At 38.5% G+C, this 72,089-nt stretch overlaps 2 protein-coding genes across 4 annotated transcripts; one reads left to right on the top strand and one right to left on the bottom strand.

Annotated features, from left to right (window-relative positions):
* Positions 1 to 29,109: 29,109 nt before the first annotated feature.
* LOC114899687 (THO complex subunit 5 homolog) lies at positions 29,110 to 31,304 on the bottom strand. The gene is given in 3 exon segments (XM_029230667.1): positions 29,110 to 30,755; positions 30,978 to 31,125; positions 31,128 to 31,304. Coding segments are annotated over 3 exon segments (1,878 nt in total). The 5' UTR covers positions 31,270 to 31,304; the 3' UTR covers positions 29,110 to 29,167.
* A 3,295-nt stretch (positions 31,305 to 34,599) lies between these two features.
* ZNF326 (zinc finger protein 326) lies at positions 34,600 to 71,226 on the top strand. Of its 3 annotated transcripts, XM_029229604.1 has the most exons (12): positions 34,600 to 35,013; positions 36,940 to 36,984; positions 44,356 to 44,391; positions 44,487 to 44,598; positions 46,740 to 47,145; positions 49,514 to 49,712; positions 56,875 to 56,986; positions 59,149 to 59,296; positions 60,424 to 60,523; positions 64,393 to 64,523; positions 65,861 to 65,956; positions 70,222 to 71,107. In XM_029229604.1, the coding sequence occupies exons 1-12, from the start codon at positions 34,998 to 35,000 to the stop codon at positions 70,579 to 70,581; spliced, it is 1,761 nt and encodes a 586-aa protein (XP_029085437.1). In that variant the 5' UTR covers positions 34,600 to 34,997; the 3' UTR covers positions 70,582 to 71,107. The 3 variants fall into 3 exon arrangements, with proteins under 3 accessions (XP_029085437.1, XP_029085438.1, XP_029085440.1); XM_029229605.1 differs by lacking the exon at positions 46,740 to 47,145 and having other exon boundaries at positions 34,861 to 35,013; positions 70,222 to 71,226; XM_029229607.1 differs by lacking the exons at positions 44,487 to 44,598; positions 46,740 to 47,145 and having other exon boundaries at positions 34,894 to 35,013; positions 44,356 to 44,445; positions 70,222 to 71,226.
* The last annotated feature ends 863 nt before the right edge of the window (positions 71,227 to 72,089 follow it).

Genomic DNA, 72,089 nt, shown 5'->3' with positions numbered 1-72,089 from the left:
CTCAACATCTTTAGCAATCAGGGAAATGCAACTCAAAATTACAATGAGATACCACTTCACACACACTAGGATGGCTATAATGAAAATGACAAATAACAAGTGTTGGTGAAGATGTGTAGAAATTGAAACACATACTGCTTATAGGAATACTGGTGCAGCCACTTTGGAAGACAGTCTGGCAGTTCCTGAAAAGTTTAGAGTTACCGTATGACCCAGCAATTATACTTCTTTGTATATAACCAAGAGAAATGAAAATATATGTCCACAAAAAAAAAACAACAACTGTGCATGGATGTTCATAGCTGCGTTATACAAAAAGTCCCAAACATCCCAAATGTCCATCAACTGATGAGTGGATAAAGAGAACGTGGTCTATCCACACAGTGAAATATCATTTGGCAATAAAAAGAAATGAAGCACTGATATATGCTCAACGTGGATGAGTCTTGAAAATATTACACTTGGTGAAAGAAGCAAAACATTAAAAAATTTTATATAATTCTATTTATATGAAATACCCAGAATAGGCAAATCCATAGAGACAGAACATAGATTAGTGGTTTCCAGGGGATGGGGATGTTTGAGGGGGTGTGAAGAGTGAATGATAATGAATATGGAGTTTCCTTTGGGGTGATGGAAATGTTCTAAAGTCGATTGTTGTGATGGTTGCATAATTCTGTGAATATGTCAAAATCCATTGATTTATACACTGTAGATGGGTGGATTGTATGATGTGTGAATTGTATCTCTATCAAACTTAAGAAAAAACAGTATGTTAAGCATCTTCCTGGTTAAGCTACATCATATGGACGGCCTGTTTCAGACTAACAGATCGATATCAAATGAGAAATTTCTAGTGGCTGTGCAAAATGGAAATTCATGGTCTACTTTTCTTGGATGACCCAGAAAAAGACCACTTGTGCTGGATATCTTGCACTTGTTTCTCCAGATTCGCTCTCCACCCTCCACCCTGCGCTCGGTAGAGGCTGATTTGTGTGAACTCTGCCAGTGGGCTCCTGTGACTTATGGTTGGTTCTGGCCATGGGGCGCTGCAGCAGGAGACCAAGGGGAAGGAGGAGTGAGGAGTTTGGGGAATCTAACTGAAATACCACCAGTGCATAAGCAACATCATGCAGGATGTAACCGGACCTGGGCTGGGAAGAACAGTGGAATGATTCTGACAAGTGGATGTTTAATATAAAGTCCAGGTGAAGATGTGGTTACTACAACACAATGTGAAGTTGTGATTATTGCCACCTCACTGTGAATCAGGAGTCGACATAATGCACCCCCCATAATAAAATTCTAACTTTATAGTGCCCCAAATAAAGGAATGTTTACATTCACTTCCTTTGTGATTAGACTGCTCTTGGAGTCCTGTGTTCAGTTCTAGGTGCCACATGAAAAAACTCCCTGTGTCAAGCTGCTGCAGATTTCAAGGCATCCATTTTATTTCGAGCTCCATCTCTTGGGTACTCGGACATGAGCAAACAGGAACTGGGAAATCAAATAATTTGATAGGTAGATGTGAGGCTGTTTTTAAATTGCCTTTCCCTTCCAATTCTTAAGACATTGTTTTTGAACCAAACTCTCACTTCCACTAGAGTAAATTCTTTCCCAGGTGGCTTCTGAAATCTTTATACAAATATACTTAACTCATCCTACAGACCTTAAACCAACCCAGACCTATGTACACATTTTAGCCTCCAACCTGGTGCATATAGAAGAACTATCTAATCAATACATTTGATCGGAAATAGCTTCTTAAAGGCCTAGTTTTAAGTTTATGGTGAAATTCAAGTTGAGGTCAAATAGTGTCAGAATGTTCATGCTAGAAGTGCCTTTGATATCATTTAGTCCAAACCTCTGCTCTTATAAGTAGGGAGGTTGAGGCCTAGAGATGTGGAATGATTTGCCCAAGTTCACCAAGCTAATTAGTGACAGAACCTAGACAACATCTGAGCTCTCCTGATTTTGACCCAGAGTCTATTCACTGGGCTACATTGCTTCTCTGATGAAATCATGCTTCTAAAAGCTGATGCGTTTGAGTCCGCTTGGAGTAGACTTGATGGGTCTTCTTTTCTCAGTGCTTGGTATCGACATTGTGATAAGGCACTGTAGATCACATATGCAAGGCATTTGTCTGCTTTACTTGAAACTGAAAAAATATAGTGCTTGTAGTGTTTTACCGAGACATTTTTTAAAAAAGACGTTTTCCTGACTTTTTATTATCTGTTCATTACACAAACATTTATTGAGAAAATATTGTGTTAGGTAATATCCAAAGGAGTAAGCACAACAAACAGAAAAAAAAATCCTTACCTTCGCAGCATTTATCTTGTAATTTTATTTTTATATTTGGGGTGGACTTCAAATGAATTGAGAGAATGCTTGCCTTACTTCCTGTGGTAGCCAGCCTCCAAGACAGCCTCCAGTGATCCTAGCCTCCTGGTATGCACAACTGTGTATTAACATCCTCTCTGCTGTCCTGTATGTGCAACAGAATACTGTGGAAGCGGTAGTGTGTGACTTTGATTTTCAGTCACAAAAAACATTGCAGCCTCTGCCTTCACCTCCCTTGGATCACTTACTCAGAGGAGCCTTGTGGAGAGACCATATGTAGGGAGGAATTGAGGCCTCCTTTTAATAGCCAGCACCAACTTTCCAGCCATATGAGAGAGTCGTGGAAGTAACTCGGAAGTGAGTCTTTGGTGCTGTCTTGGAAGCAGACCTGCCAACCTCTGTCAAGTCTTCAGATGACTGCAGCCTCATGAAAGACTTAGAGCCCAAACTGCCAACTAAGCTGCTCTAGAATTTCGGACTCAAGAAATTGCAAAACTATGAATGTTATTGTTCTCTGACATCACTAAGTGTTGGGGTAATTTGTTATGCAGCAGTAGATAACTGATACACTCCCGGAGTTTTAGGAAGGCTCCCTACAGAAGAAAGATCTGAGAAACACCTGCATATTAAAAATTGGAAAGGAAGCAATGTTTTCCTGCACTTCTGGGTCACAAGAAATGAGAACGAACTCTTAGCGGGAAAGACACCTACGAACATTGGCCGTTTCAAACCCATGGTTTCTGATAGAGTGTTCCATGTTTTTGGTGCCATCAGAAATTTGGGTTTCAAAACATGATTAAGAAGAATATAAAGTACGTAAACATTTATTACATGGGAGAGGATAGAGATGCATGGGTGAAGAAAAGGCAATCTTCTTGACTACAATAAAGAAGACTACAGCTATTAACTTAGGGTGGTTAAATTCAGCATTGGGCATAGCAACAGAGAATTTTGTAAAAAGTGCAACAGCTGGGCGAGACTATTTGCTAGTAATTTATTTTCATCAAGAAAAGAAAACCGTATCTTTGGTAACGTGCCAATTTTCAACAAGCTAATTCGTGGCAAGTCTTTCTTCGGGAAAAGAAATGATTAAATCTTTCTGAAGTTTTTGCTCTCTAACTATGGTAGTCATTAGGGCTGTTCACAAATATTCTTCTTCTCTTTCCTTCCTGAAAAATGGTGGGTTGTACTTTTCCACCCACTTGAAGGTATCACCATGTGACTTGCTTTGGGCAATGATGCGAGTGGAAGCTTTGAAATACAGGATGCTTTGCCATCTTATCTTTTTTCCTGTCATGGCAACCAGCGATGTTCCTGCTGGTGCCTGCTTTGTTGGCCTGGGGCCTGGAATGAAGATGACAGTGGTATGGAATAGAGCTTCTGGCCTACTATGATAGAGCGTAGGGTGAATAAGAAATAAATCTTCAAATTTAAGTCACTGAAAATATAGAGTTATTTGTAACACAGAGTAATCTAACCTATGCTGACTGAAATGCTAAGTAACTGAAGTTCGGGTCCATCAGTCCTGCTTGTCAGATGCTGGCTCAGCTTCTCTCAACTGGTTGAGAAGATCTACTATGTATAAGAGTCTCGCTGGGACTCTTACATCTTACATGTCAGTACATTTTCACAATAAATAAGGCAGGTATTATTAACCACATTTTCCCTATAAGAACTGAGAAGGGAGGTGACTTGCCCCACCTCCCCAGCAAGCAGCGAAGCTGAGACAGGAGGCCAGGTTTTCTTAATATAAAACCCAAGCAGAGTCACTAAGCTGTACTGGGGCCTCCTATTACTGATTATGAACCAAGGTAATTTTAGCTTACTTGATAACTCAACTGTGGCCTCTTCCTATATTCGTCACTTTCTGCGTCCTCCCCCTTGTCTTTGCTTTTCTATTTTCTTCAGGAAACTGAGCTGTGGGAAGCTTTCCTTAATCATGTTCCCCCACTTAGAGGTAATTGCCACCCTCGCACTAAATGGTGAGGAAATAAATCCTTGGCATGCAGTCCCTGAAAAGTACGCTAAGCGTTTTATATACATTGCAATTTTATGTAGTCCTTATTTGAACCCTCTAGCAGAAGTATTATTAACTCTATGTTAAAAATGGACAAGTGAACACAGGCAGGTTATGGAAATAGTCTAAGGTTTTAGTTAGTAATCATTGGTGGATAGATTTCAAATCTGTGCCCCTCTGACTCAGAACTTATTGCTCTTTCCTGTGCCTTTTCTCACAATGATATTCCCTACAACTAAATCCTTGAGGGAAAAAAATAAAAACAGAGTTGGAGAGGATTAAGACATCTTGCAGCCTGTTTGGTTGGGCTTTTCTCTACCATAAGTAGCCTTTTGGTAGGCCAGAGTCTGCAAAGATCCAGAGATCCTATCATCATGAAAAAACAGGCCCCTCCAAGCTCCTCAGGGTAAATCCAGGAGTGAGAGCAGCTGGAAATGGTTAATTTCCATTTTTTTGATTTGCATATAGGAAGTGCCCAATATGTATTTGTTAATAAATTTCAGGTCTCCAGGGGCTTATCAAAGTTAATGGTACACAAATGAGGCCTGCACAGCTCTGGCTTCAAGGCAGGCTTAGAGGTTTGATTGTTCCTCTCGATGGGCATTTCCAGCCTCTGCCTTTTCCTAGCAGCCTTTTAACACGTTTTTTTTTGCACTACCATGAACTAGGTACCAACTTCTTAGCCCTGGCTCCAGCTCTACTCCTGTTTCACTTCTCTGTAAATTAATTGCTCAGATCCCTGTAAGGAAAGAAAAGATGTGTTCCTAGGTATTCGAGACTAAATACCTGAGCAGTTGTTTACCATACCTCTTACGCTCAGCTGCCCGGGGGGTTGGTTTGAGGTGGTCAGGTCTTAACTTGTTCATGCTATGAAGGGCTCTCCTTCCCTTGCCTTATCTGTGACAAGGGGAGATTCCAGAGGCTAAACCAAAGATCTCACAGGCGGCCTTCTAGTTCTAAGGTCTTTTCAACTAGATCAGTTTCAACCTGTGTTGATTTATCAACTACACTGGTCACTCCTTCAGTCAGTATTTACTGAGGGCTTTGCTCTGTGCCTGGCCCTCCTCTAGATGTTGGTGACAGAGCAGTGAGTGAGACAGACAAGGTCCCTGGTCTAACCAAATTTACAGTCCAGTGGCAAGAAAGTGACAATAAACAGGTAAACAAGTGAAAGTGGTAATTTCAGATTATGACCATCACTGTGAATGAAATAAACAAGGTCATGTGGCAGGGTGCAAGAAGGGACGGGATCTGTTACTGTAGACTGGTGGTGATGAAAGTCTTCTCTGATAAGGGACCTTCTGAGCTAAGACTTGAATGATAAGGAACCAGACTGGGAAAGATCATTCCAGGCAGAGAAGAAAGTCGACAGCTCCCAGAATGGGGTAGGTTTGGAATGTACAAGCACTAGAATAAAGTTGGGATATTACCATTCATTGATTTGGTTACTATGGGCCTTGTTAGGTATTTCCATATATTATCTCATTTTAATAATTACAATACCCTGCAAGGTAGATATTATCTCCACCGTACATGTAAGTCATCAGTTCTATTAGCACTTGGTGTCCCCTCACCTCTATAATGGCGCCCTAGAGAAGTGGGTCTCAATTAGGGCTATTTGGAAATCTGTGACTGGGCTCTACTAGTATTTAGTGGGCAGGGACCAGGGAGGAGAGACATGCTTCAATAAGCGAGATGGCTCACACAACAAAGAATCGTCCCTCAAATATCCCATGTAGGTGAAAAACTTTACAACCTCCAAACCTAATACCTAATTCTGTTTACATACACATAGGAAGCTGAGAAATAATAGAAAATATATTGATCTCAGCTCCCAGTTCCTGGGACAGAGCTCCTATAACCCTTGTAATTTCCTAAGTGATAAAAGCACTAGGAGCATCCTTGGTTCTAATATTTGGTCTTTGACCCTGATTCCTGACAGAGAGCTCTCAAATCCCTTGGGATTTCCCAGGTGATAGGAGTGTCTTTTGTTCTAATGAGGTGACTTTTGGTGGGCTTCTGGATTGCTTCAGGATGGCGGCTGGTCACCAGAAAGAAGCCATGATTAGAGGCTTAGAACTTTCACCACATCCCCCATCCTTTGGGAAGGGGAAAGGAGTGGGGATTGAGTTAATGACCGATGAGACACATGTGATGAAACTTCCATAAAAATCCCCAAAGTACAGGGTTTGGAGAACTTTCAGGTTGGTAAACCTGTAGAGGGGCCATGTAGAATGGCATACCCCGAGAGTGCATGGAAACTTCCCACCCCTTCCCACATACCTTGCCCTATGTATCTCTTCATCTGGCTGTTCCAGTAAACATAAGTAAGTATTTCCCTAAGTTCTGTGAACTGTTCTAGCAGATGATCTAATCCAAAGAGCGGGTCCTTAGAACCTCTGATTTGTAGCCAAGTCACACAGAAGTATGGGTAACCTTGGGACCTACTGCTTTCAACTGGCATCTCAAGTCATGGGCAGGGCAGTGTTGTGTGGCTGAGCCCTTAACCTGTGGGGTCTGTGCTAACTTCCGTTAGTGTCAGAATTGAACTGAATTGCAGGGTACCCAGATGGTGTCAGAGAATTGGTTGGTGTGGGAGAAGCAATTAGGAATGCAATAACCAACTAAATGGAGGGAATATCATATTCTGTTTTATTTGGAACTTTATCAAGAAATGTTCGCCGTTTCAGAAAATCACAGTACCTACTGCAGTGCTTGCTGCTCATGGTATTTGAGTCACCGGAATGACACAACTGTATCAGTCTGCCTTTGTAACTGTCATGTGCAAATATATAACAGGAGATTTGACATTGTTTTCAATAGATGTAAGATCCAGCATTTCTAATCCAGCAGAGATATATAAAATGCGTTCTCCTGTTTCTTAACTCATTCACTGTAAGTAAAAGCAACTGACTACTTCAATGCATCTTCTAACGTAACATGGTCTAAGCAAAGTCTTCTAATGCATGTTAATTTATTTTCAATTCCTCACCTTTTATTTTTCCTATATATGATGACCAAAGCTTAGTGCTGAAAATCTAGTGTCCCAGAAAACCACAGTCCCAGATAAACCAGGCCCTTGGTCACCCTAGATAGTGTTATTATTTTTTTCCTGAAATTATGTGTGGGTGGGTTTTAGTATGTAAGAATTTAATTGCATGTTCACAAAGGACATGTTACAAAATATTTGTTGTAGAAAAGGAGTATTGGGTCTGATGGGGTGGAGAACCATCGTCCTAGAGGAGGCCTGACTCATGGGGTAGTTTAAGAATAGGATCTGTTTCCACAGGCTGTCCAAAATGGGGAACGCCCAGGGCCAAGTCCCGCCCTTCCTGCATAGATAAGAGTTGCACCTGTGAACCTGGGCTAGTGTGTCAGGTGGGGAGGGAAGTCACAGGGCTTTTGAAATCTATATTCCTAGCCTTGGCGGCCTCCAATACAAAGTCCAAATTGATGCACACAATTATAATTTTTATTTCTGGAAAATTGTAGGGCAGGAGAACTTTGTTTTTGCTGTCCTCCCACCACCTCTTCTTGACACTCTTATTCTCATGTTCCCTATGTTCTCATGTTGAAAACTGTCCCCAAACAGTCTAAATGTAGAAGTGTTGGTTTTGACCTCAGTCAGACTTTGATTCAGATCCCTGTTCTGACCTAACCATTCTATGTCTAAACTTCCTTCACTGTAAAGTGATGATGATAATAATCTATCTGCTTCATAGAGTTAAGGTCAGGAAGAAATAGAAGAAATGGACTAATGTCACTAATTCTTAGCATGACACATGGTAGATGTCTAATAAGTTTTATTTATCACTATTCCTAGGGCTACCCAGCTCTGCCTTTTCCACCCAGGTCTGCCCTTCCCAGTAGAGATTTGTGAGCCAAAATTACTTATTTCTCATTTCTGGCCCCTCCTCTCTCACCTGTGTCACTGATTTCATATGGTTAGTAGGAAACCATTCCACTTAATGAAGCAATTCATATTAAGGTGTGAATGATCAACAGACCATCCTTTTAGCAGGCTGCCTGCATTTTAAAGCTTATAATCTCTACCAGAGGATTGTATACAAGGTATTTTTTGAATTGAGAGAAGAGTGATAGCAGGTTTTCCAATGTCCCCTGTTATGGGTTAGTTGTGTCCTCCCAAAATACATGTGTTGAAGCCCAAACCCCTAGTACCTCAGAATGTGAATGTATTTGTAGATAGGGTCTTCAAAGTGGTGATTAGGGTTAAATGAGGTCATTGGTGGTGGGCCCTAATCCAATACAATTGGTGTCCTTATAAGAAGAGGAGGTTAGGTCACAGACATGCACAGAGAGAAGACCATGTGAAGACACAGAGAGAAGAGAGCCATCGACAAGCCAAGGAGAGAAGCCTCAGAAGAAACCAATGCTACTGACACCTTGATCTTGGAATTCTAACCTCTAGAACCGTGATAAAATTAATTTCTGCCTTTAAGCCATCCAGTCTGTGGTAGGCAGCCCTAGCAAACTAATACACCTCCTTATTTCTGTCACTGACCTTTTGCAGATTAAAGTTCCTGTGTCCAAATCCCAGATAAGTTCCTTGAATTCCCTGTTCTCCTTTTCATCCTTACAGCAAATCCCGGAGATTCAGCCTATGGGTTTAAAATGGGGAGGAAAGGAATGATTACTTTTGAGTTCTACATATGCTAGGCATTTAATCATCATGGTAATTTATGGGGGTTATCATTACAGATTAGGAAACTGAGGGTCAGAAAGGTTACATATCTTAACTAAGGTAATCATTCGTTCAACAAGTGTTTACTGAACATCCAAACCCATACCTACGTATCAGGCAGAATAAAAGGTACTGGAGATATGTCAGTGAACCAAACTGACTCATGCCCTGCTCTCATAGGGCTAATAGTTTCGTGGGGAAAGCAAATTTTAAACAGATAACCACACAAATAACTATATAAATTATAAATATGATAACTTATGAAGGAGCATAACATATTTATAGGAGATCCAGATCAGTTTAATTCCATTCACTAAAATTTTACTGAGCACTTGTTATATGCCAGACATTGTGCTAAGTGCTTGGGAAATACCAGTAAATATGACGGATATGGACTTTATCCTCTTAGCACTTCCATGTCTAGTGGGAAAAGAAGACATCAAAAAAGCCTTACAAATGAGAGAGAAAGATATTATGAGAGATAACTTCAAGGTTACCTGGGAGCATTTAGCAAAAGCATAAGATTTAATATAAGAAATTAGGGTAAGCCTCTGGAGGAATTGCTATACTTACTGAGGCTTGAAGAATCAGGTAGCAGTCAACTGAGCAGAGGTATGCAAAGCTCTCTCCAGTCAGGCCATCTCCAGTTCAGATAATGCCTTCCTCCCTGTAAATTCTTTCTCTGAAGGCATATTTTCTCTGGTCATAAACAAATTGTTCAGCTAGAACACTGGGCACTAACTGAAGAGCCATTTCCACACTGTCTTGTCTAGAATGGGGCATTTACATCTGAGGGGACAAGCCTGGAAGCTTCCCATCTCAGTGGGTGACTTTAGGGCACTTCCTCTCTCCTGCTACTCTGTCTGTGGCAGACACTGGGAGTTGGCTTACCAAAAGCCTTTTTCCTTACTGCTCTCTACTATACAAGCCAGAAAACCATGAAATGTATTTACCCAGACTCCCTTGCAGGAATGGTTTGTTGTGTGGCCCAGTTCTCGCCAATAAGCAGACAATACTGGGTGGGCTTCTGGAAGAACGTTTTTAAAGGGATAGATTATTTTATCCCCTTTCCCCACGCCTGACCTCTTCCTCCTTCTTGCCTTGAATCAAAACTAATGAACTGTAAGCACAGCAGCAATCTTGTGAGCACGGGGAGGAAAGCCACTTGCTAGGGATGCAGAATTGTAAAGAAAGGGCCTGTTCCTCTCACAGCTCATGTCAAGCTGCCGTGTTGGCCCTGCTTGTGCCCTGACTTAACTGTTCTGAGAGGCTAGGGAATCTCTCACACGAAGGTGTTTTAAGTGCTCCCTCCACCCCGTTATATTTATTTGCTGCTAACCACATGCCTGTGATGTGTTTAAGTTGTGATTCAAGCTGAATCATACTTGTTTAGACTATGGTACTCGGGGTTGCAGAGCCAGCTGCCTTTTTAAGTGCCTTGATTTAAACAGCTGGGGCTCTCGTGTTCTAGTGCTTCAGGTTAAAACAGGTAAAAAGTATTCAGGGAGTGGCTCCGCCCCAAAGTCTGAACACAAGTAAATGATACAGATTAACTTTAAAAAAATTATAGCTGAAGGAAAAACAAACAAAAAACTAAAGAGGAAAAAAAGGCAAGAGTACAAAAATAAGTTTTAGGTAGTGTGTCAGATTATACTCCCTTTTGTAAAATCTTGATGAGTGGGAAACATATCCTCCTGAGGAAAGTCTTTCCTGAAGATAGAAAGTCCCTCCAGATATCTCCCTTTGTCCAAACATTATGTCTTTTAGTTACAGGGAGGTATCTACAAGACAGATTCTCTAAGGTGATCACATTTCTCTGCAGTATAATTTCAAAAGTATTTTCTTACTGAAAAAATCTGCCCTTCTATTTGCCCCCTGGAACGCAATCGCAGAGTCTGTGAATCAAAGCTACATATTGACCTTATCATAGATTACTTTCTCTGATTTAGAAATGTTGATCTTTGTAAAGCTGATCTTCAAAGAACCATACTAGTCTGCATTCAGTGGTGTGTTGTACGTGTTGTCTGCTTCACCAGCTCAACTGGAGAGACTGCAGTGAACTGAGTTTATCGGCTTGGCCAGATCCTGGACTTGTGAGCAGAGGGGAAAGGAGATCAGCAGAAAACCCGGAAATAAGAACAGCCATCTTCTATAGTAGGATTTGAGAGACCTGCTTGCCCCGCCTCTCCTCCTTTTGGAAACATGACAGGGGCCACTGCTTTGGGATAAGTCAGCAAAGATCAGTGCAGGGTGCAAACTGGAAAGTCTCTCTTGGTTTCAAGGAGCAGAGAAACACAGATGCCAACTTGGAAAGAGGATTTATCACGTATGTGAAACTGGGACCAGAAAGCTGATCAGGGGTCGAGGCAGCTGCAGGAACTGGCTGCTCTTTTTGTCTCTCTCATGGTCTGTACTATCCCTCTCTCATGATTTCTCTGCCTTTCTTCCAAAATATGTCTGCTCTATTTTCCTCTCTTTTATTAACAGGCCAGTTCCTCAATCCAAATGCCAGAAAGAGCTAGTCCCAATGACTTTGCTCATTGACGTGGCCCCTTTGGGTAGAGTTCTTTGCCAAAGGCATCGTCACGAGCCATTAGGCAGCTCATGGACAGGCCGCCTCAGGCCAGGTGCCTGCCTCAATCCACTCAGTGGCCACTGACGCACAGCCGCCAGCCGTATACAGCTTTCCTGATCCAGGGGGCTATGGACAGGGTAGTTTATACTAAAAGCGGTGTTAGGTTACACAGTCTCTGGGATTTGCATTTAGACTGAGTCCAATGCCATCACATTGTACTTTGCTTGACCAGCAGCACTCAGATTTCCTTATCTATCCATAGAAGGATAATAATGAAACTTATCTCACAGGGTTGTGGTGAGGCTTAACTAGGATAACGTATAGGTGAAAGGGCTTTGTAAACTGTTAAATATTATACTAATGATATTATTATGAGAAAGGGATAACCTCAAGCCATTTTGACCCATTTGCCTTCTCAGAAAGGCTAGCCGTTCATCTAAAAAGAGAACAGTGACAGGGAACAAGTAACAGGCGGGGAGTGCTGGGGGACAGGAATCTCCGGCTCCCCTGAGTGAAGGGGTGTCCAGTGTGGTTAGCCAGGAGTCCTACCCTCAGGGTCTCCCAAGGCTCTGGGTGCTTGGTGTGTGTGTGTGTGTGTGTGTGTGTGTGTGTGTGTGTGTAAAGTGAGTAACAGAGAGCAGAGGAACCCTCCTCTTCTATCTGTTCAGAGCCTCTCCTCCCCTCTACTGGTGGCCCCCTATTCACCACTAACCTCTTCACATTTCTTTAAAGACAAAGAGAAAAGTAGACAGGAAATTTTTTAAAAAGTCAGAGTTGAAAGACAGGTGGCAGTGAGTAGGCAGAAGTAATGAGTTATTGGGTATGAGTTCCGTAGAAGGGCTGGGCGGTTCAGCCCACAGAACTAAACTGCTGGGGAATTTCAGCTCGTAACTGAACATCCTGTAGCTGCGGGTAAATATCAGGCCCTTTGTGTGAAATGTGGCCCCGACCTTGGGCAGAGCTGCATGTGGGCACCCCTGGAACTCCCTGACATGCTGCAGAGGTAGCTGAATGAGGGCGGGGCACTGGGCCAAGGACTGTCGTTTGCTGTTGAGCTCACCAGGTGCCCAGGAGGAGAGAGGAAGAGTGGCTGCAGGGACACCTCTTTCCCAGGCTTTCTGTCCCAGATCAGACACGGGGGGCCCTATTTGAGTAGGCTCACGTTGCTCACATGTAGGTTGTCAAGAAAAAATGTCCTGAAGCATACTGAAAAAATTTATAAGATATTCATAAAGTCAAAGTTTTCCAAAACACACTGCAAAGTGGAATGTCTTGATCCAGCAGAATTCTGTAGTATGTGCAAAGCCACATGGGGTAGGAAGATTATGCAGGGGAGCAGGAAAAGTAGAAGCAAAGTTTTGGTATGTTCTTTCGAGAAGAATACAAGAAGGGCAATCAAGGGGAGGTAGGGAAGAGAAGAAAGAGAGGAATCATTCTGCTCTCTATTTGGCTACTTCTCTCATTGTCACGGGGGATGCGACCGGTGAATCGAAGTCCTGGGGTCCTGGCTTTCTTCTTCCAGGGCTTTTCGTTCTCTGTTAGTTAGGACATTGGAGAAACTGTCATGATAATTATGGTGTCTAGACTTGGGGAGCTATGGGGAGCAGTAAGAGTATCTTTAATTGCAGAGCTGAGAAGACCCATGAAGACTGCAGGGTTTTGAAAGTCTCTTCTGAGAACAATGCTACACTGAGCTGTGTTTTTCGGGATTGCCCTGAAATTGTTTGTTATGTAAGCGGAATCTTGGGTGTTTGTCTGAGCGTTTGGGGTTGTCAAAATGTTCATTTCCTCAAGAAGAGTCCAAGGATCTGAAGAGAAAGCTGTGCCGCAGTGCTCTGATCTTTATCAGTTTTACTCTCAGAGCAAGTCATCATGAAGCGTGGCAGAGGCAGTTGCTCTCAGAGTTTGGTGCCCAGACTAAAAGATACCGACTGATTCTCTTGGAGAGATAGGGAAAGTGATTAGGATGGAAACCTCCTACTTTGCCAAGTTTGGTCATCATATTTTCCCTTCCACAAATTCAGTGACATGTTTTCTTTAGCTTATTGGTGGAAGAACAGAGCAGAATGTTTTCCTTCCTAACATATAGTAAACCCATGCTTATTGGTATCCAGTTAACTAGAAATCCCCATTAGGCAGCATCTCCTTACTTGGAGAGGACAAAATGATTGGTGTTCCTAAAGATGCCTGGAAGGTTCCAGACCATCTCCAAATGCCTTTTGCTTTTCCCAGTGGAAGTATCACTATTGTTTCTGCTGATTATACATGTAAAACTAGCTTACTATAAAGATTCAACATTGAAAAAATGGGGAAATGGAAAATCCCTTTGTAAATGTCTCACCCCACAGTTACACCCCTACTTAAACCCTCAGTAGGCTAGTGTAGATCCCTAGGAAATTTTCATGCATATAACTATATACATGTATATAGAATATATTTATGTAAATTAGATCATACTGTGCATACCGTTAAGTAACCTACCTTTTCACTTTATATGTCATAAACACCCATATCAAAATATAGCACTGGGCTTCCCTAGTGGCATAGTGTTTAAGAATCTGCCTGCCAATGCAGGGGACATGGGTTCGAGCCCAGGTCCAGGAAGATCCCACATGCTGTGGAGCAACTAAGCCCATGCGCCACAACTACTGAGCCAGTGTGCTGCAACTACTGAAGCCCACGCTCCTAGAGCCCGTGCTCCACAACAAGAGAAACCACCGCAATGAGAAGCCTGCACAACACAACGAAGAGTAGCCCCTGCTCACCGCAACTAGAGAAAGCCTGTGAGCAGCAACAAAGACCCAACACAGCCAAAAATAAATAAAATAAAATAATAAAATTTATTAAAAAAAAATATAGCACTACCTCAACTTTTTTTTTTGCGGTACGTGGGCCTCTCACTGTTGTGGCCTCTCCCATTGCGGAGCACAGGCTCCGCAGCCATGGCCCACGGGCCCAGCCGCTCTGCGGCATGCGTGATCTTCCCGGACCGGGGCATGAACCTGTGTCTCCTGCATCAGCAGGTGGACTCCCAACCACTGCGCCACCAGGGAAGCCCTACCTCAACTTTTTAAATGGTTGCACAGTGTTTTATAGTATAGTTTCATTATAACTGATTTTACTAAATGTCTGTTGATTAATGTTTAGTTTCTTCCTGTTCTTTGCGATTATAATTAATTCTGCAATGACATCTTAGCAGTTCTCTGAATATTTTTTAAAGATAAACTGTATTATTGCTTCTTTTTAAAATTAACTTTGAAATATAATTTGTATACAATAAACTGAACTCATTAAAAGTGTACAGTTCAATGAATTTTGACAAAAGCATCCACCCATGTAACCAATACCACAATCAAGCTATAGAACATTTTCATCACCTCAAAAAACTTTCTCACGTTCCACCCCAACCCTGGCTACAGGCAATTGTTGTTCTGCTTTCTGTTGCTATAGATTAGGTTACATTTTATAGAACTTTATGTAAGTGGAATTATTACTACTGGCTTCTTTAATTTAGCATAATGTTTTTGAGAGTCATCCATGTAGTTGCCTGCATCACGAGTTCTTTCTTTATATTGCTGAGTAGTATTTCATTGTATGGATATACCACATTCTGCTTATCCATTCATTTGTTGATGAATAAGTGCTTCCAGTTTTTGGATGTTATGAATAAAGTTACTATGAACATTCATGTAGAAGTCCTAGTGTAGACATATGTTTTCATTTTTCTGGGGCGTGAACTTTATAAGAAACTGCAAAGTGTTTTCCAAAGTCGTTATACCATTTTACATTCCTACCAGCAGTATGGTAGAGTTCCAGCTACCTATATTTTTGCCAGTACTTTCTAATTTTAGCCATTCTACTGGAGGTGTAATAGTATATCATTGTGGCCTTGATTTGCATTTCCCTGGTAACTAATTGTGTTGAGTGTCTTTTCGTGGGCTTTTAGTCATTTGTAGATCTTATTTTATGATGCAACTTTTGAAATATGCTACCCATTTAAAATAATTACGTTGTGTTCTTACTATTGCATTGTAAGAGTTATTTATATATTCTAGATACAAGTCCTTTGTCAGATGTGTGCTTTGCAAATTTTTTCTCCCAGTCTGTGGTTTGCCTTTTTATTTTCTTAATGGTGTTTTCCAAAGAGCAAAAGTTTTTAACTATAAATAAAGTTCGTGAATTTTTTTGTGTGTGTGGTACGCGGGCCTCTCACCGCTGTGGCCTGTCCTGTTGCGGAGCACAGGCTCCGGATGCACAGGCTCAGCGGCCATGGCTCACGGGCCCAGCCGCTCTGCGGCATGTGGGATCTTCCCGGACCGGGGCACAAACCTGTGTCCCCTGCATCGGCAGGCGGACTCTCAACCACTGCGCCACCAGGGAAGCCCATGAATTATTTTTTTTCAACATCCAAAGGAGAGAAAGAGAGAGAGAGAGAGAGAGAGAGAAATTAAATGGTTAGTGTAGGTTTTATACTGAGTGCATACAATATTTCAATTCCTTAGAAATTAACTGTGTATTGATTAGAGTATTGTATTAATCGAAACACCCCATTTTCTTATTGCCTTGGATAACAGAATTTGCTATATTTATGTGCCCTCACGCAGTGACTCTGATATTTAAATGCCATCTTAAACTCTTTTTTTTTTTTTTCTAAATGTGAGTTGGTAAATGCAGGGGAAAAGGAATACATCAGATCTCTGATGAACATTTATATCAGAATGATTTTTTTCCCTAAATGAGTAATCTACAAAAGTCTGTCAAGCGTAATAATAAAAACACCTACTGAGCGCTTACTATGTCAGTCACTGTGCTAAATGGCTTATTTCATTTAATCCTCACAACCGTTACCCTGTAAATTGGTCACCACTGTTATCCCCACTTTATAAAGAAATGGTACAAATTCATTCAACTTACTGCAGAGCACAGATCCAAACCCCAGATGATATTGCCTGTATGCTTTGACTACCACCCACACTTCACTCATCCTGTGAGTTTCCTTTGGCGCATTAAAAGAGATGTATTGTATGTCATCAATAGCATTAACTTAACAGTGCATCTAAATTGTTGCACCCTAAGATTATTTACTGCCCAATCTATGTTCTGATTTCCCAACATGTCCCCCAATACTTTTTTTTCCCCAATACTTTTAACACCAATATTTAACACATGGAACATTAATGTTCCATGCTATTTTAATAGGTCTATAATAACCAGCTATTGCATCTCAACCATACAGTCTTTATTTTTAAATAGCTTTTATAAAACTGTCTCACTATCCTTATTTAGGTATTCATTGGTTTTGAGGGTAAACTGCTTTGAGATTTTCAAATATTTCATTTCAGCCTCAAAAATATTTTTTTCAATGTAGAAACGTATTTTTTGAACTTACATTTGCCAATATTCTTAAGTAAAAAATTAGAAGATTCTAGTATTGAACCTTCTATCTCTCTGTCAAGGTATAGCTCAAAAGACAAGAATCTGGAAGGAAAGAGAAAAATTGACATGGGAGATGAGGGCTGTCCCTCATAAATAAGAAATTTTGCTGAGTCACAGCTGTCCTTCATTTTCAGATAAATTAATGAGAATCAATGGAGGCATGCAGAGTGAGGTCTCAGTGCATCACAGAGCTGGCTCCTACTGAGGGGCAGTGCATTTTCAATGAGGGATTTAGAGGGATGGTGATAGCATATTAGTCCAAGTTTTTTTTTTCTATAACTCCCTCAAATAGTGAATGATCTCTGTGGCATGCTTAGAACAGGGCCTGGCACTAAGTACTGCTCATTGTTACTGTTTGTGCTGTTATTATTGTCGCTAAAGCTGACATAGTACCACTAGACCAAGAACTGCAAACTCAAATACCTACAGGGGCCAGGTGGATCACACAGCTGAAACACTCAAATGCGGCAGTAAACTGGAGTCATTTAAAGGCAGCAACAGGTGCCCAGCTCCACCGGAGTGTGCCTGTAGGCTAAGGTTGACGAATCTGCCTGGTTTGCAAGAGGATTAAAGCATAAGAATTTGTATGTAGATTTTGATTGTTTAAGGTTGACGATGATTTTGAGTAAGTTTAAAACAGCCCAAAGTTTATTGGAGGTCCAAAGAAACCAATCTCTACAGGTAAATTAGCTTTTGAGTAGCTTGTTTGTGATTCCACTCTAGACCCTCAAACACGATCTGTCACTTAATTTTGAAATGACACTTTTATTATACAAAGAAGATCTTAGTTTTACTTTCTGCTCTCAATAACAGTGGGAGAATAGGCCCTTCATCTCTCTTGAGAAACCTCATTTGCTTTGCTAATCTCAGCAATCCCCTCTAGCTAAATCACTCTAAAACTTTTGTCAAGATTCAGTTCTGCATTTCACTGGCCTATTCCCCATAATGTCATGGATCCAAAATAAAGTTCATTTTTCCTCAGATCTGCATCTCTTTTAAAAATTTAATTTAATTTATTTTTAATACATGAGGTTCTTATTAGTTATCTATTTTATACATATTAGTGTATACATGTCAATCCCAATCTCCCAATTCATCACACCACACCCCCACCCTGCTTTCCCCACTTGGTGTCCATAACATTTGTTCTCTACATCTGTGTCTCAATTTCTGCCCTGCAAACCGGTTCATCTGTACCATTTTTCTAGGTTCCACATATATGCGTTAATATATGATATTTGTTTTTCTCTTTCTGACTGACTTCACTCTGTATGGCAGTCTCTAGGTCCATCCACGTCTCTACAAATGACCCAATTTCGTTCCTTTTTATGGCTGAGTAATATTCCATGGTATATATGTACCACATCTTCTTTATCCATTCATCTGTCAATGGGCATTTAGGTTGCTTCCATGACCTGGCTATTGTAAATAGTGCTGCAGTGAACATTGGGGTACATGTGTCTTTTTGAATTATGGTTTTCTCTGGGTATATGCCCAGGAGTGAGATTTCTGGGTCATACGGTAATTCTATTTTCAGTTTTTTAAGGAACCTCCATACTGTTCTCCATAGTGGCTGTAAGAATTTACATTCCCACCAAGAGTGCAAGAGGGCTCCCTTTTCTCCACACCCTCTCCAGCATTTGTTGTTTGTAGATTTTCTGATGATGCCCATTCAAACTGGTGTGAGGTGATACTTCATTGTAGTTTTGATTTGCATTTCTCTGATAATTAGTGATGTTGAGCAGCTTTTCATGTGCTTCTTGGCCATCTGTATATCTCCTTTGGAGAAATGTCTATTTAGGTCTTCTGCCCATTTTTTGATTGGGTTGTTTGTTTTTTTAATATTGAGCTGCATGAGCTGTTTTTATATTTGGGAGATTAATCCTTTGTCCGTTGATTCATTTGCAAATATTTTCTCCCATTCTGACAGAAATGGGAGAAAGTCTTTTCATCTTGTTTATAGTTTCCTTAGGTGTGCAAAGCTTTTAAGTTTCATTAGGTCCCGTTTGTTTATTTTTGTTTTTATTTCCATTGCTCTAGGAGGTGAGTCATAAAAGATCTTGGTGTGATTTATGTCAAAGAGTGTTCTTCCTGTGTTTTCCTCTAAGAGTTTTATAGTGTCTGGTCTTACATTTAGGTCTTTAATCCATTTTGAGTTTATTTTTGTGTATGGTGTTAGGGAGTGTTCTAAGTTCATTCTTTTACATGTAGCTGTCCAGTTTTCCCAACAACACTTATTGAAGAGACTGTCTTTGCTTCATTGTATATTAGGCCTCCTTTGTCATAGATTAGTTGACCATAGGTGCCTGGGTTTATCTCTGGGCTTTCTATCCTGTTTCATTGATCTATATTTCTGTTTTTGTGCCAGTACCATGCTGTCTTGATTACTGTAGCTATGTAGTATAGTCTGAAGTCAGGGAGTCTGATTCCTCCAGCTCTGTTTTTTTCCCTCAAGATTGCTTTGGCTATTTGGGGTCTTTTGTGTCTCCAAACAAAACTGGAGATTTTTTGTTCTTGTTCTGTAAAAAACGCCATTGGTAATTTGATAGGGATTGCACTGAATCTGTAGATTGCTTTGGCTAGTATAGTCATTTTCACAATATTGATTCTTCCAATCCAAGTACATGGTATATCTCTCCATCTGTTTTGTCATCTTTGATTTCTTTCATCAGTGTCTGATAGTTTTCTGAGTACAGGTCTTTTACTTCCTTAGGTAGGTTTATTCCTAGGTATTTTATTCTTTTTGTTGCAGTGGTGAATGGGAGTGTTTCCTTAATTTCTCTTTCAGATTTTTCGTTGTTAGTGTCTAGTAGTGCAAGAGATTTCTGTGCATTAATTTTGTATCCTGCAACTTTACCAAATTCATTGATTAGCTCTAGTAGTTTTCTGGTGGCATGTTTAGGATTATCTCTGTATAGTATCATGTCGTCTGCAAACAGTGACAATTTTACTTCTTCTTTTCCAGCTTGTATTCCTTTTATTTCTTTTTCTTCTCTGATTGCTGTGGCTAGGACTTACAAAACTATGTTGGTGAGAGTGGACATCCTTGTCTTGTTCCTGATCTTAAAGGGAATGCTTTCAGTTTTGCACCATTGAGAATGATGTTTGCTGTGGGTTTGTTGTATATGACCTTTATTATGTTGAGGTAGGTTCCCTCTATGCCCACTTTCTGGAGAGATTTTATCATAAATGGGTGTTGAATTTTGTCAAAAGCTTTTTCTGCATCTATTGAGATGATCATATGGTTTTTATTCTTCGATTTGTTAATATGGTGTATCACATTGATTGATTTGCATATATTGAAGAATCCTTGCATCCCTGGGATAAATCCCACTTGATCATGGTGTGTTGTTGAATTCTGTTGGCTAGTATTTTGTTGAGAATTTTTGCATCTATATTCATGAGTGATATTGGTCTGTAATTTTCTTTTTTTTTTTTTTTGCAGTACACGGGCCTCTCACCGCTGTGGCCTCTCCCGCTGCGGAGCACAGGCTCCGGGCGCGCAGGCTCAGCGGCCATGGCTCATGGGCCCAGCCGCTCCGTGGCATGTGGGATCCTCCCAGACCGGGGCACGAACCCATGTCCCCTGCATCGGCAGGCGGACTCTCAACCACTGCGCCACCAGGGAAGCCCCTTTTTTTGTGACATCTTTGTCTCGTTTTGCTATCAGGGTGATGGTGGCCTCGTAGAATGAGTTTGGGAGTGTTCCTTCCTCTGCAATTTTTTGGAAGAGTTTGAGAAGGATAGGTGTTAGCACTTTTCTAAATGTTTGATAGAATTCCCCTATGAAACCATCTGGTCCTGGACTTTTGTTTGTTGGAAGATTTTTTTTTTTTTTTTTTTGCTGTACGTGGGCCTCTCACTGTTGTGGTCTCTCCCGTTGTGGAGCACAGGCTCTGGACGTGCAGGCTCAGTGGCCATGACTCACGGGCCCAGCCGCTCCGCAGCATGTGGGATCTTCCCGGACCGGGGCACAAACCCCTGTCCCCTGCATCGGCAGGCGGACTCTCAACCAGTGTGCCACCAGGGAAGCCCCTGTTGGAAGATTTTTAATCACAGTTTCAATTTCATTACTTGTGATTGGTCTGTTCATATTTTCTATTTCTTCCTGGTTCAGTCTTAGAAGGTTATACCTTTCTAAGAATTTGTCCATTTCTTCCAGGTTGTGCATTTTATTGGCATAGAGTTGCTTGTAGTTGTCTCTTATGATGCTTTGTATTTCTGTGGTGTCCTGTTGTAACTTCTCGTTTTTCATTTCTAATTTTATTGATTCGAGTCCTTTCCCTCTTTTTCTTGATGAGTCTGGCTAATGGTTTATCAATTTTGTTTATCTTCTCAAAGAACCATCTTTTAGTTTTATTGATCTTTGCTATTGTTTTGTTTGTTTCTATTTCATTTATTTCTGCTCTGATCTTTATGGTTTCTTTCCTCTGCTAACTTTGGGTTTTGTTTGTTTTTCTTTCTCTAGTTCCTTTAGGTGTAAGGTTAGATTGTTTATTTGAGATTTTTCTTGTTTCTTGAGGTAGGATTTTATTGCTATAAACTTCCCTCTTAGAACTGCTTTTGCTGAATCCCATATGTTTTGGATCGTCATGTTTTCATTGTCATTTGTCTCTAGGTTTTTTTTTTTTTATTATTTCCTCTTTGATTTATTTAGTGATCTCCTGGTTATTGAGTTATGTATTGTTTAGCCTCCATGTGTTTGTGATTTTTACATTTTTTCCCCCTGTAATGTATTTCTAATCTCATAGCATTGTGATCAGAAAAGATGCTTGATATGATTTCAATTTTCTTAAATTTACTAAGGCTTGTTTTGTGACCCAAGATGTGATCTATCCTGGAGAATGTTCCGTGTGCACTTGAGAAGAAAGTGTAATCTGCTGTTTTTGGATGGAATGTCCTATAAATATCAATTAAATATATCTGGTCTATTGTATCATTTAAAGCTTGTGTTTCCTTATTAATTTTCTGTCTGGATGATCTGTCCATTGGTGTAAGTGAGGTCTTAAAGTCTCCCACTATTACTGTGTTACTGTCAATTTCTTCTTTTATAGCTGTTAGCATTTGCCTTATGTATTGAGGTGCTCCTATGTTGGGTGCATATATATTTATAATTGTTATTATCTTCTTCTTGGATTGATCCCTTAATCACTATGTAGTGTCCTTGTAACATTCTTTATTTTAAAGTCTATTTTATCTGATATGAGTATTGCTACTCCAACTTTCTTTTGATTTCCATTTGAACGGAATATCTTTTTTCTCCCCTCACTTTCGGTCTGTATGTGTCCCTAGGTCTGAAGTGAATCTCTTGTAGACAGCATATATATGGGTCGTGTTTTTATACCCCTTCAGTGAGCCTGTGTCTTTTGGTTGGAGCATTTAATCCATTTACATGCAAGGTGATTATCTTATTACCATTTTTTAACTTGTTTTGGGTTTGTTTTTGTAGGTCCTTTTCTTCTCTTGTGTTTCCCACTTAGAGAAGTTCCTTTAGCATTTGTTGTAGAGCTGGTTGGGTGGTTCTGAATTCTCTTAGCTTTTGTTTGTCTGTAAAGCTTTTGATTTTTCCTCGAATCTGAATGAGATCCTTGCCAGGTAGAGTTATCTTGGTTGTAGGTTCTTCCCTTTCATCACTTTAAATATATCATGCCACTCCCTTCTGGCTTGTAGAGTTTCTGCTGAGAAATCAGCTGTTAACCTTATGGGAGTTCCCCTGTATGTTATTTGTTGTTTTCCCTTGTTGCTTTTAATTATTTTTCTTTATCTTTAATTTTTGCCAGTTTGATTACTGTGTGTCTCAGTGTGTTTCTCCTTGGGTTTATCCTGTATGGGACTCTCTGCACTTCCTGGACTTGGGTGGCTATTTCCTTTCCCGTGTTAGGGAAGTTTTTGACTATAATCTCTTCAAATGTTTTCCTGGGTCCTTTCTCTCTCTCTCTTCTCCTTCTGGGACCCCTATAATGTGAATGTTGGTGCATTTAATATTGTCCCAGAAGTCTCTTAGGCTGTCTTCATTTCTTTTCATTCTTTTTTCTTTATTCTGTTCCACTGCAATGAATTCCACCATTCTGTCTTCCAGGTCACTTATCCATTCTTCTGCCTCAGTTATTCTGCTATTGATTCCTTTTAGTGTATTTTTCATTTCAGTTATTGTATTGTTCATCTCTGTTTGTTTGTTCTTTAATTCTTCTAGGTCTTTGTTAAACATTTCTTGCATCTTCTCGATCTTTGCCTCCATTCTTTTTCCAAGGTCCTGGATCATCTTCACTATCATTATTCTGAATTCTTTTTCCGGAAGGTTGCTTCTCTCCACTTCATTTAGTTGTTTTTCTGGGGTTTTATGTTGTTCCTTCATCTGGTGCATAGTCCTCTGCCTTTTCATTTTGTCTGTCTTTCTGTGAATGCAGTTTTCATTCCACAGACTGCAGGATTATAGTTCTTCTTGCTTCTTCTGTTTGCCCTCTGATGGATGAGGCTATCTAAGAAGTTTGTGCAAGCTTCCTGATGAGAGGGACTGGTCAGTGCCATGGCTTTTGATGGTCAAATATGGCTTTGTTAATAGGTGCTCCAGTTCCATCCTCCAGATGTTTTCTAACAGTTGTCCTGAGGGAAAATGTCTGAGTAGAGTTATACAAGACAACCGTAGGACATGGAGTAAGACTGCTTTCTCATCACTTTGTGCTTTAAAAATTAAATAAACAGTCAAATGTACTATGAACATTTTTTTCTCCTCTTTAATTTCCTGAATCAAAAACAACAAAGAAATTAAAGGGTGTGAAAAAAATTCCTTTTGCCTCATATCAATTGCCAAACTAAATATCATAAAATTATGACCTTTCTTCCCTTAGTAATTCATATTGGCAAGAACATAGATGAAAAGAAAACTTTGGGGAGACTGGTATACTATGTAAATAGGAACATCCGCTACCTCTTGTGAAAGTGATGATTAATTCCTAGGGCTAGGGCACATATTTTGTTAAAACAACTAGGGCCAGATTGTGCCATCTGTATTCTCCTTCTCCCAGGCAGTTTTGGGGTAAGGAAGGGAGTAGAGGGGGAAGGATATATCTCCAGAGTTAGTAAGTTTTGTTCACTGATCCCAGACAGGGCAGGTAGATTTCTGGAAAAAAAGCAGGGACAGACCCCTTCCCAGCTGTAATCCTCTTCTCCTCCCACTACATCCCGCCCTTCTCTCTGTGCCCCTGTTTAGAATTCCGAAAAAGATGTGGTTGGAGGGGAGGAGATTGTAGAGGAGCACTTGGAAAACAGCTATTCAAGACTCAGGGTGAGGAGTGTGTCAGAAAGCTCCTTGGATTAGACTTACTCATTTTTTAGTCTTATTGCTTCTATTTAGCTGAGTGACCTTGGATAAGTACCTAAACTTCATTAGGCCTTCTTGTCCTCATCTGAAAAGTCAGGGGGTTGGGTTAGAGCTAGATGATCTCCAGTGCCTTTCAAGACTTGACAACTATGAGTCTCTTCTGTAATTCTTTGCCTCATCTAAGACAATGCACGGCAGTATGTGCTTTTTGTAGGGGTCTGCTAGAAAAGATACAGGCACCTTTCTTTTAAAATAACTCATTTTCCTACAATCATGTGTTTCTTTAAAAACAAATACAAGAGGATTGGATTGGTCATAGTAACGTGCTTCTAGAAATATCTTGTGGCAGGAAGACTACTTATTTCTCCTTAAGGACTGCATATTGGCCACACTCCACATGCTTTTCACTTCTTTGAGCCAGAACTCAGCTAGTATGCTCTTAGTAAGGACTGATGAAACTGTATGAAAGGTAAAGTAAGTTTCTCTTTTAAGACAGGAAAGTAAGCCTATAGGAACCTACTTCCCCCCATGACTCCACTGAATTAAAAGTAAACAAGTATCCCCCAAAAAGTATGTGATTGGAATGGGTAGAAGCCCATGGACTGGAGATTTCAACTAATTTCTAAAAGATAAAAAGTGAAAGGGGAGGATTAACGGTTGAATTGGCAGAAAATGCCACAGGCTAGAATACACAAGATACAGTGACAGAATCTTGAGAAAAAACAAATTCAGAACAACAAAAGTTACAGACCACATATGAAGTAAACTACAACTAGGCATGAATATAAGCAGTTAATAGACTGTAAGAAAAAGCGATCCATTTGCCCTTGATGCTAGCAATAGCCACATTTGAGAGACCCGGGGGTTATAACATTGGGTCCATGGAAAATGTCATCCTAGCATATAACACTGAACAATGCTTATATTGATCATAATAAAATACATGCAGTATATTGGCTTGCTTCCATTGTTTATTATGTTGTAATAAACTTTATTTTTTAGAACAGTTTTAGATTTATAGAAAAATTATAAAGACACTACAGAGTTCCCCTATTATTAACACCTTATAAGTATCATCCATTTGTTAACAATTAATGAACGAGTACTGATCCATTATCATTAACTAAAATCCATACTTTATGCAGATTTCTTTAGTTTTTATCTAATGTCTTCTTCTCTTCCAAGATCCCATCCAGGATATCACATTACATTTAGTCATCATGTCTCCTTAGGCTCCTCTTGGCTGTAATAGTTTGTCAGACTTTCCTTATTCTTGATGACCTTAATGAGTTTGAGGAGTACTAGTCAGGTATTTTATACAATGTCCCTTATTTGGGATTTGTGTGGTGTTTTTCTTATGATTAGACTGGTGTTACGGGTTTTGTAGAGAAGACCACAAAGGTCAAGTGCCATTTTTGTCACATCAAATCAAGGGTACATACTATCAACGTGACTTATCACTCTTTCTGACCTTGATAACCTGGTTGAGGTAATGTTTGCCAGGTTTCTCCAGTGTAAATTTTCCCCTTGCTCCCACCTTTTCATACTGTCCCCTTGGGAAGGAAGTATATAGGTTATTAACATCTAAAGTCAACCTATAGATAAAGTAGGAAAGAATTTTTCATGATAGCAGTACTGAATGTAAATATTAACAATTTTGTTAGTGGTTAAATGTTGCTGACAAAAAAAAAGGGAAAGGAAAAGTGGAGGAACGGGAAGGGGGATCAATACCTTCATTTTATAGAGGAAATCCATAGATACACTAATAAAAAATAGAAATTTGAGTCCTTGTTCAAAAATGTAAACATTTAGGACTTCCCTGGTGGTGCAACGGTTAAGAATCCACCTGCCAATGCAGAGGACACGGGTTTGATCTCTGGTCTGGGAAGATCCCACATGCAGCAGAGCAACTAAGCCAATGTGCCGCAACTACTGAGCCTGTGCTCTAGAGCCTGCAAGCCACAACTACTGAGCCCGCGTGCCACAACTACTGAAGCCCACGCGCCTAGAGCCCATGGTCCACAACAAGAGAAGCCACTGCAATGAGAAGCCCGCATACTGCAATGAAGAGTAGCCCCTGCTCGCCACAACTAGAGAAAGCCCACGTGCAGCAATGAAGACCCAACGCAGCCTAAAATAAATAAATTTATTTTAAAAAAATGTAAACGTTTAGTTCCAATGCAGGAAATAAAAGACTATTACTGCTGTTAAACATTGGGAAGAGAAGAGTAGTATGAGATACATTCTGATTTTCATACTGTGAATTGACTGACACTGACTAAAGTTGGTAATCCAAGAAGAGAGATATAGAATGCACTGGAGGTAAAGACTGAATGATCTCACTCCAGATAAAACCAGTTTTCCTCTGTAGAAGGGATTGGAGCTAACTAAGCAAGGAAAAGAGGAAAGGCTCTAGCTTTTCCCTGGAAGTTCTTTTATACTACTTGATTTATTACCATGTGCACAAATCATTTGCTTTAAAGCCAAAGATGATGTGTAGGGTGGTGTCAGGACTAATACTGGACCACCCAGTATGACCCCTTTTGACTTCAGTGATCCAAGCAAACTCATTTGCCTAAACATCATTCACACCAAACCATACTACTATGTGGTGTTTTGTTGAGGCAGGAACCTCACTTCTGAGAGAATAAAGGGGTCATCTTCTTAGGTCTTTGATTTGTAGGAAAGGCATTTAAAAAAGAGAACTCTGTTTGTAGAAATAAAGATTAGAAGATTTCAGTTGCAAAAGAGAACCTGGCTGAAAGATGCATCAACTGTCTCTGGTTGAGAAGTATTGGCAGTCAGTGAAATCCATTGTGTGTTTCCTGTGTTTAGCATTATACATGTTTCAGTTTAAAAGCCTTTACTGTCATTAGCTAATTACCTCCCAAGGATGCAGGGTAGTTAGAGGGAATATTGGAACCAAGCCAGATTTTAGAGCTGAAAGATGTATATGTGTCTGTACCAGCCCTGATTCAGGGTGTAGCTGTTATACCATTTCACACACAGGGATCGATCTGCTAATGTGTGGTTACTCAATCTATTAAGTTTTTTTTTCTAGATTCAACATCTCCTTGAGAAATACAAGTTACTGAAACAGAAGGGAACTTATTCCAATAGCATCTCTTATGAGTGTCTTGAAAATCAACATTGGTGACAGTTTTAGATTCATCATTAAATCAGAATCTCCAAAGTGAGGCCTGGATACTGGAAGTTACTAAAAGTGCCCAGATGATTCTAGAGTAGAGACAGGCTTGAGGACCACTTACTTAAGTGGAAAATAGCTGCTCCTTTCCCTACCCCTAACAGTAACTATATCTACTATGAAAATGAAATATAACATTTGGCTAAGGAGAAATTTTTATAAACACTAATTATTAATAAATATTACAACTTGTTTTATATAAACTATATATTTTACATTATAGAAGTGCTCAAGAAATTTGGAGACTATAGGAGAACAAATAGGTATGTCTCTGTGCATATAAAAAGTCATCACACAGAGTCACTGTTCATGTTTTGGGATTTTTCTTTCCATTTTATTTTCATACTTTGTCTTTTAAAAAAATTATTGACATTGCTCTTGTCAGATTCCATACACAATTTCATATCCTGCTTTTCAAATATACCATTATAATAAGCTTTTTGATCCTTTGATTCATCCTTTAAAAGTTACCTCTAAAAATGAAACCTAGTGAAATGAGGCAAACAGGGAAATTTATATCCACAATTAAACCAGAATAGAAATTCAGGTACATGTAGAGCACCAGCCCACAAGAATATTCTCTACCCTGTTTCTATTTGGAACACTCAGACCAGCAGTATCTAGAACATGTGCTCAATTTCTGCAGCCAAATTTTGACTATATTTGGTATGTGGTGCCCTCTACTGGCTTTCTCAGGATTGTGCCTTTTTTCTGTTTGTAAACTATGTGTTTTAGTAAGGACTCTAAAGAAGGGAGTTACATTTTATGTGTGCAAGTTTGAATTTTGCATGTCTGTATTTTTATTAATATGTGTAGCCTTAATGTAGAATTGAATCTATCTTAATACTGGATCTGACTGTGGGTCTGTTTCCTTCTTATTTATTCCACAAACATTTTAGAGTCTACCATGTGCCAGGGGTATTGTGCTAGGGGGCTGGAGACATAAAGATGAAATCTCCACCTTCAAGTGGCTCATTATCTATCCCAGGCAGGATAACCTACTTAACATGCCTTGGATATTCCAGCAGAAGAACCTGACTCCGTATAGATCCTTGTCCTCCTCTATCTAGGAAAATCATCATCTTCAACGAAGCATGCAGCTTTGGGACAGACACATGTGGCAGAGCCAGGAAGAAAGAGGACACCTTTCCAGCAGGGCAAATCCACCAAATCAATTCTGGCCATCAGTGGGGTTGACAGATGTCACAGACAGCTTGCTCTCAATTTACTTAGGAAATTAAAATTTATGATGGACTATAACACATTAATAGATAAAATGAGTGGCAATAATTCAGAGGTTTAATTGAGCCCCTATAAGGGAATAAACCTCATTTTCTAGAAATGTAAGCTTTATATAATATGTACCTAAGGAAGGGAGGTAATTATTACTTTTTTTTTATATGTATAACTGATTCATTTTGTTATAAAGCAGAAACTAACACACCATTGTAAAGCAACTATACTCCAATAAAGATGTAAAAAAAAAAAAAAGAGCCACATGTGTGCCAGAGCAGAAAGCAGAGGCACAGCAGTTGGGTCTGGGGGGAAACAACAGGCCGAGTGGGAGGTCAGCGATGGCTGAAGAATCCTTGAGGATGGTTATATTTAAACGGCTTTATCCTGCTGGGGCCCCTGAAAAGCCGCAGACACATTTTCTCCTGGGGAAATTCCTTGGGCCCCTCCACGCTGTCATTGTGGCTCTCCGTCTCCAGGTAGACGTCCAGCAGCACACACAGACACTGCAGCTGGTTCGTCAAGAGCTGGTGGCCGGGCCGGGGGCCGCACAGCTCCTTGTAGCACACATTGACCTCACTCTCCATGGCCCGAATATTGTCGTCGTTGTTGTTGGTTTTCTCCCCTTTCCAGTTCAGACAGAGCTGGAAAATGGGTGGGATGGAGGAGTAGCCGGGGTTCAGCACCACGGCAGCCTGGAGCTTAGCTGTGCCCCTTTCCACAAGTGCCATATAGTAGAGATTGGTGTCCCCAGCCAGTCCCGCCTCCACGATGTCTTTGGTAAAATGCAGCTCCGTATAATCCTCATGGGCAATCGTCACCCACTTCACCAGGTGAGAGACAACCTTTGCAGGGAAGAGGTACTGGCAGTCATTGGTAACTGGCACAATGCTGTGTTCCAGGGAGGCAAACCACTTGTGGAGGGCCAGGCGGGACTGCACCCTGGTCTTCAGCGGTTTCATGGTGGTCTCCATGTGGCTGGTGCTCAGAGAGTGGTCAGCAATCACAGTGTGCTGGGGCTGCTCTTTGGGGAAGTGGAGGCCACCCAGCTTCTGCACCCACAAATAGGGATGCCCTAAGTCAAGTATGTAGTCCCTCAAAGTCAGGATGCCAACTTTATCAAACTGATACTGATTGGCTGGATTTGGAGTTTTCTTTCCATGATCCCCAGGATACAAACAGCTCAGGACTGAGTCAGGAGACAGCAAGTCACCTGTACTGATGGGGGTGATCAGTTCTGTGGCGGTTGTCACTTTGGCTTTTACCGTCATGATGTTGAGGTTCATGAGGTAGTAGAAAGTCAGGTGCAGTACACTGTCATCTTTGCACCTCAGGTCCAGCATGACGGACAGCGGGTGCCTCTTCAGCATCTCCTTGGGCTTGTCTTGCCCATACGCAGTGGCCTGGACATAGAGGGGAGGAGGTAGGTGTCGGGCTGTCTCATGCTGCTTGTGAGCTTGGTCGAAGGGCATAAACAGATACTCCTGCACTGGTAGGGAAGCCTGTATGATGCTGCTGAGACGAGGCTGGAGGCTACTCAGGTACTCCTTCTTTACTTCAGTCTCCTTAAGGATCTTCTCCTTGTTGGACAGGCACTCTTGGTACTTCTCCACCAGCCTTTTCCGCTGCTCCAGCTCCCAGTCCAGATGTGCAAGGGTTTGCTGGTGAGGGTCTCCCATGGTGACTTCCGCCTTGCTGATATCTGGAGGAGCCTCCTTATAAAACTCCTCTAAGCTGACCAGATCGATTTCTTCGTGATTTGACTTAAACTCCAGACATTTGGTGATCTCCTTCTGCAGGTGCATCACCTCATACAACAGGTTCTGGAGCTGCAGGTGATAGGCGTCCACTTTCTGCTTGGCCTCATGAGTCTGATCTCTTCCTTTCTTCAACCTGATGTGGGCTAATCGGTTAAGCTTTTTTTTTTTTTTTTTTTTGCGCTACGCGTGCCTCTCACTGTTGTGGCCTCTCCCGTTGTGGAGCACAGGCTCCGGACGCGCAGGCTCAGCGGCCATGGCTCACAGGCCTAGCCGCTCCGCGGCGTGTGGGATCTTCCCGGACCGGGACACGAACCTGTGTCTCCTGCATCGGCAAGTGGACTCTCAACCACTGCGCCACCAGGGAAGGCCCCGGTTAAGCTTTTTTAGAGTCATGAAATGCACACAGCTCTGGATCCTCCGATCTTCGATCTCAACTGCCGCATCCTTGTCTCCCCTGCTCCTCAGGTCCTGGATCTCGGCCATGAGCCTCTGCAACTCCTGGCACATGTACTTGTACAGCTCATAGTCTCTGCAGGGTCCCACAGGTCCACCTCAGCCTCCTCGCTGTAGTATTTACCTTCCTGTTCAGTGTCAGAACGATTATGCTTCCCTTCAGCTGGAGCTCCATCACTTCGGATCACTTTGGGCTTTTGATTTTTGCTTGATTCCGATGACATGGTTGTTTGGTGAAGTCAGGAGGAAACAGCAGAGACCTCAGAGGTGGCTGTGAACATTAATGCAGGAGGCACTCCACTGGGGCAGGCGATGAAGATGATCTGAGAGCAGGGCACACTGCACCCCGACCTGTCCCGGCCAGCGAGCCACTTCCCGCGGCTCGCGCACCATAGAGCAATTATTGCGTTTTGAAAGCACTTTTGCATTTTAAATTTTACCTCCATTTTGGGGGGAGGAAATGCATATGAAACTAATGGAGTTTTTCTAATCTGAGGAAGGGCTAAAACATAGAACAAAGTGAGGAATCTCTAAAGCCTTCTTGATCACTTCTTTTGGTATGCAGTTTCTTTTACCACATTATGTGCAATTAAGCAAATGATAGGTTAGCAAACCCCTTCCCACGCCCCCTTTTTAACCTGAGGACCCTGATGATGATGCTGGGTCTACAAGGTTGAATCCATACACCAATAGACCCAAGCATGACTATATAATATTTATCCTGAATATGAAACCAGTTTATATAATATTGTACATCAACTATACCTCAAAAAAATTTTTTTAAAAATATGGAACCAGCAATTACTCGTTATGTGTTCTTGGATGAGTAACTTTCTTTTTAATTTGTCTTACACACCCTGTTCTCTTTTATTTTCCAAGGGACTCTGCCAGTCTGGCGTTTACCAACCTTCTACCTCTTGCGAAATATGTGGAGGATGAAATGATATAAGACTTTGTACAAAACATTGGCCCCTCAGGGTAAAAATCTGAGCCTAGCAAAGTACAGACCCTGGGAGGAAGGAAAGAGACAACAATGAAGAAAAGGACGTTTGGCACATAGTTGGTGCTTATCCAATATTTGTTCCATAAGTGAATTAGGGGATGATGTGATAGTCTCTCAAGTATTATGGGGTGTCTCAGGCACTGCCACCTGCCTCTTCAAGAACACTTTCTATTTGGGAAGGAGGAAGGAAGGAGGGAAGAGACACATGTATTCTGGCTCTCCAGGCATTTGTGCTGAGGTCAGGTTTCTTCTGGAGTTAGGAGTTCCTTGTCTGGCAGTTTTCTCTTTCAGGGGAGTAAGGTAGGGGTGTGTGTGTGTATGTGTGTGTGTGTGTGTGTGTGTGTGTGTGTGTGTGTGTGAGCACGTACATATGCGTGTGTGCACATGATACACAAATATAAATAGTGACCCAATGTTTATTTCCTTTCACTTACGCCAAGACCTGAAGACCTCAGATTACAAAATCATTCCTTTGCCTTGATAACAAGAAAAAAAGTTAAAAACCTCAGGGAGAGCTCAGTTTTAATTGTTAAACTTATGTGCTTGGCACTTAGGATACAAGAAGACTTAGGTCTAATCTCAAAAGACTTTTAACGTGGAGAGACATAAAGCCAAACAGTATCTGATGCAAGGAAGATAGTGCTGGAGCAGAGGTTGGTCCAGGGAACTCAGAGGAGGGGCTTTTAATAGAGCCCAGGGCCCAGGGCCTTGCTATTCCAAGTCTAGTTTGACTGCCAGCAGCAACATCTCTTGGAAACTTGTGAGAAATGCAGACTCTCCGACTCCAACCCAGACTGACTGAATGTGAATCATATGCTCATTAATATTTGAGAAGTACTGGTCTAGGGGGTGGGGCTGGGATGTGGGAGCGTTTTTTTAAAGGAAATAAATTCTGAACTGTGTTTTGAGGATGAGAAGGGTTAACCAGGGAGTGTTCCAAACAGAGAGCAAAACCTAAGCAAAAGTTCAGTGACATGAAAAAGCATTGGGGGTTTCCCTGGTGGCGCAGTGGTTGAGAGTCCGCCTGCCGATGCAGGAGACACCGGTTCGTGCCCCGGTCCGGGAAGATCCCACATGCCGCGGAGCGGCTGGGCCCATGAGCCATGGCCGCTGAGCCTGCGTCCGGAGCCTGTGCTCCGCAACGGGAGAGGTCACAACAGTGAGAGGCCCGCGTACCGCAAAAAAAAAAAAAAAAATGCATTGGGGTGTTTTGGGAACTGCAAGTAGCTTAAAATTGCCAATCAAAACGGAAAGAGTAGGGGAGAGAGGAGGAGGGAGAAATGTAGGAAGATGGCAGGTCAGGCAGTGGCTAGATCCTGCTGGATGTGCTCTATGTTAAGGAGCTTTGCCTTCACCTAATCCATGATAGAGACGCATGATATGTTCAGATTTGCCTTTAGATCACCGTGGCCCTGAGGAGCCTGAGAAGGTCAAGGTGGAAAGGCAGAGAAATTACTTAGGAAGCTATGGCAATAGTTTGGGAGAGAGATAATGAGAGTCTAACTCAGGTAGTGCAGTGAGTTGGAGAGCAGGGGGCAAATTTAAGACATTTTAGGAGGTAGTAAGCAGATGAGAGACTTCAGTACGGATTGAGGATGGGAGAAGGGGAGTAGCCTGGATGAGTCGCAGGCTTCTGGCTGGGATTAGTAGTGGGTGGTTGCTCATGACGCCACTAACACAGATGAAAGAATAAAGGAGGATGAACAGGTTTGAGGAAGGAAATCATGAGTTCAGTTTTCAACATGTTCTACTCCGGTGAATAGAAAACATGTATAGGAGGAAAAAAAAAAGAAGAAAACAATAAAAGGGTGGAGAACTGGGTGAATCAATCAGGGTGGAGAAGGAAAGTGATGAGGAAGAAACAGTGCCCTGCCCAGATTTGGGGCTACAGTAATGCAACATAGTATACCTGTGAGTTTTTCCTTCAGTCCTGTTTCTAGGGGCTGCTTTCTCGGAACTTGGTTCCCGCAATTGCTTGGACCCCAAAGAAGGGCAAAGGGCTTGATTCATGATTTCCTATCCTGCGATCAACTCATTGTTAACACCATTTGCGCTATGAAAAAAATGTTTTCTAACCTGGAGTTCAAGCTGCTCCAGGGTTAGAATGATCTAACAGTTGTCTTTTTCCACATTGCCTTGTGGGTGAATGACTTTGCCCACTGTCCCCAACACTATTTCCGAAGTGACAATAATACAATGTTAATAAGGATGTGTGTTTGCCCGTTGTTGTTCTTCCAGTTCTGGATGACTCCTGCCACAAATCTTCCCTGTCTGTTAACTTTTATTTTGCACCTTGAAACTCAGAACTTGATCATGGCCTGTCTTGGATCATACTCATAATTGTTTCCTATTTAGCAATCTGTTCTCCTCTGCTCACAGAGTTCTAAAAACGTCCTGGACTTCTGCGTCTCCACGACAGAAACTCCATAAGGATTTTAACATTTTCCGATCAGTCATCACCAGCCAATAAAAAGCAAAATGTCGGCACGTGGTATAATATATTAGTTCGGGCTGGAGGAAGGTATTCCAACCAGATCCTTTCGCTCTTGCCAGAATCAAACATGGCGGGCCGCAGCCAGACCTTCCAGAACACCCAGCTCTCTTTCCCACGACCCCGGCCAGTCTGTGGGGCTCCTTTTTTTTCCACCTTCCTTACCCCTCGTCCGCTCCTAGAGAGTCAGCACCTGGGAGCGTGACAGCCGACCTGCTTCCCGCCCCCACTCCAGGGCCCGCCCACCAGCCCGCGCCAGCCAATCGCAGGCCGCGCTGCGACGGCCGGCAGCGACGGCCGGCCCCGCCTCCCAGCCTCGCTGTGGCCTGCGGCTCCCGGGCCGGTAGCGCCGCTCTTGGTCGCGTTTACTGGCTGTGTGAAACCGCGGGTCACGGGCGCTTGCCTTCCGCCACAGCTCAGCCCAGCGCCGCCGAGGCCGTCGGCCCCGAGCCTCCGCCATGGACTTCGAGGACGGTAAGCGTGGCCTCTGGCTGGTCGCCGCGGCGGCGGGAGGCGGGGTGGCCTGTCCCGGGGGTCTGTTTACCGTCTCAAGATGGCCGTGTGGGCTTTGTTCTGTGGGCCCGGAGGCCGCCCGCTCGCCGCGGGCCCGGTGCCCGGAGTCGGCCTCTGTGGGGACCCGCGCGCCCGATCTTCCGGCCCGGCGCCCGCTGTGGCCCGCGACCCTGGAGTTCCGCGCCGGCCTCGGTGTGGGTAAGGACGCGCCTAAAGCGCCGCGGCCTCCGGACTCGGCCCCAGACTGGTCCCCGCCCCGCTGCGTGGAAATTGCCCGGACGCTTCCAACTTCCCGGTCTCGGGCTAAGCGGCAAGCGGGCCTCCCTTGTCGCGGCTCGCACTCGCGACGTGGGCAGCGACCCAGATCGTCCTTTTAGTCAATCCCCAAACCCAGGTTACTTCTCGCCAGATAGGATTTTCAGAGGTTTGTTCACGGTCGTGTGCCTGGTTGTCTTAGTTTAAGATGAGTTTAAAGGGCATCTGTAAGTGATAAGTATAAGTAGATCTCTATCCAGAATGGAAAGTAAGGTATTTCTGGTTAGCAAACTGGGATATTTATCCACCAACAAACATTGCCTGGGCCTTAATCCATAATTTGAAATATGTCTGTGAACCAAAGCATTTTTCTCTGGACGGTGTATGGATGGGACTTAAGTTAGTCAGAATTCTGGCACAGCATCACATGCCCTTCAAATTCAGACCTGTGCACAACCGCCTGTGTTGGACTTGCTGTTTAAATAAACCGTTTTTTAGCAGTACCTTTCAGTCGTCTCTCAGGCCAGTTCTTTAAAGCATTTTCATAGGCTCACGAAGTAAAATTAATTTGGTTTTCAACTTGTCTTCAAATCTTGGCCAACTTTATAGGAACGGGTGTCAAGGTAAAATGAGTACGTAATGACAGCTTTAGGGAGACATGAGAAGGGGTGTGAATAAACTGAATTTAGTCCTGAGTAACCAGGCATTTCTAAATAAAATCAGTTCACTACCTAGTTCTAAGCCTCTAACCCAACCCCCAGAATTATCTTTGAATGTGCTGTGAGTCCGACTAAATGATCTTTTGATCTTTGATTTGATTTCATGCCACAAAGAGTTAAAGATATCAAATCTAAGTATATGAAAGGGGATTGGAGTAACCTTTTTGTGGATAGTTTTAAGTTACTTTTAAACAGGAAGTTTAGGTATTAACAGTAGCACACTCTGGTGTTTTTTTTTGTTTTAGTTGGACTTTGACTAACCCTGTGTAGTGTAGTTGGATTCTGTTGTATCCAAATGACCACTCTGTTAAATTCTTTTCTTTCAGTATTTATTAGTAAAATTAACTAAAGGATTTAACAATTGCCGAATTCGTTTTGACAGAGAAATTATCAATATGATTTTTTGGTGATGATACCACATCCTGGGTAGATATAGCACCACACATATATACATATATGTATATACATTTCTCAGATAAGATCTTGAAATCTTCAGAGAGCAAATTAAGTGCTAAAAGAAATATTAACTTGGAAAAAATTATATATTACATAGAATCAATTCTCAGATGTCCCTGCTTTTTGCATTATTTGATACATATTTGCCTTCCTTTTTGTTACTCCATATAAATCAGTACTGGATCCCCTTTTTTGGATGTTATTATATATTAGGTTTTATAAACTAATTTTTACATTACCATGATTTGGATGATAAACTTACCATTTGGGGAGATAGTGAAAAGAAAGGGATATGTATTTTCCCATATGAAATATTTATAATTATTTACACCCTATTTTGCAGATAATTGCATTAATGGCATTTTAAAAATTGTGTTTGTTTTTAGTAGATGGGTATATAATTTCAGATTTTTGCTAATATTGAACTAATTCCTTTCTGTTAAATGTGTCTTCATAGATTACACTCACTCTGCTTGCAGAAATACTTATCAGAGCTTTAATGGTGAGTATCCTCTTTCATTTGCTCTGAAATAAGTTAAGGGAATGCATTTCAGTTTTTCTCTTCATCCATATAAAGTACCAGTGTAAAAAGGGAATTGTGCCTTGTTTCAGGCATTGTTTGGTCTCTTCATGTATCAGCGTTAATGTTGTTATACTATATATATTATTTGAGTTAGATAATTTGGGATCAGAAAAACTTAGGGCTATTGAGATTAATTTGACTCTGTTTTATTTGAATTATGAATCCTTTAATTTATTCCAAAATCCTGACTGCACTGAGTGAGGACTTAACAAGCAGCTAGCTGAGTTATTTTTGTTGAATTAGAGGTTTTGGTATTGAGTAAAGTAGATTAAGTGGATTATTGGCTTTGTTTTATACTGCTTCTTTTGTAACATTTTGACCTTGTTTTTGAGGTCATTTGCTTTAATGTGTCCAAATGTGTTAGTATATAAAGAACTGTCTAGAGGAGCACATAAAGAAGCCTGATTGTTTATTGACATAAGAGTTGTGACTACAGAGCTAGGTAAAATCATAAGAGGTATGCAGCATACAATTGGGGTGGGATTTTGATAGTTATTAGAGTTAAGGCTTTACCAGTCAGGATAATAACACAAAAAGAACATGGAACAATTCAAAGAGGTTAAAAAGCATTATATGAATGACACCAGGGAGTGGAATTAAATATCCTAATTGCCAGAGAAATGCAAAATTCAACTGTTGTACAGGATGTAATATATTCACTAAATAAAACTGAAGTAAATGTACTACTACGTAAAGAAGACCATGTCATTTTATGGGAATAATTAACATTCAGTTAATTTCTATTTATCGTCTCTAAGAATTTAGAGAAACTTTGAATTTGATGTTGACTAAAAAGGTTAAACATATAGGAAGTAGTCAATGTATATTGAGTGCTGAAAAATATATTTTCGAGCAGCAGAGTGATATAATAAAATTACCAGAAGAAGTTTAATTTGCATCCACATGTAGGTTAGATTGAAAACTGGAAAATTATCAAGAAGGCTGTTTCGTAAATTCAGGTGTAAGGATTTTAGACCTTGAACTTGGGAGGTGATGATAGTAATTTAAAAAATATTAAGCTATTTCTTGAGAAAATTAGCAGAACTTTCAGGCTGCTAGTAGTGAGTAGAAAATTGAGAAGGATGAATAAAAATGAATCCAGGATTTTAAACTGGAGTCAGTAGGACTAGTACTTTCACCAAAGAGGCTTGGAATAATAGAAGGCCATGATCTCCAGTAGGATGTAAGAGAGAGTTGAATTTAATGCCTAAATATAGGGCTTTGAGATGCAGAATCATAGAGGGCCAGGAGTTTATTTTCTTAATGTACAGTGTTGCAAAAAGAGTTTCAGAAATTTCTGTTACTACTGTTATGACCTTCTTTTTAAAACATGCACTTTATTTTTAATTGAAGTGTAATTGACATATAACATTATATTTCAGGTGTACAACATCATGATCCCATATTTGTATACATTGTGAAATGATCACAATAAGTCTAGTTACCATCTATCACCACACATAGTTTTCCTGTAATGAGAACTTTTAAGATTTACTTTCTTAGCAACTGTCAAATATGCAATACACTATTACTAACTATAGTCACTGTGCTATACATTACATCCCCATGACTTGTTTATTTTATAACTGGAAGTTTGTACCTTCTGACTCCCTTCACCCATTTCACCCACTCCTATACCTACCCCCCTTCTCTGGCAACCACCAATCTGTTATATCCACGAGCTTGGCTTTTTTATTTGTTTTGTTTTGATTTGATTTGGTTTTTTTAGATTCTACATATAAGTGAAATCATACAATATTTATCTTTCTTTGTCTGATTTATTTCACTTAGCATATGCCCTCAAGGTCTGTCCATGTTGCAAATGGCAAGATTCCATTCTTTTTCATGGCTAAGTAATATTTCATGCATATACATACATATATCTCACATCACATTATCTTATCCATTAATCTATAGATGGGCACTTGGGTTATTCCATATCTTAGCTATTGTAAATAATGCTGCAGTGAAAATAGGGGTGCATATATCTTTTCAAATTAGTTTTTTACTAATGTTATGACTTATTTTTCTCTTAATTTAGTTCCAACAGTGGTTCTCATTTAAGGGTGATTGTTAGACTTCCCTGTGGAGCTGTTTCAAAGTGTATCTGTTTAGGTCATACTCTAGTCCCCTTGAATCTTAATTTTTAGGGTAAATGGTCCCAACTATGTAAGTTTTAAAGAACTACTTTGAATGATTTTGGAATGCACCTTTAGGTAAACACCACTGCTTGACACCACTTTGAGGTCTGAGTTATCTACCTTTTATAAATGAGGAACTTAATTTCAGGGATGTAATTTGACTTCAACAGATACTTATTGAGTGCTATGTATCAGATATTGTTCTTGGAGCTATCAGTATAGCAGTGAACAAAATGGACAACTATTCCTGCCTTTGTGAAGTGTACAGTCTAGTGGGGTGAAATAGACAGTAAACAAGAAGTAATATATATTGTACTATTGCAATTGCTAGGAGAATAATAACACAGGGCAGGGTGTGTGTGTGTGTGTGTGCGTGCACGCACACGCCCATGTGTTACAATTTTAAAGAGATTAGCTAGGGAAAGCCTCACTAAAAGGGTAACTTTTGAGCATAGATTTGAGGGAGATGAGGATGCAAGCCATGAAGCTATCTAGGGGAAGAATGCTGTAGACTTCAGGAAATAAAAGGTGTGTAGTAGTTACCAGTTGAAGCCAACAATGCATTGATTGTTAGTGTTGTATTTTCCAGTGACTGAAATGAAGTAGAAGACACTGGAAAACATGTCAAGCTACAAATTTCTTGGAAGGAAGTTGTATTTCCAGTGTCTTCATATTTCCTTCTTGCTTTAAAATAATAATTCTTATATAAATAGCAGACCAAAAAAGGGAAAGCATTTTGGGTAGAGGGAAAGCAGGAACAAAGGTAGGGCTGAGTACACTGTGCTTCAGAGAGACTTAAGAAGATGAGCTTGACTACAGCAGATGATTTTTGCTGAGTAATCTTAAAACAAGGTTAGAATAGTGAGGTGTAGCCAGAAGGCATTGAAAGTCAAAGACAATTTGCTTATATCTAAGGAAGCAATAGAAAGTGAAGACCTGAAAGAGTTGAGGATGTGAGCAACACAGATACAGAAGAAGAGCATTCCAGGCAGAGGGAATAGCAGGTGCAAAGATGGATATATGCCTGTTGTAGTCTAGGAACAGCAAGGGACCTAGTATAGCTAGAGTGGAGTAAGGGGAGACCATAGATGATGAAATTAAGAGGCAATGGGGTAGATAAAGTTAAGAGGTAATGGGCAGGATTTCTCAACTTTGGCACTGTTGACATTTTGGACTAGATAATTTTTCATTGTTGGGGGAATGTGCTGTGCATTGTGGAATGTTTTAGCAGCATCCTTGGCCTGTGTCATTTGATGCAGGTAGCACCCACTACCCATTTTGGTGACAGCCAAAAATGTTTTCAGACATTACCAAATGTCCTCTGGGGGGCAAAATTGCCCGTGAGTAAGGGCCACTGGTGTAGGGCCTTATAGATTATCTTAAGGCTTTAGCTTTTACTTGGAGTAAGATGGGAAGCCACTGGAAAGTACTGAGCATTGAACAATTTAACTTACATTTTAACAGAATTCTTCTAGCTATTTTCTTCACAATAAACAGAAAGGGAGCAAAAGTGGAAGCAGGAAAACCAGTTGGGAGGCTGTTGCAATAATGTAGGTGAGAGATGCTGGTGGCCTGCATCATGATGCTAGTGTGGAGGTGGTAAAAAGTGGTCTCATTCATGACTTAGTGTCATACAACTTGTTAGTTATTTTGATCATAAGTCAGTTGTTTTTTCATACTACTCCACAGCTTTTATCTTTTGATTTAATTATACATGAGTTTTAACATTTGTTGAGCTTATCATTTATATGATAGTGTAATCAAAGCAATAGAACAGATTTGATTTAAAATATGTCCGTTTAATTTTTGAGTGAGTTACTTTCATTTAATATATTTTTTTATACAAAAATAGTTGATGGAATACTATATGTTTCAGGTGTATAACATAGTGATTCACAATTTTTAAAGGTTATATTCCATTTATAGTTATTGTAAAATACTGGCTGTATTCCCTGTGTTGTACAGTATATCCTTGTTCTCATTTAATATTAATAGTAAAGGTATGTTATAGTCTTACAACTTTATTTTTAAAGTGATTTTTAAATTCCTTTGGTAACCTCGAAGAGTTTCGTTTATATATAAATGGTCATCGTATAGAATCTATATCCCTATAATCACACTGATTATATGCAATACGTATAAAGACTTTTCCTCTTTTCCTTTTTAATTAACTGAATAGTAACAGTAGTATGAACAGTAAGCCCAAGTCATTGCTATATAAGGATAGCTCTATTAATTTTTGTGTACTCCACAGTGCCTGGCACAAGGTGAGTGTTTAATAAATGTTAGTAATTTATGACTCTGTAGTGAAATAAAAACACACAGAATCAAAAAACTGAAAGATTTAGTATCCAAAGGCAGCCTCTGCTGACTCAAAATAGAAATGAGCAGAAATAACAAAACACAAGTTTTTTTGTTTTGTGTACCTAACTGAACCTCACTCTAAAATTACATTTTAATATGAGGCCTATAGAGGAAAGCTTTTTATTTTGAAAACTTTATTTTAATGTTGAAATTGTCCCCTATATGAGATGTGAGCAAATTATATTGTATAATTACCAACTCTAAAGACAGATAACTATTTTATCAGTCTAGAACTGTGTTATCTGATATGGTAGACACTAACCACGTATGACTATTGAGCACTTGCAGTGTGGAGAGTCTGAATTGAGGTATGCTGTCTTAGTCTTAGTATGAACTTGACTTGAAGTCTTAGTATGAACAAAAAACAATGTAAAATATCTCAGTACTTTCTGTATATTGATAAACTTTTTGTTATATTAAAATGCATTTGTATGCCTTGCACTTTGAATGGATCTTTTTACGATTTATGATCCTGTAATATCAGGCATTAGTTATTTGAAAAGTACTGGTTTATTGAGTTATTCAGATTTTCCAAATACTGACAGATTTTATTGTACAATGTAAAAAGTCATATTCAGTAATACTAGTATCAACTTTATCAGAAAAACCTTTAAGTATTGGGAAGCTGTCAAGCTCAAGTTTTATAAAATTCTAATTTTCACGTGAGAGCTTGAATTTCATCTTTGGCAACAAATATTGTTACCTGTTTTCTTTGAAGTGAGTTTCACTTCATTTTTGAGAAAGTGTCTGCCGGATGCTCAAGTGTGAAAGCCATAGTTTTTGAATGTCAGTCTTTCCTTTTAGTAAAAATAGTATTCCTTGTAAAAAGTGGCTAATTCAATGGCTTTTCCTGGAGAGAACTATGGCACTTAATGGAACTTTATGCACTGATATGCAGCAAAATTGCTTTACGTATACTTTCCATTTTACTGAGCAGAATATCATAAAGAGAGTGTACTCAAAGGTCATGATTTAATAAAATTAATAACTCTTACTGCTTCATCAAGGACATTCTTTAAGCAATGATGGCATTTTTATTATTTTTTACTGCAAGTGTGCAGTACAACTACTAGTGTGGTCTGGTGTCACTGCCTTGATTTGTGCTATAGCACCAACAGTTTTATCCACCAGTGCTTTTGCATCTTCAGTGCAAAAAAATTTTCAACCCTGTGAAAAAAGGCAGATAATATCTTAGTACTATTTATAAAAATAGTTTGACCTTATGTACCCTCTGAAGGGGTCCTGGCAACTCTCAGTAGTCAACAGGCTATTGAAAACTGCTGTCCTAGGGTGCATTAAAAATTTGTGAAAAATCAGACCCTAACCACAAGTCTAGTGTACATTTAAAATGCGGCCACAGGACTTCCCTGGCAGTCCAGTGGTTAAGACTTCACGCTTCCAGGGGACACAGGTTCCATCCCTGGTTGGGGAACTAAGATCTCCATATGCTGTATGGCACAGCAAAAAAAAAAAAAAAAAGAGGCCACAAATAGCAGAATACTGTATAAGGCAGAGTATCATAAATACCATGTAAGAGCTACAGAGTTTTGTAGACATTCAAAAGAAAGATGATAATCAACTGAGACAACATCAGTAAAAATGTTCTTGAAAGGATTAGTATTTGAAATGGACTTTAAAAGGTTAGAAAATTTCAACAAGCTGATATTTGGGGTGGTAGAAGAGAGTGTTTCATGTAGAAGCGACAGCACGAAACTAGAGGGGTGGTTATTTATGAGACTTTGGGAAAATCATTTCATCTCTTTGGACTTTTTAGTTCCATAATCTATAAAATGAAACGATTAAATTTGATCATTTAGGTTGCTTTCAGGTTTAAAGTTGCAAGATTTTGTTATTAGGACCTGAAATCATATTTATATGATTATAATTAAAATTTAGCGTTTTTAAAAAATAAAAATTAATGTATTTGCTCCGTGTATATTCTTACATTTATTAGTGCATAAAACTTGGAGAGGATGATAAATGAAGGATCTTAAAGGACTTTATAGGAAACACATTCTGAATGGTTTTTAAATTTTTTCAATTTTATAATCATAGTAAATTCATTTTATTACCTCTTTTGTTGTATTTGTTTTTCATGTCAGAGGTTGGGATGTAAGTGGAATTACAGTGTAATAAAATATACTTAAGTGCCTCGATTGTATCATAATTTTTTTAGTGTCTGCATTGCTAGAATTCACATTCATTCCCTTTATTCAAAGTATTTGAGGATTTAAATATTTATAGGCACAGTACCACAGATTGGCCCTACTCTGATTTTACTTTTTAAAGATACCTATTTCAGTTACTGTATGAACTAATTTCAATTGGGCTAATTTAAAATGTGGCTGCTTCTGAGTTTTTAGACATTTTGAGAGGAGTTAGATGTAGAAGACTATACTTGTAACAAAAATTTTTCCTTTTGTTGTTATTAAGTACTGACTTTTCTTAAGAATAGGAATTATTAATTATGTACCATGTAGCACCTAACACAGGGCCTTATGGTAGTACCCTAGTCAAATAAACATTGGCTATATTGAAGATAATTTTAATACAGAACTTTTTAGTTGATAATGTTTTTCTTTGAAAAATTAGGTTTCATTAGCAAATCTGATTTTTCAGTAGATTTTAATCTGTTTGTTTTTTCCTTCAGTGTCTATTGTGACTTTAGCTTAAACGTTAATGATGAATTATCATCTCAGATGATTGATATGAATATCTTGTGTTTTATGCAAAGATTCCTGAAGAGAATGGTATCTTACTGACCTTTTGCTATTGACTCTTTTAGGAATGGATCGTGATTATGGCCCTGGATCTTATGGAGGTCTGACATTCAAGGATATTTATCTAAAAATTCTTCTTTTGAGTGCCAGTAAAGGTGAGCGTCATTTAATTTTTTTCTTTTTAAACTCTTTGTAGGGATGGATCGTGACTATGGCCATGGATCCTGTGGGGGTCAAAGATCCATGGACTCCTACCTAAACCAGTCATATGGCATGGACAGTCACAGTGGTGGTGGTGGGGGTAGCAGGTAAATTGCTTCATCACTTGGCCAAATAATTAGATGACTGTAAGATTCTAGATATTCTAATTTCCTATTCCTTAGGCATGTGACGCTACTTGAACTTTGCTATTTAGAATCACCTTAAATGTTGAAAGGTGTTAATGGTTCTAAAAATTATCTCAGCATCACTGGCAGACATTAGGAAAATCTCAGGAAAACCTTTATCATTTCATTATAATAGAGTAAGATTTTCTGTCTTTAGCAGTGAGCATTTTTTTTTCTTCTTTTACTTTTAACTGCTTATCAATCAGAATGTCCTGAACAAATGATATAAAAATGTTATTGGAAATATTATTTGTGAAGCTTTTTCTTATGAATTTCCAAAAATCTTTACTACTGTGGGGTACTCTATAAAGCAGCAAAGCAGTCTTTGACTAGAATGGGTTTAACCAGTCTAGCAACATTCAGTTTCTAAGAAACATTTAAAATAGTTATTCTTTTAATTTTAATTTTAAAGTAAGTTACAAGAGCATATTGTAATAATAAAAGTGTTCTTTAAATCATGTCTAGATTATTTATTGGCAGGTACTGCTTATACCAGAAACACTTGTACTCTAGACTAGGAACATTATATTAAAGCCATGAGTATGATACCTTTTCTTATTTTAATGCAGTAGAATTTAGGTTGTACTTATGTTTCACTGTCAGTGCTGTGTAAAGCTTAAACCTAGTTGAACTCCTACAGGCTTTAGGGTTGACCACATTTCAGGTCAAGGGGGGTCTACTTTTTGAGGCACAAAGATTCCTACTAGATATAAGTAAAACTAGTTAGGAAACATTTGAAAGTATTGTCCTTCTTCATAAATTGAAGGATCTGGATTCCTTAAGGATGGACTGAATGATGCTTACTTTTCTTTTTTCTGCTTCAAGTGTGCCATTATGGTTTATAGTAGAGAAAAATCAAGAAAATAGTTACAACAATTTTGCTTACGTGATAGATGTTTTGAAAAATGTAGTTGAAAAGAGGAATAATTTTTATATGGTTACTAGGATTCAGAAGTAAATATTACCTTCTATTTAGTGATCTGTAAATAATTGAAGTAATGTAACACATTTAAATGTTTTACCATATCTCTTCCTGCCCTATTACATTGTAAATGTAATGTGCGTAAACTATGTAGATGTTATCATTTATCTCGTGTAATTGTGGGCCTTTATAAAACTATGTTGTAAGATAAGCGACTTCTGTAATCCATGCTTTGGTGAGAAGTAAGATGATTTGTTTCTTCTGTTGACTCTATTAAAACCTTGAGGAGACTGTACACTCCCTTTTTTAGAGTAGCTTTATGTGATAATTTTATGTGATACTAGGGAATAATTTTTTGATAATAGGGAATAATTTTTCAAACAATTGAAGACCTTATAAAATGTATTCTTTCTAATCTGCCTTGAAAATTCATATGCAGAGGGTATATGTTGGTGGTCTTTTACTTTTATGTTCTATTTTATGTGCTTATCCTTCTAGATTTGTTAGATTTATTAGTCTACAAGTAAAAAGTGACTGAGGATTGATTATTGACCTTAACCAAAGTTTGGCACGTTGCCAAACTTTATAACCAGATAACTCTCCCAATTTTGACTGCTGTAGACACAATGAAGCAGTTTTGTCATATAGATTATTGGGGGTGCAAATGGATCTCTTCTGTGTCACAAGTAGCCTACATCTGTGTAGTCTTCAATTTGTGTCCCCATTGAAAGCCAAAATGTTGTAAATATTTTGTATTTTCCAGTATTAGGGATGGATTCAAAGAAAGTTTGAGTAGTTTGTGAACTTTAACAAATGACTTTTCCCAAGACTAGGGCTGGGCTTAAATAATGACAGACAAATCTTTTCTTTCTAATAAAATAGAAAGCTGCCAAAAAGCAGATTTTTAAGCTAAGGTTTACTTAACTCAATTCATATTTAAACACTGACTCAGATAGCTTTCTATCTGGTCTCATGTTGAACTGCCCAGCCCTAATCAGGTGTGAACAAAAGTAGAACTGTGCAAACCAGTATGGTATAAATGAATTTTAGTTGATAAATGTCATCTGATAATTTGTCTTTTGAATTGTCTAACATTAGTAAGCTTACTTTTGTTTTTTCCCTCACTGTGCAACTCTTCCAGGTTTGGACCTTATGAGTCTTACGACTCCAGGTCTTCTCTGGGTGGGCGAGATCTGTACAGATCTGGCTATGGTTTTAATGAACCCGAACAAAGCCGCTTCGGAGGTAGTTATGGTGGTCGATTTGAGAGCTCCTACCGGAATAGCCTTGACTCTTTCGGAGGTAGAAACCAGGGCGGGTCTAGCTGGGAAGCACCTTACTCCCGTTCAAAATTGAGGCCTGGGTTTATGGAGGACAGAGGAAGAGAGAATTACTCTTCCTACAGCAGTTTTTCTTCACCCCATATGAAGCCTGCACCTGTAGGCTCTCGGGGGAGAGGAACGCCTGCTTATCCTGAAAGTACGTTTGGAAGCAGAAACTATGATGCTTTTGGAGGACCATCAACAGGCAGAGGCCGAGGCCGAGGAGTAAGTACAACAGAATCTTTTCAGATTCTTTTCACTAGTCACTCTTTTAAACCCTTTCAAGACCATGGTTTTCAACTAGAATAAACACTGTTCATCCCAGTGTATTTTGAAGAAAAGCTGAGTCCTAAGCATAATTTTTAGGTTGCCTATAAAAGTTTTTCCACCTCAGAAAATACGTGACAGTGTGAGATGACTGTTTAAAGTTTTGCCAAATCTCCCTTTATTAAAAAGGTGAGGATATTAGGTTTGGTCTAAAAGGGGTTAAAAGGAGTTGCATTTTTCCTTGTAAACACTAGCAATTTTGCTAGTGGGACAGTTCTTGGATTATGTAAAGGTAATGAACCCTTCTGGAGTTTTTGAGTAGGTTAAAGGTGCAATGTATGATAAAATGTGTATACTTTGCTGCTAAACTCTAGCACGTAGAATTTCTTCAAAGCTTCATATTTCACATTAAACACAAGAGACTAAAAGTCGGTGATAGTTGAGGGTAGCTTAGCCATGTTTACATGGTGAAGAAGTTGATATGTATAATAGGTTGTAGATGATTTGTGGTCAGTATAATTTTGCTAACTTACTCTCTTACAGTATGTCCTATTGCTGGGTGTTCTGTTTTACCTGTGTCACTAGTTTTACTATTGAGAAATAATTTCCTCCCTGTATAAACATGTCTACGGCTTCTTCCTAGGAAGTAATATTTTGTAAATTACTGCTTAAATGAGTAAATATACTAGTCTTCAAGTATTTAATTTCAGGATATATAGTATAAAGATTATGCCTTACATTCTCAGGTAACTTGACTGACATGAAATTTTACCTAGTAAGGGTATGTAGATTGTGGAGTTACTATGCACTTTGATCCTATAAAGAATATTGTATTTTTGCTATAACATGAGGAGTGTTTTATTTTTTTTAAGTCAGTTGCTCTTAATATTCTGTTTGCAGAGGAAAGTACTTCTGATAAAAAATGCTGTAGGGCACATATTTTTAACTGCTCACTAGCCTTTGGTACATCAGTGTAGTTTGTCATACTTGTGTAGAAATTTTGCAACAGTTGTAGAAAATTTATAACAGTTACTCTTTACTTATGTAAAATGCATTGCACCTTTAATGGATAATTGATGAAGATTTTTCTGATGTGACTATGTAAATTACCTGGAAACACTAATTTATTCAAGTCTACTAGGTTAGATAGGTATTCCTAAGCATAATATACAAATGTAAGCAACTGATATGTTGCTATTCTACCATGCTTCATGATTGTAGATTAATTGAAAATAGTTGGGATAATAGGCTTTGGGTTTTGAAATTGAAAATCTATTCCAGTTGGAAAATTTGGAAAACTCTTAACGTTTTCCATTAGGCAAATGAGTTTTTTCTCAATGAGACTTCAAATATCAATTTTGTTTTCATGATAGAAAAACAGGTATTCCTGTTCTTTGTTTCCACCATTCTAGTCGGAATGGACTTTTCTTTCTTTCTTCCTGTTAATGACATAGATGAACAAATAGGGCTTTCTTTTTTTAATCTTCACTTGTACAATTCCCATTGGATCCTTCTCTTCAGATTACTCCTCAATCTTTATCTTCTAAAAGTAGGGTTAGTAGAGTAAATTTCTATGAACATGTGGCCTTTTGGTGTAGTGGATTTTGTTAACGACAGGAGAAGAGGAAGGGACACAAAGAGTCGTTTGGTTGCATGACTCTTCGTCTGTAAACTTTTGCTTCTTGGGCTTCTGGGTCAGAATATGTTTCTCTAGGTAAGAATGTGAATGGAACGTCAGATGCAATTCTTTATCTGAAGTGTGTCTTGGAAGTTGATGCATGGTTATGCTTTAACTCTCCTATTTCATACTAATGTTCCATCTCGCCTTCTCATCCCTTTTTCAACAGGGAGAAATCCTAAATCATTTCTGGATCTTTTTTTACTTCAAACTTCAAATATGGTCTTCTTTGTGTATCTTAGTTTTAAGCCAGGTTTTAGTAAAATAAAGATTTCTTTTAAGGTCTTTTCATGGGAAAACATCGATTAGGAACTCTGAAGAGGAGTTGTCAGAGAGTTGTACAAGTGGTAATATTCTGACAGGCACATATGTTGTTTATGATCTCAAGTAATTTTGAATTGTAAGAATCAAAAAACAGGAAATATTCATATTTGTTCTTCTGGAAATAAAAATACTAATTCAATGGATTTGAGCTCATGTAATAATTTACAAAGTTTTTCAATGTATTCAGAGTGGACTTGTAAAATTTAGTTACATTCTGAGGAATTTTCAGGTGAAAAATTTTAGATATGTAACATAAATTATATATGAATTCATACGTTATCATTGGATATTGTGCTAATATTTCTTGATTTCACAAATTTGCAGCATATGAGTGATTTTGGAAGCATTCATAGACCTGGAATTGTTGTTGACTATCAAAACAAACCCACCAATGTGACAGTTACTGCTGCAAGAGGAATAAAGAGAAAAATGATGCAACCATTTAATAAGCCTGGTGGAACCTTTATCAAGAAACCCAAGCTAGCAAAACCTGTGGAGAAGATGAGCCTCAGCAAATCACCCAGTAAGTAAGAAAACATAACCTTGCTATGGTTCAAGGTACTTTTTATTTTTTTTAACTCAGTGCATTTAGATAATTTTTCACGTTTATATAGAGAAACAGTATAATAATTACAGTTATAGAAATCAGATCTGCAGATGCCCTAATCAGTCATGGATATCAAAATTACCGAAAGATACTTTTTAAATTCACATGCCCTGGTTCACCCCTCTTCGCTAAATCTTGATTTAGGGTGGAGCCAGAATGTCTATATTTTTAAAAAGACCTCACACATGGTTTTGATTCAGACTCCTTTCTTGGGTGTTATATTTATTGTTGGATATATTATTGAAGAAGTGGTATGTTACATTACATAGAATCCCCTTCATGAGGTCAAAGGCAAGAAATTTTTCTTGGTACCTGGTCCTTGGTACCAGGAAAAGCTGTGCATTCTTCTAGAAAATTAATTTGTTTTTTATCTTCTGGACATGATTATTCTTAGAGATAATCATATTTCCATTTTTACAGTGTTAAAAATTGAGAGCCAATCTGAAAATGAAATTAAGAAAACAATTTAATTCAGTTAGCATCAAGAAGAATTGAATACTCAGAAATAAATTTAACAAAAGAAGTGCAGGGCTTCCCTGGTGGTGCAGTGGTTAAGAATCCGCCTGCCAATGCAGGGGACACGGGTTCGAGCCCTGGTCCAGGAAGATCACACATGCCGTGGAGTAACTAAGCCCGTACGCCACAACTACTGAGCCTGCGCTCCAGGGCCCGCGAGCCACGACTACTGAGCCCGCATGCCACAACTACTGAAGCCTGCACACCTAGAGCCTGTGCTCCACAGCAAGAGAAGCCACCACAATGAGAAGCCCACACACTGCAATGAAGAGTAGCCCCCTCTCACTGCAACTAGAGAAAGCCCATGTGCAGCAATGAAGACCCGACACAACCAAAAATAAATAAATAAAATAAATAAATTTTAAAAACCCACAAAACTTATACTTTGAAAACTATAAAACATTGTTGAAAGAAATTAAGGATCTAAATAAATGGAATACTAAATAAATGTTCATAGATCAGAAGACTTAACATTATTAAGATCGTAATACTCTCCAAACTGATCTACTGATTCAGCCCAATCCCTATCAGAATGCCACCTAACTTCTTTGCAAAAATTGACAAGTTGATTCTAAAATTCATAGGGAATAGCAAGGGACCTAAAATAGCCAAAACAATCCTAAAAAAAGAAGAACAAAATAGAAAGACTCATTACTTCATGATTTCAAAACTTACTACAAAGCCACAGTAATCAAGACAGAGTGGTACTGGCACAAGGCCAGACATATAGATCAGTGGAAGAGAATTGAGAGTCCAGAAATAAACTCATAAATCTGTGGTCAAATTTATTTTAGCAAAAATGCTAAAATTATTCAATGAGGAGAGAATAGTCTTTTCAACAAATGGTGCTGGAACCAACTGGATTGCCACATGCACAAGCTAAAATGCAACACCTAAATGCAAGGACTGAAACTATAAAACTCTCAGAAGAAAACAGGGGTAAGTCTTCATGGCTTTGGATTTGGCAAGGAATTCTTAGATATGACACTAAAAGAATGAGCAACCAAATAAAAAATAGGTAAATTGGACTTTATCAAAATTAAAAACTTCTGTGCTTCAAAGGACACCATCAAGAGAGTAAAAAGACAGCTCACAGAGTAGGAGAAAATATTTGCAAATTACATATCTGATAAGGGACTTGGCATCTAGAATATATAGAATTTTTAAACTCAATAAAAAGACAAATAGCCCAATTGAAAAAAGTGAGCAGAGCATCTGAACAGACATTTTCCCCAAAAAGATATACAGCACATGAAAAAGTGCCCAACAATTAGTTAGCAGGGAAATTTAAATCAGGACCACGATGAGATACCACTTCATACTCACCTGGATGGCTAGAATCAAAAAGATAATAACAAGTCTTAGCGAGGATGAGGAGAAATCAGAACCTTCTTATACCACTGGTGGGAATGTAAAATGGTCCAGGCACTTAGGAAAACAGTTCCTCAAATGGTTAAACAAATTACCATATGATCCAGCAGTTCCACTCCCAGGTATATACCAAGAAAAATGAAAACATATGTCTGCACAGAAATTTGTGTACGGATACATATAACATCATTGTTCATAGTAGCCAAAAGGTAGAAACAACCCAAATGCTCATCAGTGGATAAATGGATAAACAAAATGTGGTACGTCCATACAGAATAGAATGGTAGAATATTTTCCAGCCATAAAAATGGAGTGAAGTACTGATACATGCTACAACTTGGATGAACTTTGAAAAGATTAATGAAGTGAAAGAAGCCAGTCACAAAACTCCACATAATATGATTCTTTTCATTTGAAAGTGTAGAATACAGAAGTCTATAGGGATAGAAAGTAGATTAGTGGTTGCTTTGGACTGTGGGGTGTGTAGGGAGTAATACCAGGGTACCAGATTTCTTTGTAAGGTGATGAAAATGTTCTAGAATTGATTATAGTAATGTTTGCACATACCTGTGAATGTTCTAAAGAACATTGGATTACATACTTTAAATGGGTGGATTGTATGGTTTATACTGAATTATATCTCAGTAAATCTTAAAAAAAAAAGTTCAGACCAGATTACTCTGTTTCTTTTCTCCGTCATTGTATTTTACTTAACTTTGTAATGTATCTCTAAATGAAATCAAGTACATTTGACCAAATTAGATTGTCAAGAGGATACATAAATAAAAGGTAAGGAGATGTCTTTCTCAGCATTCTTTGTGAAAACATAATAACAAAATAATATACAACAACTACTTTGCCTGTTTTTGACTGTACACTGAATTATTTTTTGGTTTTTTATATTTATTTTACTTTTGCCTTGATGACTGAAAAGCATTTTATCTTTCCAAGTTAGGTGATATTGCAAGGGGGCAAAAATTACTCTCTTCTTTAGAATTAATATTTGATTGCCTAATCTTGTTGGGACTGGAGGAGGTTAAGATCATTGTAATGAATGAATATTCCAAATTTTTCTGGTCTAGTTTTTCAAATTTTTTACATCCAGTTTTAAAAATAAGATATATATGTATATATATATTTTTTAACGTCTTTATTGGTGTATAATTGCTTTACAATGAGTGTTAGTTTCTTCTTTATAACAAAGTGAATCAGTTATACATATACATATGTTCCCATATCTCTTCCCTCTTGTGTCTCCCTCCCTCCCACCCTCCCTGTCCCACCCCTCTAGGTGGTCACAAAGCACCGAGCTGATCTCCCTGTGCTATGCGGCTGCTTCCCACTAGCTAACTATTTTACGTTTGGTAGTGTATATATGTCCATGCCACTCTCTCACTTTGTCACAGCTTACCCTTCCCCCTCCCCATATCCTCAAGTCCATTCTCTAGTAGGTCTGTGTCTTTTTTCCCGTCTTGCCCCTAGGTTCCTCATGAACTTTTTTCTTTTTTCTTAGGTTCCATATATATGTGTTAGCATACGGTATTTGTTTTTCTCTTTCTGACTTACTTCACTCTGTATGACAGACTCTAGGTCCATCCACCTCACTACAAGTAACTCAATTTCATTTCCTTTTATGGCTGAGTAATATTCCATTGTATGTATGTGCCACATCTTCTTTATCCATTCATCTGTCGATGGACACTTAGGTTGCTTCCGTGTCCTGGCTATTGTAAATAGAGCTGCATTGAACATTTTGGTACATGACTCTTTTTGAATGACGGTTTTCTCAGGGTATATGTCCAGTAGTGGGATTGCTGGGTTGTGTGGTAGTTCTATTTTTAGTTTTTTAAGGAACCTCCATACTGTTCTCCATAGTGGCTGTACCAATTTACATTCCCACCAACAGTGCAAGAGGGTTCCCTTTTCTCCACACCCTCTCCAGCATTTATTGTTTGTAGATTTTTTTGATGATGGCCATTCTGACTGGTGTGAGGTGATGCCTCATTGTAGTTTTGATTTGCATTTCTCTAATGATTAATGGTGTTGAGCATCCTTTCATGTGTTTGTTGGCAATCTGTATATCTTCTTTGGAGAAATGTCTATTTAGGTCTTCTGCCCATTTTTGGATTGGGTTGTTTGTTTTTTTGATATTGAGCTGCATGAGCTGCTTGTAAATTTTGGAGATTAATCCTTTGTCAGTTGCTTCATTTGCAGATATTTTCTCCCATTCTGAGGGTTGTCTCTTCGTCTTGTTTATAGTTTCCTTTGCTATGCAAAAGCTTTGAAGTTTCATTAGGTCCCATTTGTTTATTTTTGTTTTTATTTCCATTTCTGTAGGAGGTGGGTCAGAAAGGATCTTGCTGTGATTTATGTCATAGAGTGTTCTGCCTATGTTTTCCTCTGAGAGTTTGATAGTGTCTTTTTTAATCTAATTACAACATTACAGACATTTTAATGTATCATATTTGAAAAAATAATTGATATTGTAAATGTTGGATTTTTTTCCTTAAAATTATAAGTTATAATACAAGACTCAGGAATGGTTTAAATACTATTCTTAAATCTACTTTCCTGCCATGCTTTGCGTGGGACATCTGTATTATTTAGTAAAAAATAGCAATATTCTGGAATTCAGGAAACCTGCTAATAGGTAGAGTGTGTGTTAGTAAGGATAACTTTTATACTGTGTTAGTTGATAGATTGCTGTTTACTGAATTGTGTACTCTAAATATTTCTAGACTAGGCAATTCAGTTGATCCTCTTGGGATAGATTTCAAAGATATATTTTGCAAGTATAGTTAAATAAATATTGCAAAGTTTGAATCAGAAACTGATTTGCCACTAAAGCAGCTATATGTGACCCAACTTTTTTTTTCTTTTTAGCAAAACTTGAGAGAGCAGTGTAGTATAACTAACAATGAAGCCAAAATCCTGTAGTCAAATCAGGCTTTCACTGTTAGGCATGAGGTGGGCATTGTGAAAGATGTCTGCTGAATATTTGGGAATAAGAAGTCTTGCTACACTGTAGTATATAGACTATATGATTTTTTGAAAAGCAGTAGGAAAGGAACCGTACTCAGTCATTTGGATAGAGGTACAACATATATCGTAGTTTTAGCACATGAAGGGAAATGGAACTGCTTCTAGTTTAACGTCATGTACAAGTGGATTTTATACAGAGTGAGGATTTGAGGGGAACTGAAGGAGGATATTGAAAATGGTTAATAAAATAATAATGTACATTTAAGCTCTTATAAAATGATGAAAAATAGGGCTTCCCTGGTGGCGCAGTGGTTGAGAGTCCGCCTGCCGATGCAGGGGACGTGGGTTCATGCCCCAGTCCAGGAAGATCCCACATGCCGCGGAGCGGCTGGGCCCGTGAGCCATGGCCGCTGAGCCTGTGCGTCCGGAACCTGTGCTCCGCAACGGGAGAGGCCACAACAGTCAGAGGCCCGCGTACCACAAAAAAAAAAAAAAAAAAAAAAAAGATGAAAAATAATCTAGATATTGAATTTTAAGGTATTTTATATAGTTTTGAAACATCCCACTGTATGCATAGCAAGTACTTAATATTTGTTTACTGTTAAGTTTATGAAATCCCCAGGTGTTCATGATTTTGTATTAGATATTTTTCCAAAGGTAATCCAAAAGGATAAACAATGTATAAAACAAAAAGTTTGAGGGCAGATGAGGTTTTTTTTTTTTTTTAAGTCTAAAGTTAATTGTATCATAAGAAAGAACCTTTTTCTTTTAATACAATGAGATATCACTTCACACCATGTGAAGTCGATGGTCTTAAAAATAAAAAAAGGAGGGCTTCCCTGGTGGCGCAGTGATTGAGAGTCCGCCTGCCGATGCAGGGGACACGGGTTCGTGCCCTGGTCCGGGAAGATCCCACATGCCACGGAGCGGCTAGGCCCGTGAGCCATGGCCTCTGAGCCTGAGCGTCCGGAGCCTGTGCTCTGCAACGGGAGAGGGCACAGCAGTGAGAGGCCCATGTACTGCAAAAAAAAATATAAAAAAAGGAAAATAACAAGTATTGACGAGATGTGGAGAAATTAGAACCCTCATACAGTACTGGTGGGAATGTAAAGTGGTGCAGCTGCCGTGGGGAACAGTTTGATGGTTCCGCAAATGATTAAACGTAGACTGACCATATGAACCAACAATTCCACTCCTAGATGCATACTTCAAAGAATTGAAAAGAAGTATTCAATCAAAAACTTGTATATAAATGTTCATAGCAGCATCATTCACAAGTGTTAAAAGGTGGAAACAATCCAAATGTTCATCAGCAGATGAATGGATGAAAAAAAATGTGGTGTATTCGCACAATGGAATATTATTCAGCCATAAAAAGGAAGGAGGTACTGATACATGGTACAACACATGGGTGAACCTTGAAAACATTATGCTAAATAAAAGAAGCCAGACAAAAAAATGCCATGTATTGTATCCTTTGTTTATATAAAATATCCAGAATAGGAAAATCTGTAGAGACAGAAAGCAGATTGGTAGTTTTACCAGGTGCTTTAAGTGACTGCTTAATGGGTATGGGGTTTCTCTTTGGAGTGATTAAAAAGTTCCCGAACTAAATAGTGGTGATGGTTGCACAACATTGTGATGCACTTAAAGCCACTAAATGGTACACTTTGAAATGGTTAAAATAGTGCATTTTGTACTGTGTATTCGCATTAGGGCATGTTTTGAGAAAAAGGAAGAATCTGCTTTTGTTTTAGAGTTTATACATTTTAAGAAATTTTGGGAGAGCTGCTATAATAAATGAGTTTTTGTATCCAAGGCTCTCTTTCTAGTGCTCATTGTTTTTCCACATTCATGCAAGGTCAGGTTATTTCCGTGTTTCCCAGAGTGTGGTATTCAAAATTATTTTAGGTGATGTGGATATTATTGCTTAAAATGAGGATAAGAAAAAATGAGCAGATCTACAGAAAAATATGTAGCAGATAATAACATAGGTGAGAAGTAAATAGGCAAAGTTCATGATGATGTTATTCACATGAATGAAGTTTCAGCAATGCTGGGTAATCTCAAATTCTGATTTTTGTGGTGAGTTCAATTTAGATAATGACCGTCAAGTAAATTTTGTATGTCTATAGATTATGAACTGGGGACTGGAAAAGGAGAATGGAAAAATGATTTTTATTTTTAACTCTTTTGTCTGATCCCCTAGCAAAAACAGATCCTAAAAATGAAGAAGAAGAAAAGCGACGAATTGAGGCTCGGCGAGAGAAACAAAGGCGCAGAAGAGAAAAAAACAGTGAGAAATATGGAGATGGATACAGGTTTGTGCTTAGTAGAGTCTGAAAATTGGACTCATAAAAACACTGTTTCCGGGGTTTGGGGGTTGAAAAATTGAGTAGATGGCCAAAAGGTTCAAACTTCCAATTATAAGATAAATAAGTTCTGGGGATATATTGTACAGCATGATGACTATTGTTAACAATACTGTATATATATTTGAAGTTGCTAAGAGAGTAGATCTTCAAAGTTCTCAGCACAAGAAAAAAATATAACTAGTGAAGTGTTGGACATTAACTAAACTCATTGTGCTCATCATTTCACAATAGATACGTGTATCAAATAATTATGTTGTGCATCTTAAACTTACACAATGTTATATGTCAATCTCAATAAAACTGGAAAAAAGTAAAAAAAGAAAAGATATTTTTTAAAAAGCTGTTATTATTGGTGTCTTAAGCTGGTGCTGTAGTTGTGTAGAGTTAGCCTATGTTTGATTCCTGTCTCAAGGATATTGACATATTCACTTTGCTACTCTCCACCTCTCCCATAGCTATTTGGTTGTCAGGGTCTAAAAGAATGCTGTATAATTGTCCTTGGGACTTTCAAGCCACTGACAATCACTCTACAGATTTTAAAACTGGAATTCCTGATTTTTTACGTGCACAAGCAATAATCTATCTGGCCAAAAGAGATTGTGATATGTCATTAATTTTATGATACAGACTGATTTCCGAGATGCAATAAGGAAAAATATGTCTTAGAATCGATAAAGTATTGTGTTTAAGCAAACGAAAACAAAAACCTGTTTCCTTGAAAAAGCAGATACATCAATTCAGATGTGAAAAAATTCCTGAGAGTCAAATGAAAAGGTTTGATCAAAGATATATAGGAATGGGACTTCCCTGGTGGCGCAGTGGTTAAGAATCCGCCTGCCAGTGTGGGGGACACAGGTTCGAACCCTGGTCCGGGAAGATCTCTCATGGCGTGGAGCAACTAGGCCTGTGCGCCACAACTACTGAGCCTATGCTCTAGAGCCCGCGAGCCACAACTACTGAGCCCGTGTGCCACAACTACTGAAGCCCACACGCCTAGAGCCCTGTGCTCTGCAACAAGAGAAGCCACCACAATGAGAAGCCCACGCACTGCAATGAAGAGTAGTAGCCCCTGCTCACCGCAACTAGAGAAAGCATGCACACAGCAACAAAGACACAACAGAGACAAAAAAAAAAAAAAAAGATATATAGGAATGATTTTGATTTTTTGATATTTACAGTCATCACACAGTGGATTGATTCTAGGAGCACCACCCCTCCTACCCGACCCCCACCCGACCCTCAAATACCAAAATCTGAGGATGCTCAAACACCTCTATGAGGGTTTTCATCTTACTAAGATAAGAAAACCAAGGCCCAGATAAGTTAAGTTGCCTGAGGTCACATAAGGGTGCTAGGACATAAACCCAGCAGTAGATATCAGATCCTATACTCTTACCCAGGGAAATAAATATAATAGTACTGTAAGGAATTAATTGGAAAATGGAGACTAGAGGCAAAGAAACCAATTAGGAAACTAGTGTCATAATTCGAGGAAAAGGAAGTAACAAGAATATATGAGGTAGGAATAATTAAATGGCAGAAAAAGGGAAAATTCATTCTGGAGTGGCTCCTGAGCTTCTAAATGAGTGCATTTGTCCAGTCCAGGCTGATTAGTCATCCTGAAGTGATTTTTACAGGGCAGGACTTTTGATCATCCAAGAGCTCTAACAGAGAGAATTATAGTTGTCTGATGTTCCACCTGGCTTTGTTGTCACTACTTTAGTGGTTTGGAAGCTTGAGGATGGAACAGAGTGTAAAATAAGTAGTAGAACTTCAGAACTTGATACTGCTTGAAGTTTGCTCTGGCTTTCTAACTGATCTAGACTTGAAGTGGATAGTTTAGGATTAGATTAAGTAGATTCATTGATCCATCTTTCATACCCAGAAGCTCCAGTGTGGGCCAGCGATGCCAATTGGTATAATAACGGTGTCCAGACAGGTACTTAGATACTATCTTTTTCTGACTTAAGCTAAATTTAAATCAACCATTAAATGGAAGAGAGGAAATCATTTATGCTGGGAAAATTAATTTCATTGGTATAGTCTTATGAGCTCTTTCTAAGTAAATAAGGTAATATTTAAAGAAAAACCTTTTTTTTCCCTTACAGAATGGCATTCACATGTTCATTTTGTAAATTTCGAACGTTTGAAGAAAAAGATATTGAACTACATCTGGAAAGTTCTTCACACCAGGAAACATTAGATCATATTCAAAAACAAACCAAATTCGATAAAGTAGTTATGGAATTTTTGCATGTAAGTAGCTGCTTTTGAAGTGAGAAGCACTTTATCTGACATTTGAATTTCTTATATTTTCATAGTTTCCCATCTTTCTCCCATTGTATGTTTCTAAGAATTTAATTTACTATTCACTTAAAGAAAGTTGTTTTAAAATTAGCTCAGAAGTATATGTGAATTCCTCTTTCATAGATTTTAGATTTGTTATTTGAGAGTACATTTTTCACAGTAGTTTCTGGCAGAGGTGTCAGGAAAAAATTCCTTTAACAGCTGTTTATTGATACAGAATCAGCTATCATCTATTAACAGTCTTCTGTGTACCTGGTGTTGTGCTGGGTACTTTTCTTCATATTTCATTTCAGCCTTATACTAACTCCTCTTTATCCTAAAAGATCATGCTCAGAGCAGTTCAGTGACTTTCAATAAATGGAAGTCTGAATTCAGAGCCAGAGAGCCTGGTGTTTGATTAGTGTCCTTTATATTATCAGAATGTGGTCATCAGTTCAACAGTTTTTCTTGAATACTTACGGAAGGTGCTGTTCAGGCACTGAAGACAAAGACACTCCCCTCAGTGAACTAACAATAATTGCAAATTGAACACACTCACACTTAAACAGATGACACTATTGAGTGGAAGGCCCCAGCGTGATGGTGTAGGCAGAAGTGGCTTGGAGAAGGGGTGGATAGTTGGGGCCAGGGCTGGATCTGGACTGCTAACTGTACATACAATTAGTTTGGGCAAAAGAGATGGAGTTGTTAGAAGGTTAGAAGTACAGGGATCATTTACTCCTCTATATCCTTGCAGAATTGTGTACCTTAATTAAAATTTCTTTCTGTAATTTTGTTTAACTGGTTCCTAACTGTTATTTAGGACTTTCATATTCACCTGTCCTGAGACGATCTCTTGCCTATCAGCTGTCTTCGATCTCTCTCTATGTACCTAAAATACATCTTGAAAAGTAAATACTTTTTGTAGTTTCCTGGTACTTTATATTAGTCTTTCCAACTAAATTGTAAGCTCCTTGAGAACATTTACTAGTTCTTATATAACAGATATTGTTGTCTTCCATAGGCCAAGCATGGTGCTGGGCCTATACTATGTGCTCACTGAAAACTTTTTGGATTCTTCCTATTTTGTTTTCTAGGAATGTATGGTAAATAAATTCAAGAAAACATCTATTCGTAAGCAACAGACAAATAATCAAACAGAAGTAGTCAAAATAATTGAAAAAGATGTTATGGAAGGTAAGTATTTAAACAAATTAATTTAGAAATTTACTTATATATTTTACATATCATAACCTATTTCAGTGTAAATGATGCCCATTAGAGCAGGGGTCCCCAGCCCCTGAGCCATGGACCAGTACTGGTCTGTGTCCTGTTAGGAACCAGGTTGCATAGCAGGAGGTGAGCGGCGGGCAAGTGAGCAAAGTTTCATCTGTATTTACAGCCATTCCCCATCGCTTGCGTTATCGCTTGAGCTCCTCCTCCTGTTAGATCAGCAGCGGCATTAGATTCTCATAGGAGCTCGAACCCTACAGTGAGCTACGCATGCGAGGGATCTAGGTTGCACGCTCCTTGTGAGAATCTAATGCTTGATGATCTGAGGGGGAGCTGAGGTGGTGATGCTAGTGCTGGGGAGCAGCTGCAAGTACCGATTATCATTAGCAGAGAGGTTTGCACAGAGACCATAATAAATCAATTGCTTACAGACATATCAAAACCCTATCAGTGAGTGACAAGCAAAAACAAGCTCAGGGCTCCCACTGTTTCTGCATTATGGTGAGTTATATAATTTCATTATATATTACAATGTAATAGTAATAGAAATAAAGTGCACAATAAATGTATTACATGAAACATCCCAAAACCATCCCCCCCTCCACCCCGTCCATGGAAAAATTGCCTTCCACAAAACCGGTCCTGGGGGCCAAAAAGGTTCGGGACCGCTGCAATAGAGTGATATAGTAGATAGTCATATGTGGTAGGCCTGAGTGGGTTATCAGAAATGGAATCCTTTGATTCCTGTTCTCATGCTTACAAATTTATCACTACCTGCCCTTACGTCTTTCACTTCATTTCCTTCATAGAGGAAAACAGCTTTGCCTCCACATGGAAGATACAGTTGTCCCTAGGTTCCAAGAGAGATTGGTTTCAGGACCTGCTTCGGGTACCAAAATCTGCAGATGCTCAAGTCCCATAGTTGGCTCTCCAGTGTCCATGGATGCAAAAGCCATGGATACAGAGGGCCACCTGTACTTCTGTATGTCCTCTGTCTCTCTTATCCCTTCTCATAAGCCCCAAAGGAGAAGAAAAAAACATAGACACTAGTTCCTCTAAAACCTGCCTTTCTGTTTAAACAACCACACTTCTTTAAGCATAGTCCACACTGGTCTCTCTTTTTTATTCTCATTTATTACTTTACTCACAGCAGACAAGTTTCTGCTACCATTAGTCTACTGAAACTTCTATGACAGAGGTTACCAACACCAACTTCAGTATGTTCTTTTGAATCATTATCTTTCTTCTGCAACATTTTCCACTGATAACTGTATTCTTTGTGAATCTGTTTCCTCCCTTGGTTTCTGTGGTATCTCAGTGCCCTGATGTTTTCTTTATTCCCTTTTCATTTTTTTTTTGTTTGTTTTTGTTTTTGTTTTGCGGTACGGGCCTCTCACTGTTGTGGCCTCTCCCATTGTGGAGCACAGGCTCCGGACGCGCAGGCTCAGCGGCCATGGCTCATGGGCCCAGCTGCTCTGCGGCATGTGGGATCTTCCCGGACCGGGGCACGAACCCGTGTCCCCTGCATCAGCAGGCGGACTCTCAACCACTGCGCCACCAGGGAAGCCCCCCTTGTCATTTTTATTCTTTGTGCTTTTCTTTCTCTACTGAGCTTTTGGAAGTTGGTATTTTTCAGTATTGTCAGTCCCATTATCATCTCTCTTTATATATCTTCCTGATGAATTAATTTACATACAGAGTTTAAATCAACATCTATATGTTGATTATTTATAGACCTATATCTTAAACACAGTTCTCTTCTAACTCTAATCTCCTACATGTAACTGCCTACTGATGTCTCTCTTTAGCAGTCTCACAAAGTGAACATATCCAAAAAATTTATCCTCCCCTTGAGCGTCCTCCACCCCCAAAAGAAAACAAAACAAAAACTTAACAGATATCTCCTCATTTATCTTGGAAAGTGGCCCCATCATCAAAACCAGAACTTTGAAGTTAATCTTAGTACTTACCTTTACTATGTCTGTAGCATTGTGTTCTGTCGGTTCTATCTTTTAAATATGTACCAAGTCTGTTTCTTTATTTCCTCTTTAAATATTGAATTCGTTCAAAGCTTTATCTGTTCTTTTGGCAGTTACAGTATCCTTCTATCCAGTTTCCTTACTTTTAGTCTTTCTTATCTTTAATTTTACTGCATGATTTTATTACTTCAGGAATTTTCAGTGGCTTCCCCATCCTCCACAGAATAAAGTTCAGATTCCTAGACATGGCACACAAAGCTGTTCATGATCTAGGCCCTGCTGTTTTTCCCTGTCATCCCTTCTTTGTAGTCTGTGCCCCAGCCATATTGAATTACTTGTAATTCCTGGAAAGTGCCATTTTCTCTTATATCCTTCCCTTGCATAGACAGTTGTATTTATGTATCTGACGGAGATTGGTTCTAGGACTTCCCTGCAGATAACAAAGTCCATCATGCTCAAGTCCCTTATGTAAAATGGGTGTAGTATTTGCATATAAACGATACATGTCCTCTTACATACCTTAAATCATCTCTGGATTACTTATGATACTTAATACAATATAAATGCTGTGTAAATAGTTGTCAGCATGGAATTGTGCTTTATGCAACTTTCTGGAATTTTTTAAAAATATTTTCTACCTTTTTATTTTTAAATATATATATATATTTTAACATCTTTATTGGAGTATTAAATATTTTCTATTTTAAAAATTCAGCCATGGGGCTTCCCTGGTGGCGCAGTGGTTGAGAGTCCGCCTGCCAATGCAGGGGACACGGGTTCGTGCCCCGGTCCTGGAAGATCCCACATGCCGCGGAGCGGCTGGCCCGTGAGCCATAGCCGCTGAGCCTGCGCGTCCGGAGCCTGTGCTCCGCAACGGGAGAGGCCACAACAGTGAGAGGCCCGCATATCGCAAAAAAAAAAAAAAAAATTCAGCCATGGTTGGTTGAATCTGCAGATGTGCAACCAGCAGATACAGATGGTCACAGTAACTAGTACCTTAAAATGTTACTTCAAGAATGAAATATAAGATCATGGGGATCTTTTTATTGAATTGAAGCTACATGTTGTCTACTGTTTTCTTAATTGAATGACATGATAAGTTCAGTTGCCCAAAGGAAGAGCCAAGTCAATTTTTTCAACATAAAAAAATACATGGTTCTTTAAAAGTGATATAATTCCAAGGAGACTGGTGTGTTCCCAACAGTTTTTCATGTGCAGCGTTTAAAGAAAATTCCTGTGAATATACATATAACTTATTAATTTAACATATTTACTGAGGTCCTATTATGTGTCAGGCACTGTTGCTAAGAGCCAAACATGCAGTGATAAGCCAGGTAGCCAAAGCTGCTACTCTATTGGGATGTGCAGAAATCAACAAAATAGGTGTTAAAAACATATAAAGTAGCCTTCACCTGTAATACACCTCAGTCACCATTTTTAAGATCTAACATATGTTTTTGTTCCTTATAAATACAATTTTGACATATTTTTACGATCCCTACCCACCCACATTCATAAGCATGGAAATTCTTATTTTACTAGAAAATCAGCTTTTTTATTTTATATATTATATTTTTGGGGGTTGGACTTATAGACCTCAGAGCATCATTATATATAACATGATTAGGAAATATAATGTAATTATACTTTATAATTTTAATCTTTTATCCATATAGTTTTCAATCTATATATGCAGATAAATGAGATATGGCAAAAGAACTCTACCTATATACTCTGATCCTTTTTTTGGAATAAGGGGCATAAATAATCATGGAAATGAAATAGTGAAAACTTGATTTGTCAGAAGTATGTGAATCATTACTTTTCTTATTAATAGTTGTATTTCTTTTGTAGGTGTTACTGCAGATGACCACATGATGAAAGTAGAGACTGTTCACTGCAGTGCTTGCAGTGTGTATATCCCTGCTTTACATAGCTCAGTTCAGCAGCACTTAAAATCTCCTGATCATATCAAAGGGAAGCAGGCAAGTTTTAATTTGTCTTATTGAAGTCATTGAATTGTTCATTAATCCCTTATTGCTGTTTAAAGGCTGTTGTTTCACACCTACGTACTTGTGTACAATCCAATTAATCTCATGAGTGAATTACTGTAAAGGTACTTAGTGTGATATAGTGGTTAAGTGTAGTATTGTGGGCTCTGGAGCAAGACTTCTCTGAATCCTGGTTCAGTACATACATGTGTTAAGCAAGTAATAAACTTTTCTTTGTCTAAGTTTCCTTATCTATAAAATGAGGATGGATAATCTCTCTTCTCTTATGTGACTGATTAAGGATTAGGTTAATTAAAATATAAAAGACACTTAAAGTAGTGCCTGGCACATAGTAAGTATTCAGGAAATCATAGCTGTTGAACGTTTTTTTTTTGTTAACATTTTTTTAACGTGGTACAAAATGATTTTATGAGTGTGTGTTTGTGTATTTTAGAACAAAAAAGAAAGACTTGATTATAGCATACATTTTGATGACTGGGAAAAATAAATTTAAAAAGTAGGATTACCAGTTACTATGTATTGTTATGTTTTGAGTAGAATTTACTCAAAAATTCTAGGAAAAATTTACTATTTTCTTCTTGATTAGTATATTTCTGCTTCTGTGTTGGTTTTATTTAGTCAAATTTATTTCAAATAAAAATATTTACTTTGTGAGAAATTAGTTTATTTGAAAAGCAAATTTAAAAATTCAAATATTAAAGACTTAAGTTTTAAATAGAGCATTCCTGAGTCTTAAATTCATATTTTGTATTGACGTGAACCTCATTTAACTCAGATTTTTTTAGCCACTTTGAGCACGTACAATCTTTTTTTAAATCTTTGTCCTTTCTCTTTTTTGATATTCCCTTGACACCTTTTTGGCAATTAGACATTCCATTTTATTACCTTTCCTCCTTTGTATAATACATTCTTGTACTATTTACAGCCCAGAGAAAGACTAATTACTCTAGCAGTATGAAAAATTAGTCTTTCTTTTTTTTGATAGCATGAAAATGAACAGTTGGAGTAGCCGGGGCTGGGGGAGTTGGATGTAGAGTGAAAAGGAGAGAAAGCAACTGTTTAGTAGACCCAGACTTAGAGTGTTTAGTGACTAAGTGTTTTTTGCTGAAGTTGATTGGCTTTTTGAATCTTCATTGTTTTAATTCATAGATGATTTAGATTGTGGTCACAGTAGCTGTTGTTGCTTTATAGCTTAATTTGCCAGAAAATAAGTCATTTAATACTAAGGATTCGAGCATGCAGTCATTTTAATTAAGGAAATATTTTTCATGGCATGGCTTTCAAGTATCTCTGTGTTCTGTTTTTCATAGGCTTATAAGGAACAAATAAAAAGAGAGAGTGTCTTGACTGCTACAAGCATTTTAAATAATCCAATAGTGAAGGCGCGATATGAACGTTTTATTAAGGTAAGATTTTAGTGCAAAAACTTTAGGTTATATTGTAGTATTGTAATAGTTAAATGATGATATGGTAACTCTTTGTGATGTTTAATATACAAAATGAGGAGAATTTTACTTAATATTGTACATATAGGTAAAAAAATACCTTTTTTCCTAATTATTGGGATTTATTGGGGGAGGGAGCAATAAGCCATTCCTTTCTCATCGCCTTTCTAGCTCTGGGTCATTTGAGAGATACACGGGAGTCTGATAGAAGACCCAAATGTCAGACCCAATATTACCCTTGATTTTTTAAAAAAAGAGTGACTTGGTGGATATGTCTTAGATAGTCTAGTATTTCACTCCTAGACAGACTCACCTCCCCCCAACTTCTGTTACTGGTTCAGCTGGACAGCAACAGGGTTCTCCTAGTCTATCACATGGCATAGAACAGAGTAGAATGTACCCTTTCTGTTGCTAAGAAGACGCAAAAGAGGGTCTTGATGCCCAACTCAATCCCTTCTTTCCCCTCTTTTGGGTCTTCCGAGCAAAGAGAAATTCCAAAGAGGAATGATGTATCCAATTTGTATTTCTTTTTCTAAGCATACCAATTAGATAAGTCATTCCTCTTCCTTGTGTTCTGTTTTTCATAGGAAGATCAGATATGTTGCTTCAGAAAAAAGCTCCCTCATAGAATCAGGAGGCCAGGAGGAAAGAGGTTTGCTTCTCATGTTAGGAAACTCAGAGGTGAACAGTTAGGTATACCTGGCCTACTGCTTCTCAGGATTTTTGACATATATTATTCCAGTAATCCTTCTTTATATATTATGAGCACTTATTGTATAAATAAGAAACTTATTATTCAGGAAATTAATAGAAATTTTTAAAGGTTAGTTTTTGAGTCTTTATAAAATAATACCTCATTTAAAATCATCCTGCACTGAAGTGAGCCTGTTATGTTGAAGATTTACAAAAGTGTTATTTACATTAGTAACTAAATATTTTATAAATTAGAGAAGTTTTATTTTGGCTCTTGTGATTAATAGGTACTATTTGATGATCATTAAATTGTTATATATGTGTATCTAATATAAATATATATATTTAGTGATCATTAAATTATTCCTCAACCAGATGACTTCCAAGCTGAATAAATCTCAGTTCTTTCAGCTTGTTCGTGAGGGCCCTGTTTTCTGATTTGTCCTATTTGGCACTGTTTACTGCACTCTTGACACCACTTTTAAAAGGTGAATGCAGCCCTAATTGAAATCCAGTTTTGTGGGAGATATGGCATCAGAAAGATTAAAGCACCATAGCTAAATTAGGAAATATTAAACTTTTTATCCTTGCTGTATCATAAACTTTTGAGAAGTTAATGGTTTCTATTGATGTATGAAAGTAATTTTTAATGAGAGAAGAATACAAATTAGAATTTCTGTGTAGGGTTTTCAGGCTACACTTTAGAGTCACTTCATGGAATGGGAGACATCATTAAGTGGGAGTGTCTTGCTCATGTGCATCTTGTGGAGAAAGTACCTGAACTGAGGAGAACTCTTGTAGAACCTTGTTACTCCATATGATCCAAGGATCCAGCAGTATTGACATCACCTGGGAGCTCATTAGAAATACAGTTTCAGTTCATATCCGGGCCTGTTGAATAAGAATCTTCATTTTAACAAGATCCCAGTTGATTTATATACATGTTAAAATTCAAGACGCACTGGTGTCACATGACTCAGTGATGTCCTTTGTCCAGCATTTTTTGTCCAGCATTCCTGTCTGCTCTGTTCCCTGCTGTCTGCTCTGTTTCTAGCTGTTCTAGATGTCTGCAGAAATCCTCTGCTCATAATCATCTCTGGTCATGGCTTTAAAACACTTTCATCTGTAAGTGCTCTCAGAATGACAAAATACCTTTTTTAATCTGCCCCGTGAAATAATCAGTTCATCAATTTCTCCCACTTCTCCAGCTATATCATCTTATTCTGCCTTCACTCCCTGGCCTGGACACTCATGGTTAGCCCTTACGACAATGCAGTGCTGCCATTCTAAAATTCTTTACTTAATTGTTCTACCACTTACCAGTTCTTAACTCTGCCATTTATGGTTAGCTTTCCTGTCTTTCTTGCTAAAAATATCATGGAATTATGCCAGTACTATGTTTGCCAGATTTTCACTGCAATTCACGATAATTTTACTTATTATCAGTCAATGTAACGTGCTTCCTGTAGTGACTATTTCAAACTTTCCACTCTTCACATATCCGGATTTCATTCTTACTCCCTTCACTTACCATATTCTTATCTTTTCTCTTGCTTTAGGGAGGTTGGACCGTTAGATGTGAACTCTATAACTTTTCTCCTTTTTACTTTAGAATTATGTATCTTTTTTCTCACCCTTACTGTTTGTGAAGGAAAACACTCTTTTTTTGCCCTTCATCTGTGTTGTTCTTTCATCAGTCTCTCTCCTTACTTTCATCTGATTTTTTTTCCTGTTTATTATCTTACTATTCTTCCCCAAAGAGACATGCTTATGAGTTCCCTAAACTAAAAGTGACTTGACTTTTCCTAGACTCTAGCCCTTCTTATCTTATCTCTTTTCTTACTATCATATTTGAAAAGGTAATTAACCTGCATTATGCTCTTTGCTTCCTATATATTATTCACTCTTTAATCTAGTATTTCCCAATTGGAGATGTGTGATTAGAATTCCCTGTGAAGCTAAAATCAAATAAAAAAGCTACCCAGGCCCCTTATAAAAGACCTTCTGAATTAGGGTTTCTCAAACTTCTCCGATAAAGATCTCCCTAAATCTTTCTTAAATATGCAGATTACCAGACTTCTTTCCTGGACACTTTGATTCAGAAAGTTTAGGTCTGAAACTAATTCAGGAATTTGTGCTTTTAGCAAGAGCTCCAGTACTTGATTAAATTAAAATATTGGAGTATGGGGTCTGGGCCTGTATGTTTTGAGAGCTTAGGAGGAAATTGTGCAGATTCATTCTTGGGCAGTCATTGCTGTCCAACTTCCATTTACATCATACTTTTGAAACTCTTCTTTCTAAGATTACCAGTGACTTAATTTTCAAATTAAAAATTTTAACATTTTATTGTTTATTATTTTAAACATACAAAAGTAAAGGGAATAGTATAATAAATCCTTTAAGTACCCTTACTCAGTTTAATATTTATCAGCTTTAGTGAACTTTTTCAGTTCTTTTCTGCTACCTGTTTGAATCATTTGACACTGTTGATCTGTTGACTTATTCTTGAAACTTTGTTTTGCCAGATGATATTTTACTATCCTGGGTTTCTTCCTGCATTGAGTATTCCTTTTCTAACTTCTGTCCCCATGTACAAGCCTTTTCCATAGGTTTTATTCTCAGCCCTTTTTTTCTACTTACTTCCTCAGCCCTACCCTGGGCTTTCCTATTTAAGACCTGGCTTCACTATTCACTCTGTTCAGGCAATTCACAAATCTAAATATCTTATTTTGAAGTCTCTTCTCTTTTTTAGTTGCAGATTTATCGTTGCCTATTGGACATTTAGACATCTTAAATTCCAATTATATATAGCATATACCTGCTTCTCTTTCCCCATCTTAATTTATCCATTCTGGTAATAGTGTCACTACATCTTTTACCCTTTCCTTTCCTGGGCTATTAGAGTAGCCCCCTCACTAGTATTTCTTCTCTTGCTACTTCCATTCATCCTGCATCTTCCTACCTGGGATATCTTAAAGTGTAGTACCATCTTATACTTTCCTGCTTTAAAAACCTTCATTGCCTCTTCATTTCTTACATCATTAATATAGCCTTCTAATATGCTCCAATTTATGAGACATCATCCAGACACATAATTTAAGTATTTAAATAAATTAAAATATTAAAATTGTATCTGTGAACATTTAGTGAATTAAAGATGTCTGTTTTTTTTTAAAAAGTAAGGCATGATACCTAATACGTTTCTGATTTTCATTTGAGTTTTTAAAAGTGCTTGATTTTCATTTGAATTTTGTAAAGAGAACTTGTAACAGTAGTGCATTGAATATTGATGTAATTAAGTAGAACATAAATCTTCATCTGCTTTGTTTTATGGAGTATAAAGTAATGACTTCAGGAATTTATATACCCACATTGGTATGAAATAAGTACTCAACAAATATTAAATGAATTTGTTATAAGTTGAAATTAAAAGTTTAAAATATTGTTTATTTTTAATGGTATAGCAAATAAAAATCTCACTGATAAAAAATGAATGTGCTGACTTTAAAAGCTATTGTTTTTCATGTTTTTAGGGTGAGAATCCCTTTGAAATTCAAGATCATTCTCAAGATCAGCAAATAGAAGGAGATGAGGAGGAGGAGGAAAAGATTGATGAACCTATTGAAGAAGAGGAAGAGGAAGAGGAGGAAGAAGAAGAGGAAGTGGGGGAAGTAGAGGAAGTAGAAGAAGTGGAGGAAGTAGAGGAAGTGGGAGAAGGTGGAGGAGTAGAAGGAGTGGGGGACACAGAGGAAGGAGGGGACGTAGAGGGAGAGGGGGAAGTAGGGGCAGTGGAGGAAGGAGAGGGAGAAGGAGAGGGAGTAGGGGATGTAGAGGAAGAAGAAGCAAAGGAAGAGCCTGTCAGCTTCCCCGTTGACCAACCAGAAGAAAATTAAATATAAGGTATTAGTCAGTTTTAAAAGAAGCTTTAAATTTCTGTCCCAATGAGGAAAAGGGTAAGAATATCAGTAGTTTAAAATGAGAGTTAACACCCATGTTGCATGCATTCCACAGATTATAATTCGTTTTGTATAATTTCTAAATGTTTGGCATTTGTTTAATAAAATGAAGGTAAGACTATTTTAGTTTAGTTTTTATAGCTACCTAACATAGATTCAATAAATTGTTTGTATAATTTTTAAGCTTAATTTTTATTACTTTATTGGTGTTGAGGATAACAGATGTGTATTGTTAGTGTATCTATTCTAATCATTTGAACTTAAATGCTGCTCTTGGGAGTGTATATTCAAGTGTGCATTAATGTTTTGAATACTTACCCTAGAAGAGATAAATTGGGCAAGTATTTTGTGCTCTGTGTATTTTTTTACTGCATTGGACATTGAATATAGTAATTTGCGTTAAGATACGCTTGAAGCCTTTTTGTGACCATGTTTCCCTTTGTAGCAATAAAATGTTTTTTACAAAAACTCTCTCCCTGGATTAGCAATTAAAAATGAAACAGAATTCATCAATTAAATGAATATATAAAATCAGGATTTGCCTTAATGTATGAGTTCAGCTTATAAGTGTTTTAAGATAATTGGAAGATTTGAATTTAAAAAATGTACTTCACTTTTTTTTAAGTATGATTAAAATATTTTAAAACATGTTTCAAATAGAAGTCAGTCTGTAACTGACCTTTCTATATTTGTTTTAATTCATTCCTTTTCTCTGTGCCTGTGTCAGATCTTGAAATCTTCTTGGAAATACATTTGAATACAAATAATTTTTCATAGCTTTATTAGTTCTTTTGTCATGCCTGTTTTTGGCTGAAGAAGCAAGAAGCAAACTATCACTTTTTTAAAAAGAATTACTTCTCTCTTGAATCTATCTCTCCTTTTTGTAGCTTGTATGCTTCATACTTAAAAGAGAAAATAAGATTGATAGATTATCTATTTTCAAATGACCATCTATGTCACTAAAAAAAGTAGTGCTCTTATTTGAATCTTTACTCTGGTCTCTTTTGAGAGGGGGACTCTTCCAGTGAAATTATCTTCTCAAAATTTTGAGGCATTGAATGGATGAACGTATGGGTATATCAAGTAATTTTAAGGCATTAAGGGGATGAATGTATGGGCATTTGTAGAATTTCACAGATAATTTCTCTTTTGCCTACAACAAAGCTTTTAAAAATAGATTTTTGAGGTCAATTTGGGTTTATTGTTGTGGGCTAGATTTGCTTATCTTTAAGCTGGGAAAATCCAGTAGACATTTATATCCGCTTGTAGGGATTTGGAGCCAAGTAAGAGAAGTTTAGTTGAAAACGGGAGAAATTTGGATCCTATCTAGGAGTCTGTATTTACTTAAATAGGCTGCAGAGAGCCTTTGTGCTCAGGAGTTCAGATTTTAAAGCTAATAGGATTTGGTGGACCTTCCTGTTTCTCTTTTATTTTAAAATTTGGGA

This window comes from Monodon monoceros, unplaced genomic scaffold, assembly GCF_005190385.1.
Source record: "Monodon monoceros isolate NGI ecotype Baffin Bay Population unplaced genomic scaffold, NGI_Narwhal_1 Super_Scaffold_18, whole genome shotgun sequence".
Taxonomy (NCBI): Eukaryota; Metazoa; Chordata; class Mammalia; order Artiodactyla; family Monodontidae; genus Monodon; species Monodon monoceros.
This window is presented reverse-complemented; position numbering and strand designations above follow the sequence as displayed.

Bases quoted from the DNA above. Each gene is read 5' to 3' on its own strand.
- ZNF326 (XM_029229604.1), top strand. The intron at 49,713-56,874 runs GTAAGTAAGAAA...CTGATCCCCTAG, and splicing joins GAGCCTCAGCAAATCACCCA to CAAAAACAGATCCTAAAAAT. The intron at 65,957-70,221 runs GTAAGATTTTAG...TCATGTTTTTAG, and splicing joins GATATGAACGTTTTATTAAG to GGTGAGAATCCCTTTGAAAT.